At 43.4% G+C, this 71,368-nt stretch overlaps 2 protein-coding genes and 1 pseudogene across 5 annotated transcripts; 1 reads left to right on the top strand and 2 right to left on the bottom strand.

The window, feature by feature from the left end:
• The first annotated feature begins 12,952 nt into the window (after positions 1–12,952).
• RIK (RS2-interacting KH protein) lies at positions 12,953–48,546 on the top strand. Of its 3 annotated transcripts, none has more exons than XR_015184656.1 (13): positions 12,953–13,197; positions 44,654–44,891; positions 44,994–45,122; positions 45,202–45,236; positions 45,383–45,458; positions 45,533–45,646; positions 45,758–45,844; positions 46,076–46,160; positions 46,249–46,366; positions 46,547–46,717; positions 46,802–47,291; positions 47,459–47,559; positions 47,685–47,823. XR_015184656.1 is itself a non-coding variant. In XM_086485607.1 (13 exons), the coding sequence occupies exons 1-13, from the start codon at positions 13,136–13,138 to the stop codon at positions 48,213–48,215; spliced, it is 2,046 nt and encodes a 681-aa protein (XP_086341733.1). In that variant the 5' UTR covers positions 12,956–13,135; the 3' UTR covers positions 48,216–48,546. The 3 variants fall into 3 exon arrangements, 2 of the variants coding, with proteins under 2 accessions (XP_086341734.1, XP_086341733.1); XM_086485607.1 differs by lacking the exon at positions 47,459–47,559 and adding an exon at positions 48,085–48,546 and having other exon boundaries at positions 12,956–13,197; positions 47,685–47,994; XM_086485608.1 differs by lacking the exon at positions 47,685–47,823 and having other exon boundaries at positions 47,398–47,553.
• Positions 48,547–51,713: 3,167 nt separating this feature from the next.
• On the bottom strand, positions 51,714–53,366 carry LOC147439885 (uncharacterized). Of its 2 annotated transcripts, none has more exons than XM_086485606.1 (3): positions 52,730–53,366; positions 52,436–52,555; positions 51,714–52,353 (listed from the first exon to the last, which is right to left on the bottom strand). In XM_086485606.1, exons 1-3 carry the CDS (start codon positions 53,217–53,219, stop codon positions 52,001–52,003), a joined length of 963 nt encoding a protein of 320 aa, XP_086341732.1. In that variant the 5' UTR covers positions 53,220–53,366; the 3' UTR covers positions 51,714–52,000. The 2 variants fall into 2 exon arrangements, with proteins under 2 accessions (XP_086341732.1, XP_086341731.1); XM_086485605.1 differs by having other exon boundaries at positions 52,436–52,561; positions 52,730–53,364.
• Positions 53,367–67,593: 14,227 nt separating this feature from the next.
• Positions 67,594–68,546, bottom strand: LOC147439884 (uncharacterized; annotated as a pseudogene).
• Between the last annotated feature and the right edge of the window lie 2,822 nt (positions 68,547–71,368).

The raw sequence follows: 71,368 nt of genomic DNA, 5'->3' as shown, positions 1-71,368 counted from the left end.
CCATTCTTCACCTGCGCAGTTCACTGCACGCTGCCGCCACGCCTTGGCTCTTTGTTTTTTATTTTCCTCCACACTTGAGCCCTATTTTACAAGTGGGCAGCCAACTTAATTTGCGTTTGGGCGGGCCATGCCCTTTTGAGTTGGGCTGCTTTTTTATTTAAAGTAATGGGCGGCCCTTAAAAGGGTACCCCATTTGGTATACATGCTAGCCAAGGCAATGCCAAACACGACATCTCCGGTCAATTCTTAAAGGCAATGCCAAACACGACATCTCCGGTCAATTCTCCGGCCAAGGCAATGCCAAACATGACATCTCCTCTGCAAATTGAGCACTTCAGGCCCGTGCATTCATTCCATTTCTGTCACCTAAACTGCAGTTGCCCAATCCGGTACGGATCTGCAATCGACTCAAACTGCAATATGCCATAACTTCTTCACCGTAGCTCCAATCGACGAGCCGTAAAGACAGGCCGGTAGAGCACTTCAAGCACTACAGTTCTAGGTCACAATATCCCATCCATGCCCACTTCAAGAATAACACTTTTTAGCATCATTAAGGCATGTTTTGGCTCTTTTAGCCGCATTTGTCATACATTCAGCATTGAACTTGGCATGTTTACTAGGCCCTAATCATTGTTCATTAATCCTGTAAGCTTCAAACAAACTTGATGTGCATTTTTCTAGCATCTTTCTTAGCATGGGAGCGGAGCTGCACGACAGCGTGTATGGCTCAGACACCTCGTGGATGATTTGTGTGTTGGACATGACATTGCCAATATCATCTACACTCATAATTAGAGCACAATGGTAGTTGTGAGGAACCCAGTTTTTCATGCTCGCACAAAGCACATTGAGGTGCATTATCCCTATGTCAAAGAGATACTCTCAATCGGTGAGATCAACTTGGATTATGTGCCGACATAGGACAACCTTTCATATCTATTCACAAAGGCATTGCCTCATGAGAAGTTCAAAGCTTTCCACAAAGCTTTGGGATTACTTCCCTTTGTGGATTGATCATGTCCTTAGGGCATGGCACTTCCCTATACACTAGGTGCCAGCTTTTGCTCACCGCATCACTCCAAAGGGGGATTTGTTAGCATACATATGTGGTAGTGATGTGTGTGAACACACTTAGGACCGCCATGGCATTGTTCCCTCACTAGGAGTTTTTCCCCCTGTGCATTGTATATACACCCATCGTTATGTGGCTAACTCATCTTTCCGTTGTGCACTATCAATACATTTTGTGTTGTGTGCCTTGAGCTTCTTCATCATTTGCAACCTATGTGTGTTTCCTTGCAACCCTATTTCCAATAGGGTTCACGCGATGCATGAGCATGTAGCCTTCATGAGAGAAGAACATACACACGCATGTCTCATGAAAACAAGAAAGCATTTTTATGCTTACAAACTAACAGATCACAAGAGTGTGAAGAAATCTCATGTGCATACGCAAAAGTCTGAACATTAGAGTTCTTGATTTCACAACATACTTGCTTACATGCACATGCATGCAAGAGGGAGAGTACAATATTTAATACATAGAGGTTGTTTTGCCTCAAGAAAGTGCAACACACACTACATGAAAGCTCCAAAGGATGTCAGACATGTAGACCTATGAAATAAGCTCTTATCGTAAGCAAAAACAAGGAAAAACACACCTGGTAGATCTTGAGACATATGCGGATTACTTTCCTCTATGCACCTTAGAATGCATTTTTTAGGACACGAACAGATTTGAAAGGCGGAGGGGGGGGGGGGGTAAATTGCAAGCTGCTTGTTGGGAAAGCTCTTAGAATCACGAGTATGCCTCCATGACAAGTTCTATGAAAAATAGCCTAAAAATTGTAATTTGCATACGTGAATCCATACTTGGTTTGTAACCATGCTCTGATACCAGTGAAAGGCTTAGGGTCCTACATGCTCATCTCCACCCCTTTTATAAGCACTTGGCCCTCATATAAGAAACCCCTTGACATGCATGAGTAGTTTAGGGCCTTGCCCTCCGTGGTCTTACCATAGGCCTCACAAAGATGCATATATTTGTGCAGCCCACTCTTAGAGGGTTACACTAATGGAAAGATATGATTATCTTGAGGAGAATAAGGTATGTATTTAGCAAATTCTTGAACCAATACATCTACAAGATGAGAAAACCTTCAACATTCTTAATATACCTCCAACAAGAAAACATAATGAGTCTGAATGGTCATTGAGGAGATCACAGAGGAGGAGTAGGAGGAGGATGTTAAAGAAGGGGAGGAGGTGGATGCTGATAGGGAGGATCTCGAAACAAGACAGCTTAGGGAGATTGAAGCTAAACTCCCATCGTTGTTGAGAAGTGTCAGTCCCAACGGTTTCACGGTGGCAGCCTATTTAGATGATGACCTTGTAAAAGGAAAGATTATGTGGTCCTGAATGCTGAGAGGGTTGACATTCATAAAGACTAGCAGAAAGATATCAATGAATCTATTGTCTTGACATCTTTGAAGTTTGCCTTCCCACCCAATTGATTGCATTGAGGAAGCTTATTGACAGTTAGTAACTAATCTTTGTAACTTTTTATAAATTATTGATATATGATTATAAAGTTAGATGTCCAATAGAAAGTGGAGGTGGTTGATCCAACCATCTCCCACTATTTGAGAAATGACATGCCAGTTATCGAGATAAAAATTTAACTAGCCAATCAAAATTTTGAGACTTGTAATCTTCTTTTGTGCCCCTATCATGAGAGGCATTTTTTTTTTGCAAGCCTAGTTAAATATGAGGGTTCAATCTTTGAGACTTTTCACAAAGTCCTTTGCTCTTTTCACAACTCACACTGGAGTCTTATAGCAATTGACATAACTGACAAGACATGTTTCACATTGAACTCCCTTGAGGGCCAACATGGAATGGCTAGGTTGTAAGTGTATTATGCTTCCCCTTTCTGTCTTTTTTCCTATAGTTAGTCCAATGCATATGCTTTGCATCTTTGTAAATGGAGTTGCCTCAATGCTGATAGAGGCAATTGAGCAATGTCATCCCATCACAAAGCTCATGGGATGCAGATCCTAAATGTGAAGGTTTGGTGTTGCTAAGTTATAAAGTAAATAATGATTTGTAAAGTGAAGTAATGCTCCCTCTTGTGTGTAGCCCCCCTTCAAGAGGAGTTGTGCTCCTGTGGATAGAGAGTGGTCACAAATGCAAAGCAAGTGGTTGACTACATTTATTGTAACCCAAAAACAAATATTAGGGTAATGTTGTGACCATATTTATATTTTTTCTACTTTAAATTCTCTTGTTAAGAGCTAACACACATTGTTGGGCAGATCAATAGGATTTGCTACACTCACAACCATGTTTGGTGGGTTAGGGCCAAGCCAATTAGATATGTGGTTAGTGTCCAAATTCCACTACCTACAGCAGCACCAAAGCCACCTACACAAACATCAAAGCCAACAAAGGAAACCCAAAGGTTCAAAGAAGCCAAAGAAAGAGGCAAAGCACCAAAGATGGTAGCAAGGCGAACCAATAGAAAAGAGAAAAGGGGGAGGAAAAGAAGAAGGAGAAGCCTAAGGCAGAGGAGGATCCTGCGACTCCAAAGAAAGAGAAGAAGTCAAAGGACCCTTTTGCCCCTAGAAAGGGCCCTAGAAAAACACAAACACACACCACAAGGAGAAAAAGGAAGAGACCAAAACTAAGCAAGAGAAGAAGAAGGCACCAGAAGAGGAAAAGCCCAAGAAGAAGGAGGAAGAAGAGCCTAAGGAGGAGAAAAAGGAGGAAGAAGAGCAAAGGAAAGAGACAAAAACTCCAAAAAAGATCCCAAGGAGGGTAGAGGAAGCCACCACAAGGAAGATTCCTATGAACATGTTGTAAAAGCCCTAAGCACAATACATATTGTAGAGAACCAACATTTTTGTAAAGATCACATGTTACATCCCTTGTTAAAAAAACCTTTTGATTATATATTGAGAAAATAGAGCATATACAAGTAAAATGAGTGTCCACTATTATATTTTCATTGGCTTTAGCTCTTGTATAGCTCCCAATATAGTCTTTCACTTTCTACTGCAACTATAGCAACCCTTGGATCTGTCGCTACATGTTTAGTCCAGTCTAATTGTGTTGAAGGTAGCATGTCAAGACCCAAAGCATGATCCATGCCATCTTCTAGTCCTACACCTGAAGGGCCTAAATACTATGCAAACAATAGTGGGAGTTTTTTGTAGCCAAGCTAACACATTCCGAGGTTAGGAGTTAGATGGCTTAGTGTGGTGCAAGTTGGACCACATGGCTTGCATACCCAACATTGTTCACTGTGATGCAACATCTTAGTCCATCTACATGTCATTCTCTACATCAAGGCTTACAACCTATACTAAAAGCACTAGGCCAAGTCACCCCTTTAAGCCCAACAGATGATATACCTAGTGTCAGAGAATCCAATACTTACTTTTAGATTCAACGGAGTTTAGCTATGAAAGAGAGAGTTTTCCTTAAGGGAAAGATAGAGAGGAGACTATAGGTTGCACTGGGTTGATTTCTTTACACAATTATACATTAGAAAAACACTAAAATCATGCACATAATTCAAAGAGAATACCCAATTAAGATTGACAACTCGATGAGGACCGGATTTGCTTGGAGTCGGTCCCCCCTCCGAAAGGTCTTTATATTATAATTCTCTCTCAAAGAGAGCTTTGGTTACATCACAACTTGTGCTCTTGTGGAGATTTCCTTCTTCCCAAGCCCTAAACACCCCATCGAGGAGAAAGAACTATGGGGTAAGAGGTAGATGAGGGTGAAAGAGGTATTTTTCAAGCAAGCGCATTGGTATTCCATATACATTACTCATGGGCAAGCTCTTAACATAGCTTAGCATAATAGAATAGTAGAGATGATGAAGAAGAAGCTTTCACTTGCTTGGATTTGCATCCATAGCCAAGTGATTGAGCATGATGGTCTCCTCTTGGGCTCCCATGAGAGAGGGAGCGAGAGAGACGGAGAGAGAGCTTGCTTTGCCAACTTGGGCACCTGAGAGTGTGTGTGAGAGGAGCAAGAGAGACAAAAATCCAATGAGCCCTCTCTTTTTATGCTTGTGTAAGTGTGCAACTAGTCTTCAATTAGAATGTATACAACTTGGCCAATGAGATGGGAACGCTTCATAATGCAACTCATGCTTATCACATGCTTGTCCACTCTTGCCATGCATGAAAAAAAAACTCGCCCCTCCACACCCCCCCCCCTCCCCCCCCCCCCTTCTTCTTTTAGACTCTTCTTGGCAAGGGTAAACACACACACACACACACACACACACACACACACACACACTCTTGTTGACTTCACACAAAGCAAGTATGTGCTACTTTGGACATGTGGCTACCCAAGCTTAGTGAAGAAGGACTAGAGTCAACTTACTAAATGAGAAAGGGTTGATCTAACCTTAATCTTTAGCTTTTCCCTTTTATTTACTAAAAACCATAAACTTACCCTTTTATTAATTAGCTCAAGTGCAAGACCTTTGCACAAACCTTGGAGGCTTATGAAGCTGACCCGGGGCTACAACCTACCTGCTAATTTAGAACATGCTAAATTAGGATAAACTTTGGTAAAAATAAAACTCCTCTTTGGGCTTTAAATTTAGGCAATTTGTGGCAAGTTAGAATTTTACCCTAGGGCCTGTCAAACTGAGTCTAAAGAGTTATTCTAATGACTTGAACTTAACACATCTACTTTCTATTTTTAGACTCCTATAATTGCTCTAGATTATCTTCTTTGTCATGTACTTTTGATCAAGGCTACTCAGGATACATGTATCCTTCCTTGATATGTACCTTTATGACTGAGATAACTAAATAGCAAATACCCTTGCTCTTTTATGGACTTTTTCCCTTTTGGTCCCAAGCCTTGACCGGGTTGGTCCATCATCACTTAATCAATTTCACTTGTTCTCTTTTTATTTTCCCTGGACTTAAGTGGCCAAATTAAGATGGAAAATACTTTGAGACTGTTAAAAATTAATATTCATGACACCTAGCCACTCACCCACTAGGCACCAACCATGTTCAAATCCCATTACTTGTGCTTACTATGTACATCACTTACAAGCCTAAATAAGTTCCTTAAACAAGAACCATCCATCCTAGGGAAAATTGCTAGATTATTGCTATGTCACCGAGTTCCACCATCTTGGAGGCCAACATGAACATGGCTTGCTTTGAATAAGATATGATCACAACAATCATGAGGTAGGATTTTTTATAAACAGATACATAAGCATTGATCATTCCTCGCTAGAGCCAAGTCTCTAAAAGTTTAAACAGATAGACATCGATGCATATACAAAATGCTATGTCTTCTTTAGAAACAAGAATTACTGTGCATCTAGTTCACAAAATCCCCACTATGGCAGTGGGAGCGAGCTTCTTCATAGGAGGTTTGACACAAGAATTGGGAGCAATGTGTCCACAACACTTACACTTAAAACAAATAGGATGAGTGTCTTGTGGACATGATTGTGCACTATTGTGCTTAGATTGAGAATTTGAAAATGCATTGAAAGGGATAGACACACATTCACATGAGATACATTAGTGGAGGGATAAGTGAGTGTACATGGTGGGGTGGATTGTATGTTTTTATATCTATTATGTTGTTGAAGTAAACGGGTCGGTAAAAAAAGTTCGAGCTTTGCAAGAGATTGAATCTTCTTTTCAACATCATGAGAAAATGAAATTGCCTCACATAAAGATGAAAACTTAAGCATAATCAACTCAATGTGGATATCTTCTTGAAGTTCATCTTTGTATTTTTTGATGGAGCATGTTGTTAGAAACATCTTCAGTGTTCCTATATTCAACAGAGTTTTCCAAAATCTATCTACGTTCTAGGAAATGTTTTCACATCAAATTCAAAAAATTACTCCAAGAATGCTAAGTCTTGAGATGAAAATATGAACGTAGAAATGACTCCTTAGCTCAAGCCTACAATTTCTTCCAAGTGTGTGGAGCCTCAATTGTTTGTCACAAAACATTCCCCCATATAGCAGCTTTTGTAGCCATGTGATTAGCTCTTGATTAGTTACACTTTAATCATTTGTAGCCATGTGATTAGTTGCACTTTAATTTTTTCAAGTTTGAAAAATCATTTGACAAAGAAATAATCATCAAATTGACTAAGCCAAGCAAGAACGTTCTCACCCTTTTTCATACTATCACACTCCTCAAATGTTAAAATAGTGACGATTGATCTTTGATTCTTTAATAGTTTGTTGATGCTCAAAGGTTGTGCATAGAATCTTTTCTATTCTTCAATCTTCATTTATCATGGTTGAAGGTAGGTTGCTTGTTGAGAGAAGTCTCTAAAGATTTACATCAATTTGTCTTAGTTGCCAATCGCTCTTTGAATATCTTCACAATAAAATAGGGATCCAAAAGTGGTGATTGTGGTCCTACTTTCAAAGAAATTAGTTTGATATCTTCCAGAGAGTTATTGTTTGAAGCATCCATGGTGCAATTTTAAAGGTAGTGGGAAATAAGGTGTAGTTCAAAGCTATGTAGCAAATATAAAAGAAAGGCATTGTCAAGGGAATTTGACCTTTTACTTTTAATCATATGAACACTTCTTTTGTCAATAGTAAACAAAGAAGGCGAGTAGTCAAGTGGTGGAACACTTGAATCTTTACCTAGACGTAGTGAGTTCAAAGGCCCTTTGTTGATGGACTTTGTGGAGGACTCCTATGCATGAAATGCCAACAACATCCAATGGTGCCTTTGAATGTCGATGGTATACCTTGGCCATAAGGATTGGGTGGGCTTCAAGGATGCCACATCTGATTCTTGGGTTGGATGGAGGGTTGCCCCATCAAACCACATGTTGTGGTCAATCTTCTTCTTTTGATGTGCATGATCTATGATACCACTATTGCATGTGATGATATGCATATGTCGAACAATTATGCAAAGAGAGGACATAACACAAGCACAAACAAGATTACATCTAATTCTTGGGTTGGATAGACGGTTGTCCCATCAAATCGCATGATGTGGTCAATCTTCTGCTTTGATGTGCATGATCTATGATACTACTGCATGCAATGATATGCAGATGTTGAACAATTATGCAAAGAGAGGACATAAAACAAGCACAAAGAAGACTATGTGCAAAGATTGGGTCCAGTCAATCCCCATGCATGAGTGAGCTCCTCCCTCGTACATGCATTTGATTCTATGAGTTAACTAAAAAAGCAAGCTCAATAAGAGAGGTACATCCACTTCACGTAAAAAGTAAGGCATTATACTTAGAATAGAGTTTTCCAATGGTATACCTTGGTCATTGCCTTGGTTGTAAGGCTTGAGCGAGCTATTGCAAGGACGTCGGAGTGGGTTCTCGGCTAGATAGGGGGTCTATTGTCATCAATCTTCTTCTTTTGTTGTGTTTGATCTTTGACACCATTGTTGAGTGCAATGATATGCAGATGCATAACAACAACTACGAGAGTACACACAAAAATATAGAGATGGAGACAAAGAAGATGATGCACATAGATTGGGTCCAATCAATTCTCCATGCACAAGTGATCTCTACCGTGATGCATGCATGGGATTCTATTAGTTAACTAAAGAAGAAAGCTCAAAAAGAGAGGTAATATCCACTTTGGGTAAAAGGTAAAGTGGATTTTGCAAGGTTTAAGAGTGGTTCCCACAAACTAAGAGGTAAATAAGAGCTAAATAAACTTTGTTCTATATTATAGGGTAGAGGCCACCCAAAGTGAATGGGTCCTTGTTATTTGCATTTATTGATTAGCTAAAAAGCATCGATCACCCATCGAATCATATGTTTCCCCAATAGAATTTTGAAGATGAATTAAAAATAGAAATAATTATTGATTACATTTCGTGTCAACAAGATCATTATCAGTTCCTTCACTCAAGGTCTACTTATCATAAGACTCCATATCAAAAAAACCTTTCTCATCAAAAAGACTTCAACAACTACTGCTATAAATACCATAGTAATGCTCGATGACGCTTACTTTCTAGAACTAAGGTGATCAACTGTTACTAGTAGATGATTTGCTAGTATAGAAAAGGCTACACCTAGAACAATTTGTCCATCTATTACTCACAGTTGGTGCATACAAAAACAAAAAATTCACTTTACTATTGCTAGTCCAAGCCTTGATATGGGCAAAAAATTTCCAAACCTAGTATCCACCAAAAACTCCAAAAGCCATTTAATGGCATAGACAAGTAAAGTAGCATTCAACATAGGGGGCACTACAATGCATTTTGCAGAGTACATTTCCTTGATCACAAACTCCCCAACATCACTAACTTCCAAGCTTGTTGCATTGTCCATCCTCTACAAACATTTGTAACTTGTAGTCTTCAATGAGATATCACTAATTTGGTGTAACATTTTCACCTGGGTAGATTCTCATGTGCCATCTAATGGTGCCACAACAAACCATTTGGGTGGCTAGATCCCTATCATTCTTTTTAGAGACCTCTGCTATGCAAGCCTAGTTTATGATACTTAGATCTTTTACAAAAAGACCCACATGCTGAATACATATCTCCAATGTATTGGTGTCAATATCCAAAGTGCTATGAGCTTTGGAAAACAATGCATCAAGAAGATGAAGCATCTATAGAGATTCTAAATAAAATACAAGTTAATATCGATTGCTTGAACATTACATACTTACTATGAATTCCCTTGTGAACAAATTTTCCATCTTTGTTACACAAACAAACACAAGGACCTACACAATCAAACAAGTATTAAAAAGAACCCCTGTCACTCCCTACATATTCAAGGCTATTGATAGAAAGAGCATCTCATGCAATAAAACAATAACGGTACCTCTAAACAAGCAGCAGGACTACACATAGAGCTCCATCTCAAGATAGGCCCAATTGTTGAAAATTTTGCCAAAAACCTCAACATGTTAGGTGTAATGGGTATGTCCTATGAACTTTGAGAGTAGCGGAATAGGAAATTAGGTGAAGCACTTTTATGAGACTGCTTTGTGAGCATAGCGGGTGAACTTGATTGATGGTAGCAACATAAAAATGGTACTTAGTTAACTTGGCATGAACAATACTTTTGCAAGAGAGAGAGTTTAGAGAACATGACAATAGTTGAGGACCCGATTCATACGGAGCCGGTCCCCCCTCCAATAGGCATTTGTATTATAGTTTCTCCCATCAAGAGAGACTTGGTACAATACAATCTTTGTGTTCCTTGTGACCTAGGTGATGCAATGAAGATGGAAAGCTTCATGCATCACAAGCATAACATAAACTTTGTAGAAAGCATTAACTATCCCAAGCCTCAGTCCCAAGGCCTCAAACACCTTCGAAGGTGGAGAGAGCTAGCGGGGAATGAGGATAGGGAAGAGGAAGAAGAAACATTCCCTAGGAGAAAGAAATAGTTTCTCACTTATCATTACTCTTCTTGCTAGCATATATAATAGCATTGAAGCATGGCTCTTGGTTGGATTTGCATTCCATAGCCAAGAGTGTTGGTGTAGGCTCTCTTTTCTCACAAGCTTGGAGAAGGAGGTGGAGTTCCTCAACTTTCACCAAGTGAGAATGATTCCACAAAATGAGTGTGTGCGTGGTGTTTATCCCCCCAGAACCCCCCTTGCTTGCTTGGGGCGAGTTGTAGCTTTTACACATGTTTCAAGCCCATTGGACCCCTCTTCCCCCTAGCCAATCACATGCTGCATGCATTCAAGTATATGGATAGTCTTTGGACAAGTGTCCTCCTTACCCCTTAGAGAGAGAGAGCTTGAAACTATCTAGATATTTGTTGGATGGAACTAGAAGCTCATTGGGCCCCTCTTTAGCCCAACCAATAGCATTCAAGCACACCATGTGGCTAAGCATAGGGAGAGTCTGACATGTGTCCCATGTTCCCTTTGGGTGAGTGAAAGGTTAAGTCAAAGATTCCCTTAACTTTGGAACTTTCATGCATAGTAAGCTTCTCAAGCACCTTCCTCATTAAATTTGTAGGGTCTCTTTTTGACTCGAGCACCTTACCCCCCCATGCATGGGAAGCTTCTCAAGCACCTTCCTCATTAAGTTTGTAGGGTCTCTTTTTGACTCGAGCACCTTACCCCCCCATGCATGGGAAGCTTCTCAAGCACCTTCCTCATTAAGTTTGTAGGGTCTCTTTTTGACTCAAGCATCTTACCCCCCATGCATGGGAAGCTTCTCAAGCACCTTCCTCATTAAGTTTGTAGGGTCTCTTTTTGACTCGAGCATCTTACCCCCTATGCATGGGAGGCTTCTCAAGCACCTTCCTCATTAAGTTTGTAGGGTCTCTTTTTGACTCAAGCATCTTACCCCCTATGCATAGGAAGCTTCTCAAGCACCTTCCTCATTAAGTATGACAAGTACCTCAAGTACCTTAGTCATCAAGTATGACAAGCACCTCAAGCACCTTAGTCATCAAGCACGACAAGTACCTTAGGCATCAAGCACGACAAGCACCTCAAGCTTAGGTCGGGTTCCCACCTCAAGCTTCAGCCCTAGCTTGCCTAAGGTCAAAGGAATTTTAACACTAACCATTGGAGGTCTTTAGTGAAGCTAACCCTAAGGTCTTTTAAGCTCCATTAGATGCACATTGCTCTTTGATAGACTACCTCCTTTTGGACCCCTATTGAGATGTAACCATCTCTCCTCTTGGTCCCCTGCTGAGGTAAGTCTAGAAGCACTTATTGCACATTGCTCTTTGACAGACCATCTCCTTTTGGATCCCTATTGAAATGCAACCATCTCTCCTTTTGGTCCCGTGTTGAGATAGGTCTAGAAGCACATGTCTCTATTCTAACTCTTGTTCCTGTGTATTCTCCCACATTAAATGATCACTTTAATATGAGAAAATCATTTGGTAAAGTTAGATATTATATTTTATGACATTAGGTAACCTTGTGACTAGCACACATGGAATTTTTAAAGGCTCGTCCTACTATAACACACAACCATCTTATGTGGAGTTCAAAAATAGGTTGACGACCACACTATGAAAGCCACAATTTCTACACTGACCACATTCAACATGATTGGACTCCAATGAATAAGGATTGTACTAGAGTTCCAAATTGGGAAGAACTTCTTGAACATACTCAATTTCCAAACAACCAACCTTTGGGTGTACAAGTCATGGATCATAAGGTCTGACACTCATCACTGTTAAGTGATTGCAAAGGCCTCATATATGACATGATGTCATCTCATTTACTCTGTCTTTGAGAAACAAAAAAAAAACACGCACATAGTACACATCAATAGAACTCATGGATCATAAGGTCTGAGACTCATCACTGTTAACTGATTGCAAAGGCCTCATATATGACATGATGTCATCTCATTTACTCTGTCTTTACCAAATCCACTGCATGTGTTTCCCTACTCTACAAACACGATATATAAGTACTCATCCATAAAGTAATAACATTGGTTGGTACTAAGATGATACTAGCCACATTGAAGCTCTCCAAAAATTAATTTTCACAATAGGAAGCCTATACTAAAAGCCTTCCTCAAGACATACCAATGTCATAGACATAATAAACCACTTCTTCAACAAGATATAAACCGCCCCCTACTATTGATCGATGACTTCAATATACATGCATCTTCAAAAAACCAAAACGTCATTGACTTAAAAGAAAAGCTGAAGTCGCATGGTTAAACCAACTAATACTATCCCCAACAACAAGCTACAGCTCCACACTAGACCACATGAAAGCTGTATCAACAATCTAGTCATCCATAGTAGGAACTAACTATTGCTATTGGTCTTAATGTTCCATCACTTGCTTCACATCCGTAGGGAATCCCTTGTGAGTTCCTCACAAGAAAAAGACACACTTAATACTCTCTCAATATAGGGATTTGCTGATTTACGCTTGGATTGTAGCCAAGATTTTGCCAGTTATAGATACACCTGTTTTTAGCCCCCTCATAGTCCTTCTGGAAAAAGGATTAATCTCTTTCTTGGTTCAGGACATCTCTAGGGTAGCGAGCGCTGGAAAGTCGACCTCTGCGTACAAGAACGACCGACTTACATTATCTCGTTGTTTTCCTTCTTCCCGACGCACGCTTGGTTTGACGCTTAGCGCGGAAAAGTTTTCATGGCGGAGGAGGTGAAAGTTGAAGGAAACGCAGAAGCAGTGGCTTCATCTACCCGCCAAAGGTCACAAGTCTTTCTTTTCACCATTGATTGTTGTCTAAATTCATCACATTTTAAAGAATGCGAGTTTTCATGATGTTCAGTTAGATACAGATCGCAAAAGTGAATATTCTGTTGGTTGAAATTTGACTCCTGTGTTATATGCAATATTAGCCAAAGTTTTCATTGCAGGAACCAATGCTAGTACATCTCTCGTTGTATTATCCTTGCATACAAGGTTTCAACCTGCTTCAAATTTTTAATTTTCTGCTTTATGTTCCGACTTAGAATATTCTGGTAGTTAATGGTTGTTAGTTTAAGTCCCATCTCTAAAGAAAGAGACGTCAATGGTCTCTGGCTGTGTTTGTATTTTCCTTGAACCCTAGAGTGGTTTTTGCTTCATGGGTGCACTATCAAATGAGGAAATGTCATTGGAATCCTCCACTGATCTAGTGCAACTTCAGTACGGTGCTTATATGCAGCGGCTTTTGATGATACGTGGTGTGTGATTGACCACTGTACGTGGAAAATTTGTGGAAGGGGAAATGGCTACTGTCCTGTATCGCTTTGTAGTACTGGAGTTGGCTTCCCTGGTAGAGGTGTGCCTCTTAGGTGTGCCTGGGTTTCTGGACATGGGGAATTTTACAAGTTTTTTGCCTTGTTGTATGGGCTGACCACCCATCTTTTGGTCATTTTGTACAGTGGTGTTATTTTAGCATGTAGTGTGTGGCTAATTGGGCAAGGCAGCCCTCTTGCGTGTGCGCTCGCGCACACACACACACACACAAATATATATATATATATATATATATATATATATATATATATATATATATATATATATATATAGAGAGAGAGAGAGAGAGAGAGAGAGAGAGAGAGAGAGAGAGAGAGAGAGAGAGAGAGAGAGAGAGAGAGGTATATATTTATTATTTATAGATATACATGTTTGTTTTTATATGTATACATTTTCACACACACACACACACACACGCTCTCTCTCTCTCTCATTTGCACCCCCCCTCTCTCTCTCTCTCTCTCTCTTCTTTTGTCCATGATCTCATGTCCACCGGATTGCCACTGCATTTCTCTCATGGTATCAGGCATATGCTTGCCGATGCCTGTGTGGATAAAGAGCGCAAACAGGTGCTGATTGGAGGTTTGGGTCGCCATGAAGTGAATTGCGGGTGTGCATGGAGTAGCCACTTTGCTGCCTAAGCGTAGTTGCAATTTGTAACAATCTGTATAGGTGGGAGGAGTGTTGTTGGACATATTCATGGATGGAGTTTCAAATTTTCAATGCAAGAGGGGGTTTTTATGAAACTTGTGCTACCTGGATCCTACCCATTTGTACTCGTTTTTCTCACTCAATCCATAGGATAGTGTTGGATCAGCTATCATAAGGAGAGGAGGCTGATTATGGTCTTTCTAGATTGGTGTGTGTGTGTGTGTTTTAGTGGAGTGTGGAGGTCTTCAAATTGGAGGTTTTCTTGTTGTGCTTTCAGCCTTGAGTGGTGGATATTGTCAAGTTTTCAACTTTGTACTAGTTTGGTTATGTATTGCCTCCTCAAGGTAGGTATGTATTTTTAGTCTTTAGATTACATTAGGATAAAGCTTTTGTTCTTTCAAAAGATGTCATGTGGAGTTTGTCAAGTCTTGGCGATGTCTTATCCCTGTTGTGATAGAAACTTTACGTGGACAGAGTTGATTAGCAAAATACTAGGGCTAGATGCTAGCACTGGCTCATTTGTCTCCAAGACGCTGGGCACTTAGCTTCTGTTATAGGGTAGGGTTACTTCTTAAGAACCCCTTAAGACTTAGGTAGGACAAACTTGGAAGTCAAAGTTATAAAAATAATATATTTGAATATAACGATGGTGATGATGTTTTTTAACCCTCCTGACCTCTCATGAGATTGCATCTTTGTTCTAGAGCAGCAAAAGAACGTGGCAGAAAGGCAAGATGAAAGTAGGACTGGTACCGGATTGCATGGGGACTGACTCGAGTCAGATGGACGAAGTTTCGGAACTTTGTTGCGCATGGGGCAAAGTAAAGGATCAGGAAGCCCTCATTTTCTTTGATAGAGGAGCCGAGGCCAACTTCATTTCATCTGAATTGGCGGCTCGACTTGAGATTATGCCCGACAGGATGGGGCCACCGGCTGTCACGTGACACATCTAACCCTATGTGTCTATGGACAAGCTACAACACGACAAGGGTTCCGTCAGTCCAGTCAGTCTAGATTAGCAAGTGATTTGGCACTTTTGTGAGTCTGTTCGCAGACCGTGCATGCCCAGGGACTTAGTGTAGATGCATATCCTCTGGTTGCACACAGCATGATCATAAGCATTCCCATCAGAATCCATTAGAATCCTTCAGGGTAATTTTCCAGTGCATTTAGCCTAGTTTTCCTATTTTTGACATTTTTCACTTATTAATTTAAGCGACTTTTGTTGGAAAGTAGGTAGGGTAAATTGAGTAAGTTTGTATATAAGCAAACCTAAGCTAGCACTAATTGGCTGAAGAGGTAGCAGGAGCACTTGCTCAACAAGCAACTTCTCAACAGAACCCAAGAGACCTAGCGTTTTTGCTCCACAACAACAACCTAGCGTTTTGGGCCAGATCAACCAGCGTTTTTGCACTTGCAGATTCCGACGACAATAGAACCTCAAATCAGCCTTGCGTTTTGCATTTACAGGACACCGGCAGCAGCAAAGCAGAATTCAGCCCTACAGGACAACTTAGTGTTTTTGCAGATCATCGTGACGGAACGTCAAGGAACATCGGCGTTTTCAGTTTTCAACATTCAGTACCTGTAGAAGAAGTCCCGAACCTCGTAGATCTTACCCTCCTGTAGTAGATCCTCGCCGCACGGTCAGTTTCCGCAAGGTTTACAGTTTCAGCCCGGAAAACGCAGATTTTAGCATCTGCGTTTTCAGCGCGTCGTCGTTGCATCGTCGTCATCGCCGTCGTCACCGACATAGAGTCAGAATTCAGTAGAGAAAGATTTGCAGATTTCAGCCATTAGCAGTTTCAGATTTCAGTCGTCTTGTCGTCGTCATCATCGTCGTCGACATGGTCGACAAGTCCAAGCATTGTAGAGATTTGTGCAATCATAAGTAGACTGCTCTCGCCATAGAGAGTCGGGCCTTCGGAGGAGGGTTTTACGTCGTCTCTGGTGTCTTATTCTCTTCTCTATCTCTCAGTCTCATGCACTTTCATTCACAGTGTCCATTTACTTTGTTTGTGTCCATTGCACTCTCTCACTAGAGGAACGGAAGGCTCTCCCTTCCCTAAGTAAAAGGAATCTTGAGCACAGATCGGAGCACTCATCTTGAGCAAAGTTCGAACATTCATTCCGCTGCACCTTACATTGGTATCAGAGCTTTGGCAGTGTTCTGTATCACTCAAGGAAAGAACCACAAGAACCACGGAACTCTGAGAAGTGAGGCCCTCACCACTAATTTAAAGGTTACAAGGGATGCCCAAAAGCAGAGCCCCAAAAGCTTCAAAGCAAAAGCAGATTCTCTCTCTCTCTCAATGAGAGTCAGTAAAAAGCAAGTTCTCTTTTTCTCTTTCTTTCTCCCAAATCAAAGCGAAAAGCTGAGATTTGCGTCGCTCAAAATTTCCCTTTTAAAAAAAAATAAATAAATTTAAATAATATTCCGCCTCTGCGATTTCCGGAAATTAGGGTTTTTGGCAGAAATTAGGGTTTGCAGGAATTTTAGGGTTTTTGGCAGAAATTAGGGTTTCTGCTATTCGCCACGTCATCACTTTGTGACATACCCCCCTCTTGAAAGCATTGTAATCGACCGCGATTACGCCTGCAAAACCGACAAAAGCCATAAACCGTCTTAGCAGACACTGACTGTTAGTACCTACGTACTAGGAACACACATCTAGCACATGTACAAAATCGACAGTCACATCACACGACATCACAGGACATCACCAGACATCACAGGACATCACATGACATTCAACATTCATTCGGATCTTAGACCATGATTTATCGGCAATGTAGCTAGCAATCACATCTAGGTCCAATCGGGACCTCATCGATGTCCGATTGACTAACCCCTATTGCAACCATGTCTATTCGAGATCAATTAGACCAAAATGCTGCAGTCATTTCGTCTATCAGTTCCTGCACTCACAAGAAGTCAAGAACAAATCAGTATCATTATCAGGAATTCCATTTCATAAAGTCATACAGCAGAATACTGTCAGCTCTCAGTATCCCTGAAGCTCAAAGAGACATCAATGACTCTAGTATCTAAATCAAGGCATCTGTTGACAAAGGAGTGGAGTGACTCCCCTCTTGTGCATCCCACTGCACCAGATCTCCTGCCAAGCTGAATTCTGGGTTCCATTTGGAATAGACTATGCTAAACCAAAAGCATCGAGGTAAAGTTTTACAATTTGAGGAGTATCTGCTAGGTCTTCCTCCATCCACTTCGCATCAAGTGCAGGATAATTCTTGAACTTAACCAAGAACCGCCTTCGGACTTTACCCTTATTCTTCGTATCCTTATGTGCCAAAATCTGTTCAGGAACAAGGATCTCCTCGTTTTCTTCCACTTCGGGTTGCTCATCAGGCTCCCCATCATCAGGCACATCACCTTTAAAAGGTTTCAAGAGATTCACATGAAATGCATTGTGAATCCTCCAAGTATCTGGCAGTTTCAGTCGGAAGGAGACTTTATTTATCTTTTCAGTAATTTGGAAAGGGCCATAGTATCGCATACTAAGCTTTGGAAAAAGCCTCTCCTTTCCCTTTTTCTTTCGTAGGCGTGCCTTCTCAAATCGTAAGAGCACCCAATCATCCTCCTTCAATTTCATGTCGCGACGATGGCGATCCGTTGCCTTTTTCTGTCGTTCTTGAGACTTCTGCAAAGTCTCGCGAACCTTGGCAAAAGCCGTATCCAGATCTCGCGTATATTCATCCGCTTCAAAGATCTTATCTTTCGTGCTCAGGAAGGGTGGAACCTTCGCAGCACCTTCAACAATCTCAAATGGCGCCTTCCCCGTCGACGAGTGTATCGTGTTATTGTAGGCAAATTCCACCAAAGGTAAATATCTTTCCCATTGAGTCTTCTGATCTGAGATATAAGACTTCAATAAATCTAGAACCACTGAATTGGCAATCTCGGATTGCCCGTCAGTCTGCGGGTGGAACGATGACGAGAACTGCAACCGCGTGCCAATGTTCTCCCAAATTGCCTTCCAAAACAAACTCGTAAATTTGGGGTCTCTGTCGAAGAGAATCGTCTCAGACGTGCCATGTAATCAGAAAATCATCGTGATCATTCTGTATTCTCGGGAGATAAAAAAAAATGAAATCCATTTCAATATTTTTCCAGGGGCAGGTGGGTATGGGTAAAGGCTGTAACAATCCCTGTGCTTTATGCCTGTCGAACTTGACCTTCTGGCATACCAAGCAACTGCGCACAAACTCTTCCACATCCTTCTTGAGTCTCCGCCAAAAGAAATATCTCTCTACCCCTTTCATGGTGGTAGCAATGCCGCAGTGACCCGTAAAAGGTGGACAGTGGCATTCAGTCATAACCTTATCCCTCAACGGCTGTGTAACGCACAACATAGTCTTTTTTCATCAAGTAGCCTTCCCGAAAGGAGTATCCAGCTACTGTCTCCCCATCCCGTATCCGTGTGAAAATATCTGCAAAATTTGTATCTGTGGCACACTGATCGACCATATCCTCGAAGCTCCTATGATGTATCGCGGAAATAGCCAGAACCAACGGTTTCCGAGACAAAGCATCTGCCACCACATTCTTCTGTCCCTGCACATGGACAATCTCGAAGTGGAACTGTGACAAGATGTTCACCCACCGCATCTGCTTTTCCGAAAGCTGCTTCTGTGACAAGAAGTAGCGCAAACTCTGATTGTCTATAAAGACAGTAAAATCCGCTCCGAGTAGGTAGTGCCGCCACTGAGTAAGAGCATGGATAACCGCCAAAAGCTCTTTCTCATAGATGTGCGCTGTCATCTCCGGCCTAGAGAACAAACGGCTCTCGTAAGCTATGACATGGCCTTCTTGCATCAAGACCGCACCACCCAGACTACGACCACAAGCATCACAATACACTTCAAATGACTTTTGCAAGTCCGGCAAAGTCAAAACAGGTCCCGTAGTCAATTTCTCTTTCAATGTCCGAAAGGCAGTCACCTCTGTGGGTCCCCACGAAAAAGGTACTCCTTTCTGTGTCAAGGTATGCAAAGGGGAAGCAACCTCTGCAAACTTTCGTATGAACCCCCTGTAGTACGAACACAGTCCCAAGAAGCTTCTAACTTCATGGACATTCCTCAAATCGGGCCAATCCCGGATAGTCTCTATCTTGGCCGGGTCCATTTGCACTCGTGCTGCTGACACAATGTGTCCCAAAAAGTGTATCTCTGGTAGGAAAAAATTCACTTTTCTTTGCATTAATCACTAGCGTGTGATCTCGTAATGCCTGAAAGACTTGAAGCAGATGATCTCTGTGTTCTGCCTCATTCTTGGAGAAAACAATGATGTCGTCAAAGAAAGTGCCAACAAATAGCCTGTACTCTCGAAAAATCCTGTCCATCATCCGGTTAAATGTCGCAAGAGCATTGGTTAAGTCAAAAGGCATCACCAAAAGCTCAAATAACCCAAAAGTCGTTCGAAAAGTTGTCTTGTAGACATCTCCTGGCGCTATCCTGATCTAATGATATCCACTCTTCAAGTCAATCCTGCTAAAGCACGAGGATTTGTAACCTGTCGAGTATATCATCGATCCTAGGAATCGGAAATCTGTTCTTGATGGTGATTTCGTTGAGAGTGCTATAATCGATGCACATTCTCCAAGATCCGTCTTTCTTCAAAACCAACAACACTGGAGAGCAATACGGTGAAGTACTAGGCTGGACAAGACCCTTTTCCAAGAGGTCTTTCACTTGGTTCATAATCTTTCCATTCTGTACTCGGCTCACACGGTAAGGTGGCCGATTCGGTTGCGTGCTTCCATGTATCAGATCAATGGTTTGATCTTCAGGCCCTCTGAAAAGCAATCGGCATGAGTGTGGAGAAAAATCTTGGCGTTCTTTTGATCAGGTCAAAACATATTCAACCTTTATCCAACGTTCAGTTCTCTCCCAAAAGAATGAGTAAGAAACTGAAGTTCATCAAGTACAATCTCTAAGCCCTTCCTTTATCAAAGTCGCTTTCTCGGCCCGGTAGTCAACCACGGCGTAGTTCTTGTGGTACCAAGGGATCCTGAGTAGAACGTCACTCGCATGCCCTGAACACCCCTCTCATTGCAAACGAAGTTTGCCAATGCTCGGTGTAATGGCAACATCCCTTTCGGGTGCCAGTTGAACTACCTCCGAGGCCTTGGCTCCTTCAAAAGAGCTTCCTGATCCTGCACTTTGCCCCAAAAGCGACGAAGTTTGTACTTTTATTCATTAGATTCGGTGCAGGTCCCACGCCATGTGGTACCAGTTCTGCTTTTCTATCTGTCTTTTCTGCCACATTCTTCAGCTGCTCTCGAACTCTCAGACCTGTCGTCGTCTTTATCATTCTGTTCTTTTTGTGCCTTTTTAGGGCACTATGCGGAGATATGTCCATGTTTCCCGCATCCAAAGCACTTCCCCTCTCTGATGAAGCGAGCTCTCTCCTCAGGAGTAAGCTTGGGTTGTGCATCCTTTTTTCTCTGGGTTGCTCTTTTTCTTTCTACTTTCATTCCCAGAAGTTTGTTCGGCTCGTTGTGTCATGGCCTTATCTGTGGGGTAGGTCAAACTGCCAGAGTAAATGGCAAAGCCCCACTTCGCATGACTCATCAACTCCTGAATAGAAGTTGACTTCTGTTCCAAGCAGTGATCTCGGATCTCTGTAGGTAGACCCAAGGTAAACCGCTCAATCTGTTCTCTGAACGAGATCTTCTTGAATGAAGAGGCGGGTAGAAAAGAGCTCCTGAATCTTTCACAATAAGAATTCACTGTATCTCTCTTGGTTCCGGAGAGGATTCCAAGCAGCTCGTATATCTCGCTCAAACTCTTGAGTCAACCAAGAAGAAATAAAAAGCCTCTTGAATTTCAGCCATGTAACTGGCACAGTCTTGCTTAATAGAAGCGTGGACCACCAAGTACGAGCATTCCCCTTAAAGTAAGAGGCAGCTCTCCGAATCTTGGAGTGCTCTGAATAGCGTCCTCCCGCGAAAGCGATGTCAAATTGCTGTATGAAAGACAAAGCCTTCGAAGCATCTGAGTATCCTGAAAAAGTATCAAACTTGATCGAGTGGCCACCTTCCTTAAACTCTCGGACTTTCTTGCTTTCATCTTCGAGAAAGTCATACTGGTTGGCTTTGTAAAAATTCTTCTTGTTCGCATAAAACTTTTCGTCATCGGAATCTGAGCTGTCTGTAGACGAGTCCTCAATAGAACTGTCAGTCTCTGGGCGAGATGTAGCCTTCTTTGCCTTTTTCTTGCCCTTTCCGAAGCTTTGTTTCTTGCTTCGCTTTTTACCTTTTCTGTCTTCTTCGCTCGAATCCGAGGAGCTAGAAGAACTATCAGAAGAAGAAGAAGAAGAAGAAGAAGAAGAGCTGGGTACTCCTTCAAATCGAACACGCTTCTTCTGTTTCTTTGCCTTGTCAAATGTCGACCGACGACCCAAATATCGCGGGAAGTCAGTACCTTTCTTTTGCTTTTTGCCGTGCTTTTTGTCTTTCTTTTGCACGTCGAAAAGCTGAGCAATCGTGCATCAACCACGTTCTCTAGTTCCTTCTCCATATATTTCTTGGAGGTAGAAGGTTTCTTGAGAGCGGGTTTCGAGAGTGGTGTTGTGGTTCTCTGCCATTCCATCTGTACCTCTTCCAAAGAGGTCTGGTTCATATATTTTGCCATCTTTGGGTCCTTGGCAAAATTGAGCATCATCTTTGTTGCATCGCCAATCAATTGACGACACTCCATCTCTCTTTGCTCCGCCTGAGTAGGCCCCGAGGCGGGCCATACTCTCTGTCTGAATCTTCGTTGTGATCCCAGCCCACATCTCCAGATGCAGAGGGAGTCGACTGATCATTGCCTGAAGCCATAGGTGCCGCGGAAAAAAAATTCGGGGATCGGATTTCTCGTAGAAGAGAAATCGGCTGTGCTCTGATACCACTGTAACCGACTTGGACACTCCAAGTCAATAATCAACCGCGACAGCACCAAATAACCACTTCAAAACAATTCACAGATCACAATTGATTTGCACTGGCCCGGCGGAGTTCCGTGCCTAGAGATATTGGCCCCAAAGATTGGCGCCCCTTTCGGTATTTCTTTTTATATTAATCAGATCAAAGTACAAGAGAGTGGTTAGGGTTTCACTCTTAGACTCTGCGTCCAGATGCTCTGAGAAGTGAGGCCCTCACCACTAATTTAAAGGTTACAAGGGATGCCCAAAAGCAGAGCCCCAAAAGCTTCAAAGCAAAAGCAGATTCTCTCTCTCTCTCTCTCAATGAGAGTCAGTAAAAAGCAAGTTCTCTTTTTCTCTTTCTTTCTCCCAAATCAAAGCGAAAAGCTGAGATTTGCGTCGCTCAAAATTTCCCTTTTAAAAAAAAATTAAAATTAAATAATATTCCGCCTCCGCGATTTTCAAAAATTAGGGTTTTTGGCAGAAATTAGGGTTTGCAGGAATTTTAGGGTTTTTGGCAGAAATTAGGGTTTCTGCTATCTGCCACGTCATCACTTTGTGACAGCAAGCAAGCTCACTTCATTCCAGTCAAGAAAACAGTCAAGCCGGACCATTTAGCGAGAGTGTTCATTGCTCAAATATTTTGGTTACATAGCATGCCTGAGACCATAGTCTCCAACAGAGACCCTCGATTCACGAGTTTATTTTGGAAGGCTATTTGGGAGAACATTGGCACACGGTTGCAGTTCTCGTCATCATTCCACCTGCAGCAAACAGATGGGCAATCTGAGATAGCCAATTCAATGGTTTTGGATTTATTGAAGTCTTACATTTCTGAGGAGAAGACTAAATGGGAAATTTACTTGTCCTTGGTGGAATTTGCCTACAATAATACGGTTCACTCTTCAACGAGAAAGGCACCATTTGAAGTAATCAAAGGTGCTAAGAAGGTGGGTCTCTTTTTAAGCACTAAAGACAAGATTTTTGAAGCCGAACAATACACGAGGGACTTCGACACTGTTTGCCAAGGTCCACGAGGCTCTAGAGAAGTCTCAAGAACGACTCAAGAAGGCAGCATATCGACATCGACGCGACTTGAAATTAAAGGAAGAGATTGGGTGCTCTTACATTTGAAAAAGGCACGCCTAAGGAAACGAAAGGGAAAGGAGCGGCTTTTTCCAAAGCTTAGCATGAGATACTATGGCCCTTTCCAGATTAAAGAAAAGATAAATGACGTCTCCTTTCGACTCAAGCTGCCACATACTTGGAAGATTCACAATGCATTCCATGTGAGTCTTGAAACCTTTTAAAGGTGAGGTGCCAGTTGATGGGGAGCCTGATGAGCAACCCGAAGTGGAAGAGAGCGAGAGACAACTCGTTCCTGAACAAATTTTGGCACACAAGGAAAGAAAAGTGAAAGGCAAAGTGATTCTGTGGTTCTTAGTTAAATTCAATACTATCTGACATTGGATGCGAAGTGGATGGAGGAGGAGAACCTAGCAAATATTCGTTAGATTTGGAACTTTACCTTGAGGCATTCAGTTTAGTTGTGTCTACTCCGAGAGATCGCGCAGATCAGTAGGGTTGAATCTGGTGTAGAGGGATTGGACAAGAGGGTATTCAATCCACTCCTTTGTCACAGATTACCTGGATTGAATAGAGTCACTGATATCCCTTTGGGTTTCAGGGATATTGCTGTGCTGATAGTATTCTGCGGCATGAATTTATGAAATGGAATTCTTGAAATTGAACATGAATGATTTATGCTCTCTCATGTGACTTGTTTGAGTGCAAGAACTGAAAAACGAAATGATTGCAGCATTTCTGTCTCAATTAATCTCTATAGACATGATCGCAATATGATTTAGTTAATTTTACATCAGTGAGGAATGGGATGGATCTAGATGCGATTACTAAATACGTTGTTGGCAGTCACATGGTCTGAGATTGAGAATGAACTTTTATGTGATTGATTTGAGTTCATGTGATGTGATGTCGTCTATGTGCAAATGTCACCAGCGTGTGACTACTATCTATCCTTTTTGTTGATTTCTTTCTTATTATCTATTTACTTTCACTTTTTGGAAACACCCCTCGGGAAATCTAACTGCCTGCATTGCATAGCTAGTGTGGAACTGTCCAGAGGGAGTCCAGGCCTGAGGGCAAGAGAGCACTAAGGTTGGACAAGGACTATGGTTAGCCAAGTGGGGTCATTGACTAGCCAAAGTGGAATCCTTTGCTACAGAGGCTACATTTCAGTTCTGGATGTGGCCGCAGTGTACAAAGAGGGTCAGATGACCTAGAAAGATACAATGGCAGCATCTCCTAAAATTTAGGGAACTGCTATTTTGGGACCTGAAAATGTCTTCGCGTCATTACGTGCAGTTTGACATGGGGATCATTTTGTTACTCTGTGGCCAAGTCAACAGAGGCTACAGGTGAGATATTTTTAGACCCGAGGGTCTAAAGCGGGAAAATGCACAAATGAGTGACACTTGGCACTCTGAGGCCAGTTTACTACTTATAGAGAAGGCAAAAACGTGATTTATAGCTGGGAGGCTCATTTTGCAAGTCTCTGTCACAGGTTAAGAGCTATGGAGTGCTTGCTTTCCCTCTTATGCACAGTGCGGTGCCAGGAGTGATGCCCTGCACGCTACGCACTGCCCTCTCTCTCCCCTTTGGCAGTATGTTATGCCCCTCTAGTGGGCTCTTCATTTGACCAATGTACAGTTGTGTGGGTTCATGTGCGATTGCCGAGGCAAGAGCCTCTTGCACAGGTACTGGATTAGCTAGCGGCTAATCCCCCGCAGGTACAGGTGAATTCGGAGAGGTTTCACGCCAGAAATCTCGTCCGATTCAAAGGGCAAGTAGCCCTACAGGTGCGGGAGCTCGAGGACTTGCTACGGATGCGACCGGCATGCGAAACGGAGCCCGAAACAGTAAATTACAGCCTGCTGTGTATTTTTGCAGGTTTAGGGTTTTGGCCCTAAACGGACCCTAATACCCCCAGGAGGTTCGGGGCGCAAGGGGACCGCTGTACAAGTGATCTGGCGCATTTTCAGGGCTGAAAACAGAGAATTCAGCGTGCTGCAGATTCTCGCCAGGTTTTGTAAAGTGCCCGTATGCGTCGGGAAAGTCAGTCAATGCGTGGGAATACTGACTGTGAAGGGTTCTAGTACAGTTATGTTGCCGAAATCGGGCTGGAACAGTGGAAATTCAGCCGAGTTTGTGCGGGGCAGCTTGTAGGGAACCACAGCGTTTATTCCCTCTTTTGAACAATAAAGAAATACCGAAAGGGGCGCCTAAGTTAGGGGCCAATCTGGTGTCGGTCTTCTCATACAGGTGCATTCTAGCATCTGTATCCCATTCCCCTCTCTTGTGTCACTATAGCGCAGGTATAATAGACGACTAATAATGGGTGAAAGCTAAATCAAGGTTTGAAGTAAAGTCTACCGCCCTTTTTGGATTGAACAGGCCGGTTTCATGGTTCCATCGACGGGACTAAATCACTTTTTCCCATAGAAGTGAGCCTTGGTCAGTTTTGGGCTTGAAGACACAGGGGATCATAGACCAGACACAGGGAATTGCAATTATGGCTGACAGACCAGATGATGTGACTGAAGAGGTTTCCTCTTCACAGGGTCAACAGACACATGAAGTGGGTGAGTCCTCAAGACCACCACAGACAGATGACGATATATTCAGGACCCAGTTGGCTACTACTGTGGCTATGTCCACACAAGTAATGCAGAACCCGAGGTTTTTAGCCTTTCTGCAACCTCTTGTTCCGTCTTAGCAAGTTGGGTCACTGGATCATATTCAAAATCCTGTTAAGGCTCGAGCACAGGTGATTCATACCGCACAGTCAATGGAAACACCTGTACACTTGACGGAGAACATGCAGTCTCCACAACCTATGCCTAAGGTGCAAGAACAGGTGGCTGAGATGCCAGTCTTTCAAGCTGTACCAGTTCAGCCCGCCACCTTTCAGCAGCCTATAGCTGGTTCTAATGGGCAGGGAAGCAACCTACAGGCTATGCAACAGGTCTTCCCACCACCTTCAGTACACCCTGGCTATTTTGGAGGTGGATCCATATTCCAGAGCATGGCTGGTCATGCACCTGGAAATTAGTTTTATACGCCAGGAACAGTGTTTGGGGGTGCTCAAACGATGATGCCTAACCCCATGTACAGTGTCATGGGTATGCAACCAGGGTTTCAGAGCACTCAGGGCCAATTTGGGATGCCACAGGCAAATTTTGGTATGGCTGGAATTACAAATCAGCAGCCAAATATGGCATTTCCAGGTCAAGTTAATAGCGGCCAAGGAACATAGATGAACCCTAATAGTGTTCCCATGTTTCAGTCACTTCCATATGACAATTTAACGCCACTGGAGAGGCCACCTCCGTACAAAGAAGGTGGCAAAGGTGTGTCTTTCACGACCTTTACAGGGTTTGATGACAGGAAGAAGGCTCTCTCATTCCTCCAGTAGTTTGACAAGGCCTATGCAGGGGGAAACTTTATAGAGGCTTCAAAGGTCCGCAAGGCAGCCACTTTCTTGACAGGGAATGCGGGACAATGGTGGACAACTTTATTGCTTCAAGGGCAAGCTCCGTCCACATGGATTTACTTTAAGCAGATTTTTGCAGCAGCATGGTTATCTGATGACTTTGAAGCAGATGTCATGACAGAATGGCACCAGCTAAATGCTGCCACTTGCAGAAATCTGGATGATTACAATCGGAAGTTTTGGAAAGCTCTACTTCCAGTAACTTCCTATAGGTTTGTGCCATTGACAGAACATATTGAAAAATACTGTTGTGGCCTACCCAAAGGATTGAGAAAGTACTGTACGAAGACAAAAGTCACTACTTTGACGCAGCTCATCGAGGTAGCAAACACTGGCAATGGTTTGCTCAAGGGAGAAGATTGTGAATTTAACAGTGGCGTCAAGGCAGGATCAGGCAAGAAAAATTCAGCCAAGAAGCACGTTCCCAATGAGGCTCCTAAAGGGACTCAGGAGTCAGCCAACGCAAGGAAAGACAAAGCTACGGCTGAATCAGAAAAAGGACCAGCAAAGAAATGGAAAAGACGTTTTCCTCGCAAGTCAGAAGAGCAAAAGAAGGTCCTGAGGACAGAGAACAAATGCTTTATATGTGAGCAGCCTGGCCACATTGCTTACAACTGTCCTACAAAGAAAAGGCCAGCTGATTCTGATGACAAGGAAGACAAGAAAGGAAAGAAGCCCATGGATGGTCTAGTGCCAGATATGGTGGGCGATAAGCCAAATTCGGATACAAGTGAGCTTTGCAGAGCATGGGGAAAGGTCAGGGATCAAACAGTGCTTATCTTCTTTGATCCAGGTGCAAAAGCCAACTTTATTTCCCCAGAATTGGCTTCAAAGTTGGGAATCAGACCTGAAGAGATGGGGTATACAGCAGAGGCAGGTTTGGCATGTCCTGGCCATACAGAGGCTGTGACGCCCATCATTGGAAAGTTGCGTCTACATATCCAGTCCTATGTAGATGCTGAAGAATTTTACATCATGCCACTGGACGGATGTGATGTGTTGTTAGGTATTCCTTGGTTGTTTCGTATACAGGGAATCCTGGATGCCTACAACAAAAAGATCACTGTACAGAGTAGGGGAAAGACTCACATTCTGGATGTAAAGCTTAAAGGAGAGTCTATTCCTACTGTCTTAGCTTCTGCTATTACTTCTGTAATGAAAAAGCATCTTTCTGCGTACTTGGTTTTTGCACGTGAAGTGTCAGATTGTGATGAATCAAATTTATCTGTGCTAGATAAAGAAAGTTCAATGTTTTTACAACAGTATAGTGACTGCTTTTCCGATTCGTTACCGTCTCAATTACCGCCAGAGAGACCCGAGGACCATGCGATAGATTTGGTGCCAGGCAGTAGCCCACCAAATAAGCCTCTGTACAGGGTTAGTGCGGCTCAGCAGAAAGAGATAATGGGCCAAGTACAGGAGTTGTTAGAAAAGGGGCTGATTCAGCCCAGTTCATCTCCATTCTGTTCTCCAGTGTTGTTGGTGCAGAAAAAGGATGGCTCATGGCGTATGTGCATCGACTACTGTGTACTGAACAAGAATACCATCAAGAATAGGTTTCCTATACCTAGAATTGATGATATTATGGACAAATTAGAAGGAGCAGCTATGCTTAGCAGGATAGATCTAAAGAGTGGGTACCATCAGATCCGCATTAGATCAGAGGATGTGCACAAGACTGCTTTTAGAACAACGTTTGGCCTTTACGAATTTTTAGTGATGCCCTTTGGTCTCACAAATGCTCCTGCTACGTTCAATAGGATGATGGACAGAATTTTCCGTCCACACCAGTAGTTTGTTGGTATATTCTTTGATGACATGATAGTCTACTCAAAGAATGAAGAGGAGCATAGGCATCACTTGGCCATTGTGTTCAAAGAGCTACGCAGTCATAGGTTGCTCATCAATGCAAAGAAAAGTGAGTTTTTTCTGGAAGAGATTCACTTTCTGGGACACATTGTCTCAAAGGATGGTGTCAGAATGGATCCTGCAAAAGTTGAAGCGATCAAGTCATGGCCAAATTTGAAGACGGTGCATGATGTCCGAAGCTTTTTGGGACTATGCTCCTATTACAGACGGTTTATCCGAAATTTCGCTGAGATTGCTTCACCTCTACATGCTCTTCAAAAGAAGGCAGTCACCTTTAGATGGACACAGAAAGAGATTTTAGCTTTTAATCTCTTAAAGGAAAAGATGACTTTAGATCCGGTCATTGTGTTGCCAGATCTTAGGAAGTCATTTGTTGTCCAGTGTGACGCCTGTGGTAGTAGCATTGGTGCAGTGCTAATGCAAGATGGCAGGGTAGTAGCCTATGAGAGCAGAATTTTGCAAGGGCCAGAGATGACCATGGAGGTCTATGAGAAAGAGTTACTGGCTGTGATTCATGCGCTCTTAAGTTGGAAACACTATCTGCTAGGTGCAGATTTCGTTGTCCAAACAGATCATCAGACCTTGCGATACTTCTTGACACAAACAAAGTTATCTGAGAAGCATATGCGATGGGCAAATATTTTGTCCATGTTTCATTTTCAGATTGTGCATGTGGAAGGCAAGAAGAACGTTGTGGCTGATGCCTTGTCAAGGAAGCCACAAATTTCAGCTGTGTCGATTCCTTATCATCATGAACTTGATGATATGAGAGAACAGTATGCAAATGATGAAGATTTTGCAAGGGTCTTCGAGCAACTAATGGATGGACAACGTCATGAACACTATCTTCTTAAAGACGGGTTCATGATGATGCATGGCAGATTGTGTGTCACAAAGCCATTGCGACGCAAAGTTATGGAAGAGAGTCATGTCCCACCGTATGCAAGGCATCGTGGTATCGATGCTACAGTTAAAGCGGTTGAGACATTCTTCTACTGGCCTACATTAAGAAGAGATGTGGATGCCTTTGTGCGAGAATGCCTAATATGCCAAAAGGTCAAGTTTGACAGGCAAAAGGCACCAGGGTTATTGCAACCACTACCTATTCCAGATAAACCATGGGAAAGTATTGCTATGGATTTTATCTTTGATCTTCCGAGAACGCAGACAGGAAACGATGGTATTTGGACCATTATTTGCAGATTCAGCAAACAGGCTCATTTTATTCCTGTCAGGAAGAAGATAAAGCCAGATCAGATGGCACGCTTGTTTATGAGCAATATTTTCAAGTATCATGGCATGCCACAGTCGATTGTTAGCGATCGTGATCCACGCATGACAAGTTTGTGTTGGAGAGGCTTGTTTGAGAATATGGGCACCACGCTCAAATTCTCTTCGTCATTTCATCCTCAAACAGATGGGCAGTCAGAAGAGGCAAATTCTACTGTCCTAGATCTGCTGAAGTGCTATGTGTCAGAGCATAAAGGAAAATGGGAGCAATATTTGCCATTGGTGGAGTATGCATACAATAATACAGTGCATTCATCAACTGGCCAGGCACCCTTTGAGATAGTTGAAGGTGGCAAGAAAGTTCCTCCCATACTGCATACAAAGGACAAGATATTTGAAGCAGATAAGTATGTTCAGGACATGGATGAAATGTACAAGAAGGTCAAAGTGGCCTTAGAAAGGACTCAGGCAAAGCAAAAGAAAGCAGCTGATTGTCACCGTCGTGAAGTGGTATATTCACTTGGTGATTGGGTGCTTTTACGCTTTGAAAAGGCAAGGTTAAAGAAGATGAAGGGCAAGGAAAGACTGTTTCCAAAGCTCAGCATGCGTTACTATGGGCCTTTTCAAGTGTGTGACATAATCAGTGATGTTGCATATAGGCTGAAATTGCCTGACAGTTAGAAGATTCCCAATGCGTTTCATGTGAGTCTTCTCAGACCCTATGTGGGTGATGTGCCAGAAGATATGCCAGCTGAAGATCAGCCGGAAGTCGAGGAACTTGACGAGATCTTGGTCCCTAAACAGATTTTGGCACACAAAGAAAGGAAAGTGAAAGGCAAGGTTGCTAGGCGTTACTTGGTAAAGTTCAGAAACTATCCACCAATGGATGCTAAGTGGATGGAAGAAGGTGAACTTGCAGAGTCACCAATTGTGTTATCACTTTACGTGGAAGCCTTCGATTTGCAACCTACCTTGACCCCTTGAGTTTCAAAGCTACATGGATTGTCAGTGTGACAATGGCTTGTGAAACAAATGATGTACATGGTATTTAAAGTGAGCTCAAATGAAATACCTGTTACATGAATGTTAGAGCTGTACAGATTGTCAGTTTGGCAATTGCTCTTATGGAATGTCCAAAAGTTTGGTTAGTTCTATAGAAGTGAGTATTTCTTGTCAGTTTGTCAAGGATACAGTGATTGCTTCTATTGAAGAGTACATGTGTAACTGCATTCTTAAACTATCGGTTTGGGTATGCTCGAAAGTGTTACGGGATCCAACGTGTACTATAAGACAGTGGCAAAATGTGCAGCTACCATTTTGTCATTGGAAAGTTAGTGACTCAAAGCAATGGCAGAGTGCGAAGCTACCACTATGTCATTGGGATAGGGTTCACACGCAAGCAATACATGAGTCGACGAGGTGTTGAATACACCAGGGTTGACAATGAGCATGTATGTGTCGTACATGTGTCAACAGGTGTTGAATACATCAGTGTTGACTAGGAGCATGAACGACATAGATGCAAACGAGGACGTTTGAGATTTCAAGAGGGGGGTATGTCACCAGCGTGTGACTACTATCTATCCTTTTTGTTGATTTCTTTCTTATTATCTATTTACTTTCACTTTTTGGAAACACCCCTCGGGAAATCTAACTGCCCTGCATTGCATAGCTAGTGTGGAACTGTCCAGAGGGAGTCCAGGCCTGAGGGCAAGAGAGCACTAAGGTTGGACAAGGACTATGGTTAGCCAAGTGGGGTCATTGACTAGCCAAAGTGGAATCCTTTGCTACAGAGGCTACATTTCAGTTCTGGATGTGGCCGCAGTGTACAAAGAGGGTCGGATGACCTAGAAAGATACAATGGCAGCATCTCCTAAAATTTAGGGAACTGCTATTTTGGGACCTAAAAATGTCTTCGCGTCATTACGTGCAGTTTGACATGGGGATCATTTTGTTACTCTGTGGCCAAGTCAACAGAGGCTGCAGGTGAGATATTTTTAGACTCGAGGGTCTAAAGCGGGAAAATGCACAAATGAGTGACACTTGGCACTCTGAGGCCAGTTTACTACTTATAGAGAAGGCAAAAACGTGATTTATAGCTGGGAGGCTCATTTTGCAAGTCTCTGTCACAGGTTAAGAGCTATGGAGTGCTTGCTTTCCCTCTTATGCACAGTGCGGCGCCAGGAGTGATGCCCTGCACGCTACGCACTGCCCTCTCTCTCCCCTTTGGCAGTATGTTATGCCCCTCTCGTGGGCTCTTCATTTGACCAATGTACAGTTGTGTGGGTTCATGTGCGATTGCCGAGGCAAGAGCCTCTTGCACAGGTACTGGATTAGCTAGCGGCTAATCCCCCGCAGGTACAGGTGAATTCGGAGAGGTTTCACGCCAGAAATCTCGTCCGATTCAAAGGGCAAGTAGCCCTACAGGTGCGGGAGCTCGAGGACTTGCTACGGATGCGACCGGCATGCGAAACGGAGCCCGAAACAGTAAATTACAGCCTGCTGTGTATTTTTGCAGGTTTAGGGTTTTGGCCCTAAACGGACCCTAATACCCCCAGGAGGTTCGGGGCGCAAGGGGACCGCTGTACAAGTGATCTGGCGCATTTTCAGGGCTGAAAACAGAGAATTCAGCGTGCTGCAGATTCTCGCCAGGTTTTGTAAAGTGCCCGTATGCGTCGGGAAAGTCAGTCAATGCGTGGGAATACTGACTGTGAAGGGTTCTAGTACAGTTATGTTGCCGAAATCGGGCTGGAACAGTGGAAATTCAGCCGAGTTTGTGCGGGGCAACTTGTAGGGAACCACAGCGTTTATTCCCTCTTTTGAACAATAAAGAAATACCGAAAGGGGCGCCTAAGTTAGGGGCCAATCTGGTGTCGGTCTTCTCATACAGGTGCATTCTAGCATCTGTATCCCATTCCCCTCTCTTGTGTCACTATAGCGCAGGTATAATAGACGACTAATAATGGGTGAAAGCTAAATCAAGGTTTGAAGTAAAGTCTACCGCCCTTTTTGGATTGAACATGCCGGTTTCAGCAAATGCTAGATTTGTGGGTCTAGTGCATGGGTACGTAGGGTCAGTGCCTATTGAATTGGTTTATGGTCTCTGTCTATTTTGCAGGCGTAATCGAGGGCGATTACCATTCTTTCAAGAGGGGGGTATGTCACAAATTGATGATGTGGCATGCCATAATGTGAACATGGCCTAAATAAGTTGTTCCAACTCATGGACCATTGCCGACGCCGTCGGCAAGGCCTAAGTGACACTAGGCCATTAAAAATTGCGTAAGGAGTTGTTGATGTGGCTGCTGTACGGACGTCCGCGATTCACGTTGCTGACGTGGCAGGTTGTACGAAGAATTGCGTTGACTGTTGTGGGCGGCATTTTTTTGCACTAGGAGCTTTGAAACTGAAGCTTTTCATGTAAATTGCTTTTCCAAGGCCCAGGGCCTTCAAATAAGTCCCTAGGGTCTCTCTTTAGCTGATTCAGAGTCAACGATCCGGTGAGCAGAGGAGAGCCCATGGCATCTTTACTTGCTTGATTATTTTAATATGAAAAGAAATACCGAAAGGGGCGCCAGTCTTTGGGGCCAATCTCTCTGCCGGGCCGTGTCATCTCAAATTGAACAGTGATTTTAAAGTTTTGAAGTGATTAAAGTGAATCTCTCTCTCGTGTTGCGACAAATTCTAGACTTGGGGTGTCCAAGTTTGTTACAGAATGCAGAAGAGGTTAGGGATCCTGTCTCCAACTCCTGCCATATTCGCATAAGAGGCAAGTAGATTTTGGTACTCAAGATCTGGGTTTTCGTGTATCTGATGTCGATCTTCCTTCAAAGACATGGCAATGAAGATGAGATCTGGTAAGTGTCACAAAACGGGAGCGTACACGAGCACTGGAAAATCTGAAAATTAAAATACTTTGCAAATGTGAGAGAAGGGAGAAGATCGACACAGTATTGGGGACCAGAAGATGGGCTGGTCCCCCCTCGTTAAGAGTATTCTTTTATTCAGGGAGAATTCGTATACAAGCACGAGAACCCGAGGAAACCCCTCCGTTCTGTAATCTTAGACCCGAAGGTCGTTCCTTCCCGTAAGGGACTTAGGCACGAGGCTATACTTTCCCGTGAAGGGACTTAGGCACGAAGCCGTACTTTCCCGTAAAGGGACTTAGGCGTGAAGCCGTACTTCCCGTGAAGGGCCTTCCCGTAAGACGGGAGATTCCTGCAAAATAAACCACACAAACACGTGACAACAATTCGTATGGCGAATCCACAATAGATACCTGTCGCTCTTGCGCGGGAAAAGCGACTTCCGTGCTTCGTAGTCTCGCGATCTCTTGCGGCAGAGTCTTCTCTTGCTGACGTTGGTACCCCCTTTGAGTGAGGGCATGTGGTGCTTTTATAGCTCCCTGGCCATGGCACGAATAGCTGCTCGTGTAGAGATCGCGGCCGTTTTTTTTTTTTATAATTTTAAATTTTTTTTTTTTCGCTGTTCTACCCGAAATAGGGAGAGAGAATTCGTTGGCTGGTTTTGTTGCTTTATCTTCTAAGTGGCTGCCCAGTTATTAAGTGGGTGGCCGGCATATTTTAAAATTGGTCTGAACCTGCCCAAAAACTCAATAAAACCTTATAAGTTAAAACCAATGCATTTCACAACACTTCCCAGGCGTCCCTGGATGCAACCACATGCACGAATGCAATGCAAACATAGATTCCTCGCAGGAAAGCGTCTGCCTTCCCGCGATTGTTCTTGCTTTTCGTAAAAAGCTTCATTGAACCCATCTTTATTCTTGTGCTTGCGTTCTTACGCGTATTTTCTTACTCAGTTCGGATTTCCTCCTTAGTCTACGGGATGCCCCCTTACTGATGCACTCGTCGCCCATCATGTGACGCATCAGGGGTACTCGTAACCCGGCCCTTTCCACCGAACTTACGGAAACTCCTTCGCGATGTTTACCGTCACCCATCAAATGACACATCAGAGTTTGTCCGTTCTTGATGGCAGTTCCTGTAGCTACAATCTTTTAACAGTTCTTAGTGCACATAATAAAATATCCTAAAAAAAAGAGATTAATCATTAAAAATAAGAAAATAGTCCAATTAGCAACATCCCTCTGGCTTCTAAACAGTTGACCTCAACTGTAGTGCTTGGACATATACCCCCAGTATCTCGGGATAAGCTGCTAATTCCTCCTGCGTCATCCACTGAGCATCTAGATTCGAGTAGTTCTTAAACTTAACCAAATACTTCCGTGTTATCTTTCCAAATTTGAGAGACCGCTCCTGATGACTTACTATCTGCTCCGGTTGGAGTATTTCTTCTGTTTCCTCAACCTCAAGAGGTTCCTCAACGCTAGGCTGGCTTGGAGGCGGTCCCACATATGGCTGGAGTAAACTGACATGGAAAGCATTATGGATCTTCCAATTAGGTGGTACCTCTAATCGGAAAGTGACATCATTCACTCGCTCAGTGATCTTAAACGGCCCATAATAACGGGTAGAAAGTTTTACCACTTTCCCCTTATGAGACGCTTGTTTCTCAAGTCTTGCCTTCTCAAACTTGAGTAAGACTAACTGTCCGACTGTTAAGTCTAGATTCCTTCTGTGCTTGTCTGCAGCTTTCTTATGCTTTTCCTGAGAGCGTAGAATAGCTCTTCTAACTTGCTCGTAGGCTGTGTCCAAATCCCGGACAAATTCATCTGCTGCAAAGATCTTATCCTTAGTTAAAAGGATGGGTGGAAGCAAAGGCTTACCATAGAGAATCTCAAAAGGTGCTTTCCCCGTCGATGAGTGTATGGTATTGTTATACGCATACTCGACGAGAGGCAAGTATTTCTCCCAGTCAGATTGCCGATCTGACACATAAGCTTTTAACATATCCAATACTGTGGAATTGGCTATCTCACTTTGCCCGTCCGTTTGAGGATGGTAGGCAGATGAAAAATTCAGCTTCGTACCAAGATTATCCATCAAGGCACGCCAAAAATTTCCTATCATGCGAGGATCTCGATCACTCACAATAGACTTAGGCATTCCATGATGCTTAAAGATTTGTGCTAGAAAGACCCTAGCCATATGATCTGCTTTGATCGTTTTCTTGACTGGTATAAAGTGTGCTTGCTTGCTAAACCGGTCCACAATGGTCTAGATCGCGTCATTTCCAGTCTGAGTTCTAGGGAGGTCCATGATGAAGTCCATGGCAATACTTTCCAAGGGTTCATTAGGCACAGGCAATGGTTGTAGCAACCCAGGCATCTTATGCCGATCATACTTCACTTTTTGGCAAACCAAGCATTCCCTGACATGCTTATCAATGTCTGCTTTAAGGCTAGGCCAAAAGAAATATCTTTCCATCGCTAAGGTCGTAGAGAGAATACCCCGATGACCCGCATAAGGCGAAGCGTGTGCTTCATCCATGATCTTCTTTCTTAATGGTTCCGCCACACATATGGCCTGATGGTGGTAGAGATAACCGTCCCGAATGGAATAGGGAAACTCATTCTCTCCACGATGTAGCTTTTCCCAAATGGTGGAGAAGTCTGGATCATTCGGATACAAATCCGGTAGTGCTTCTAATTCTTGGTGATACACCGAAGTGATAGCGTTCACCCTTGGCCGCCTAGGCAATGCGTCTGCAACCACATTCTTACTCCCAGCCGTGTGAAGGATCTAGAAGTGAAACATAGACAAAAAGTTTGCCCATCTCATTTGCTTCTCAGATAGTTTCCTTTGCGTAAGAAAATACCGCAAACTCTGGTGATCGGTCTTGATCACAAAATCCGCTCCTAGAAGATGGTGCTTCCAGTTGGATAAGGCGTGAATCACTGCCGTGAGTTCCTTTTCGTAGATTGATGCATGCAACTCTGCATCCTTAAGCCGTCTGCTTTCGTAGGCCACTGCATGGCCTTCTTGGTTTAACACTGCTCCGATGCAATCGCCTGAAGCATCGCAGTGAACCTCAAATGGTTTTCGTAAGTCAGGCACTATCAAAATAGGCCCATGGCTTAGCAAGTACTTGAGCCGATCAAAAGCTCCTTGTTGTCTCGATCCCCATCTGAAAGGAATCTTCTTCTTTGTCAAGTCATGAAGTGGTCCTGCTACATGAGCAAATCCTCGGACAAACCTTCGATAATATGAACATAATCCCAGGAAACTACGTACGTCATGTACCGTAGTGGGAATAGGCCAATCTTCTACCACTCGGATCTTGGCAGGATCCATACTCACTTGATTCTGAGAGACTATATGGCCGAGATAGTGTATCTCTGAGAGAAAGAACTCGCTCTTCTTTGCATTCACATGCAACTCATGCTTTCGCAATTCTTGAAACACTAAGTCCAAGTGCTTCTGATGTTCCTCTTCTGACTTAGAGAAGATGAGTATGTCATCAAAGAATACTCCCGTAAAAACTCGATACGGGCTGAAAATGCGGTCCATCATGCGATTGAACCTCGCAGGAGCATTGGTCAAGCCGAAAGGCATTACCAAAAATTCATATAGCCCAAAGGTTGTGCGGAAAGCAGTCTTATGGACATCCTCAGGGGTGATCCGTATCTGATGATACCCACTCTTTAAGTCTATGCGACTAAAGACACTTGCACCCTGCAACTTATCAAGTATATCATCAATCCGAGGGATCGGAAAGCGATTCTTGATTGTGATCTTGTTTAAAGACCGATAGTCTATGCACATTCAAAACGTGCCATCTTTCTTTTGCACCAGTAGAACTGGAGAGCAGTAGGGTGAAGCACTTGGCCGTACTAACCCTTTCTCTAGAAGCTCGTTGACTTGCTTCAAAATTTCCTCTTGCTGAGCAAGACTTACCCGATAAGGGGGTTGATTGGGAGGCGAGCTACCCGGTATGAGATCTATGCGGTGATCTTTCGGGCGTACCGGAGGGAGTTCATCAGGAAGTGTTTCCGTGAAGCAATCCTTGTACTTTTCAATAAATTGAAGACGCTTGATTTCCAGACTAGAGAGAGAGTCTCTACTAGTTTTATCCTTTGCAAAAATCCAGTAAGCAGAAACACACTTCTTCATTTCTTTCTTAATGGAGATATGGCTTACAATTGGGAACTGCCAATCTCCTGCATCAGCTTGAATCTTTATTTTCTTACCCCCATGATCAAAAGTGAGGGTCTTTTCCACATAATCGGGAATAGGTGTCATGTGAAAGTGCCATGGCATACCCAAGATGATATCACATCCCTCGATGGGTGCCATCAAAAATGATTCGCGGTCCTTGTACTCGCCGATCCGAAGATTGAGCTGTCCTTGCACGGGAGTTGCATTGGTTGTCAACCCCTCGAATGCCGATCCGGATGTAACCGGTGTGCCAAGCTGAGCCGGTGTGAGGCACAATCGTTCCGCAATATCCAGGGAGATGAAATTATCCGTGGATCCTGGATCATAAAGAATCAGTACTCGCTGGTTGTTCAAAGACCCCAGCCCTTCAGAAGTTGACGCTTCCCTTTCTCCGTTTCTGTGTTTCCTTGAACATCTGGTATTGAGTTCGAGCTTGGCGGTGCGGGTTCCTTCCTTGCTTTCTCTTGCCTCGTAGAGGCTTGTTCTTGCCGTTGCTGCTTTAGCGGGCAATCCGTTTTCATATGTCCTTTCTCGCCACAGTAGAAGCATCTTCCTTCCTCTCTGAAAGTTTGAAGTTGAGTAGGAGAAAGATACTTAGTTCGCTTGCCAGTGCCCTCTGGCTTTTTAGAATGATCATCGTCCCCAGATGGAGGACGTTTTCTTCCTTGGCCCCCTTGGTCATCGTAGACCCCTCTTTGTCTTGCACGGTAAGTGCTATGTTCCATCTTTTTGGGCGTCCCAGTTGAGTGAAAATCCTCAGCAATGATTGCTGACTCCATCATCCTTTGAAGAGTATCATGGGGATACACCTTCATACTCTTTCGAAGCTGCGGTTGGAGACCCGCTTCGAACTTTCTTTTCTTTTCCTCGTCGGCAATCTTCATGAAGGGAGTGACCTTCAGAAGAACCGACCAATACTTGTCCACATAGGTCGTTACTTTTTCATGTTCCTTCTGGGCAAGCCAGTCCCATTCCTTCCGTATGTCCTGCTCGAAGTCAGGTGGAAGAAATTGTTCATAAAATTCAGATTTGAAGCTCTCCCAAGTTGTGGCCTGAGAACCTTCCAGAATCTTGGCTAGCCACCAATTACTTGCCGTTTCCTTGAGGTGCATCCCCACATGGCGTAATTTGGATCTTTCTGTGAAGTGCCCATTGGTAAAGGCGACTTCAAACTGTCTGATGAAGGACAGTGCTTTGGAGATGTCTCTCCATCCATTGTAGGTTTCGAACTTGATGTCCTTGTCGTCCGATTTGAAGACTCTCATGCGATGTTGAGACTTGCGACCATGCTTCTTGAATCCAGGCTTATCTTTAGGTTGAGGAAGAGTAGTAGTAGTAGCGGCTTCCTCCTTCTGACGAGATGATCGAGAAGTAGAATTATAATCAGGAGAGTAAGATGGAGATGAGATAGAGATGTCCTTGCTCTCGTCTAGCAAAGAGAGCGCTTTTTCCTGGCCTTTCCTTGGAGTAGGCCGTTCATTACGATCCGAAGATCCTTTGTGCACCTCGGCACGTTCTTCTTCTCTTGCCTCCTGTGGTCTCAAGCCAACAGTGTTGTCTGGATGCTTGACTGCATCAGTTCCATTCGTTTTCTTCATTCCGCCCAAAAGCTTTTGGACGTCCGGCAACAGTAAAATTTGTTGCAACTCCGCAAGCTGAGCTTGCACTTGTTGAAGTTCCTCTTCAACGCTTCTCCCTTGGCTCGACATGGTTCTTCCTGTTCTTCCCGGAATCGTCATTCTTTGCAGAGAAAGAGAGGAGTCCGAGCTCTGATACCACTGTCACAAAACAGGAGCGTACACGAGCACTAGAAAATCTGAAAATTAAAATACTTTGCAAATGTGAGAGAAGGGATAAGATCGACACAGTATTGGGGACCAGAAGATGGGCTGGTCCCCCCCCCCGTTAAGAGTATTCTTTTATTCAGGGAGAACTCGTATACAAGCACGAGAACCCGAGGAAACCCCTCCGTTCTGTAATCTTAGACCCGAAGGTCGTTCCTTCCCGTAAGGGACTTAGGCACGAGGCTGTACTTTCCCGTAAAGGGACTTAGGCACGAAGCCGTACTTTCCCGTAAAGGGACTTAGGCGTGAAGCCGTACTTCCCGTGAAGGGCCTTCCCGTAAGACGGGAGATTCCTGCAAAACAAACCACACAAATACGTGACAACAATTCGTATGGCGAATCCACAATAGATACCTGTCGCTCTTGCGCGGGAAAAGCGACTTCCGTGCTTCGTAGTCTCGCGAACTCTTGCGGCAGAGTCTTCTCTTGCTGACGTTGGCACCCCCTTTGAGTGAGGGCATGTGGTGCTTTTATAGCTCCCTGGCCACGGCACGAATAACTGCTCGCGTAGAGATCGTGGCTGTTTTTTTTTTCTTAATTTTTTTTTTCCACTGTTCTACCCGAAATAGGGAGAGAGAATTCGTTGGCTGGTTTTGTTGCTTTATCTTCTAAGTGGCTGCCCACTTATTAAGTGGGCGGCCGGCATATTTTAAAATTGGTATGAACCTGTCCAAAAACTCAATAAAACCTTATAAGTTAAAACCAATGCATTTCACAACACTTCCCAGGCGTCCTTGGATGCAACCACATGCACGAATGCAATGCAAACATAGATTCCTCGTTGGAAAGCGTCTGCCTTCCCGCGATTGTTCCTGCTTTTCGTAAAAAGCTTCATTGAACCCATCTTTATTCTTGTGCTTGCGTTCTTACGCGTATTTTCTTACTCAGTTCGGATTTCCTCCTTAGCCTACGGGATGCCCCCTTACTGATGCACCCGTCACCCATCATGTGACGCATCAGGGGCACTCGTAACCCGGCCCTTTCCACCGAACTTACGGAAACTCCTTCGCGATGTTTACCGTCACCCATCAAATGACACATCAGAGTTTGTCCGTTCTTGATGGCAGTTCCTGTAGCTACAATCTTTTAACAGTTCTTAGTGCGTATAATAAAATATCCTAAAAGAAGAGATTAATCATTAAAAATAAGAAAATAGTCCAATTAGCAACAGTAAGTCCATGGTCGGGACTCAAAGATTCTTTTAGGAAAAAAGAACTGAGAGGTTCCTTGGGTTCTTGATGGTTCTTTGTTCTCCTTGTGTTCTTGGTGGTTCTTGATGGTTCTTCTCTTGAGTTCACAAAAGCAAAGGACACACACAGCTCTGATGCCAATGTCAGGTGCAACGCACACAAAGCTCTGATACCAATGTCACGGCGGAAGTGTTTAGCTTGGATGTAGTACTCCGCACAAACACAAGGGGCACTTTACTTGAAAGAACTAGACGGAACTGAAAGAAAGAGAGAGACACAAGAGAGAGAAAAGAGACGACATAGGGATGTCGGGTCCCAACCGTCATGGGCCCCCTTGCTCTTTTACCAGAGCAAGTACTTTCTCTTGCACAAATGCTCATACAATGAGTGGATGCTGAGATGCTGATGCTAATGGGTATTGATGATGTGGTACTTGACGACGACGACAACGACGACGACAACGACGACGACGTCAAGGCTGAAAACTGAAAACGCTAGATGTTCCGTTGTGGATTGCTACTGCGGCGGTTCTACGGGGCTGATTTGCCAACCGCAGAGGCGTGCAATGGCTGAAATGCAAAAACGCTGGTTGACCTGGGCTGAATCTGCAAAACGCTGGTTGTTTTGGGTTGAAACCAAAAAACGATAGGCTAATCTGGGTGCTGATGGGAAATCCGGCGAGGATCTGCAACCGGATGGTGCGGGTACTCGCGAGGCTTAGGACTGATTTGAAAACGCAGGTTTTATGGTTTGAAAACGCTGGCCTTCTACTATTGAAAACGCTGATCTTGTCGTGATAAAACGCTGGGGCTCCTGAGGTGCTACCTGACTGCTGGGTGCCTGCCTCCTTGTGTCCCTGCTTCTTCTGCTTCTACTGAGTGCCCAATGCGTTTCTTTTATAGTTCCTTTAGCCATTTGCCCTACCTACATTCCAACAAGGGTAAATGAAAATTCACTTATTAATAAATGACCTGTTCACGCGGTAAAATGCCTGCATGATGAAATGTTGTCCTGTGCAAGAGAGGGTAATGCAACTGTGACCGGCCTGGACATGCTAGTCTTGCTAGAGGCTCACAAAGGGCCCAGGTTCAGTCCTAAGCTATTGGATCATGCTAGACTGTGGCAGAACATGCCCACGTAGCACAAGTGAAGTGCGCATGTGACATGCACAATTAAGTCTGTTAAGCATATAGGCATATGAAAAGTCACTTAAGTCATTTATTAGTAAGTGACTTTGACATGACATTTATTAAAAGTAGGTAGGGCAAATGGCTAAAAGACCTATAAAAGAAGTCCTTTGGGCGCTAGAGAAGACAGAAGACGAAGTAGTATCGACAACACGCTCTTTTCAGCATTATTCAGCAGCCATCAGTGTTTTCACCCAACGTTGGTGTTTTCCCTCAGCCTCTCCCACCAGCATTTTTCAGACCTAAGCACCTTGAATATAGCGATCAGCCCTTGCGGATCAGCAACGTTTTCAGATCAGCCAGTAGGACCAATGTTTTCAGTTTTTCAGCCATCACTATCTTCAGCGATAGCAGATCAGCCCACAGCCTTGTCGTTGTCATCATCGTCGTCCTCGTCGCAATATTCTTAGCGTCTTCAGTTTTCAGCCCATAGCCTCTTCAACGATTTCAATTATCAGCCCATCTCCATCCCGGCAATAGCAAATCAGCCCACAGCCTCGTCGTTATCGTCGTCGTAGCACCTTCAGTACCGAGCAGTACCCGCAGTATCAAGCATTGCAGTACCCTAGTACCTCATCAATACCCAGCATGAGTAGCATCAAGTATCCATTAGCATCTGAGCATCTCAGCACTAGCATCTCAACATTTAGTTATTGTATCAGCATTTGTGCAAGTAATAAAGCAAGTACTTGCTCTGGCAACAAAGCAAGGGGGCCCTTGAGGGTGGTTGGGACCCGACATGCCTTCTGGTCTCTCTCTCTCTCTCTCTCTCTCTCTCTCTCTCTCTCTCTCTCTGTGTGTGCGTCTCTCTTCCATTCGGTTCAGTTCTTTTCTTTCAAGTGAAGTAAGTAACCTTGTGTTTGTGCGGAGTACTAGATCCGAGCTAAATCCTTAAACCCTTCTGTTGCACCTGACATTATGGTGTGCCATTGGACAGATACGGACATCTTCCCATCAACTTGAGATTGAGACTGGTAGATTTAGAGGGATACCGGAGGAGCTTCACAGCATCGACAGAGACTACAACAGAGGATTCGAGCCATACTATCTCAAGATTCGACATCTAGAGTACATATGAGGATAGACTCATGGCCTTCATCACCAGCTCTTAAAGAACAGAAATTTCCATGCCTCAGAGCGGCTCCACGAGCCCACCTCAATTGCTCCTGTTCTTGCTAAGCCACCCTTAGAGTTGTTTCAATGCTGTGAACTGTAAAAGCTTCAATCATTGGCCTGTAATGCTGACTTCGCAGGACAGAGGAATTTTGCTGACTCGCTGGCCTTTGTTTTCCTAGTAGTACTGTAGTACTACTAAAGGGGGACTTCTGTGCGTTTGTTGGTTCGCTTTGCTGCCTTTCAGCCTGTCACCCATCCAATGTACGTGGGCCCTGTAATTAGCTTCTGTAGGCAAATGCCTGTGATATCCAAAGCAAGCCCACTTTGACTTCAGCTGCAAAGCAAGAGATGCTTTGAGTACAGCGGTGGTCCCATCCATGTACACTCTTCAAGTTCATATTTGGGCCCAGTGGTGCGTCTGTTGATTCAACTTCAACTTGATGCATCGTTCTGCCCCAACACTTTCTTGGTTGAAGTGCTGCCTCCTTTGACCACCCCATAGTCCGCGGCATAGATACCCTTGCAAACGATCCCCAAAAGCGCCTGCAATCAGATTCTTGCAAAGGACCTTCTCAAGACAGAAAGTTACCTGGGGCCTTCACATGGCTGTTGTGGGATAAGCATGGTGTGTTACAGAGTGCCTTGGCGGTACATTGGCAACGGATGAGCCTTTCTGCCTCAGCCCACTCTTACCACTCGTGATTAGTAGGCAAGAGGGCGTGCTTTTTTCAAAGCTTGTTGAAGGTAACAATAATGTAAGTGAGAAAATTGCCATGTTCAAAATCACATTGAACGGCCTGGAATTTGGCATGTACATTCCTTTTGAAAGGACGAGATTTGTCCACATGGCGCTCTTTCTTTTGAGCATTAGCAAAAACCTTGTTGGGCTAACGCAAAGTAAAATAGTCTATCAAGGAGGTGAATAAATTTATCCAAGGACAAGACTATTGCGCCATAATCCTCAATAAAATGACTATCAAAAACCATAGTTGTTACACAATTCGTTACAGGCAAAACTTGCTTTCCTCAACCCTACCTTTCTATCATCAGGACACAGTCAATGTAAGCCTGCCAGACTTTTGCACTGCACAGAATATATAAGAGGGATGGAGCAAACGAGTTACATCAATCAGATTCTCTGTTATCAGGGGGAATCACATTATAGCAAAATGAAGCATTCTGTGTGTATTTGAGCTTTATATGGGTCATACCTGACGGACATCTTATCCTAGCAGGAAGAAGCGGAAGTGGGATCAGCCAGCAGAGTCGGTCATTGCTATTTCAGCATCGCCAGCAGGATTGATGCCCTTGAACAGTACTGCTGCATTGTCTGGGCTATCCCTTCCAGGAATATTTCCTTCATTAGTTGGGGTTTATCCTTCAATGCCTACATCAACAGCATCTGCACAAATATCGTTGGCGTTTTCAAGTGTTCAACAAAGTGCCGCAGCCATCATCCAAAAGATCAATCAGGCATGACTCTAAAAATTCACCGAAGTCCTCTGCAAGAAGTTGTTTTCATGAAGTGAACTGGGAGTTTCATACCTACTTTGTTCTTCATATATGTTCTTTCAGGATCTGGCAGCAAAAGGAGTGGTACCACCAAACAAGATACAGGATGAAGTTATTGCAAGGGAAATAGTAATAAATGATGCTGAACCTGGAGTGCGCTACAAACTCACGAAACGCCAAACACAAGAAGAGGTTGGTGATTTTTTGAAAATTTTTCATGATTTCTTTAACCTTTTGTAGTGTTGATTCTCACGGTTTACTTTTCTGACAGATTCAGGCCAAAACTGGTGCAGTTGTGATTACAAGGTTAGCTTAGTTACTGTATAGAAACTTAATGGCAAGAGGGTCTTTAAATGGCTCTCTTAGTCACATAAAGTCCATTTTCAGTAAGTTTCATTGCCATTACACTGCTGTCGTCCTCAGCTGTTCATCACTTCTGTTATTTTTCCCAGAGGAAAATACAAGCCCCCTAATGGACCGGCTGATCACGAGAAAGCTTTGTATTTACATATATCGGCAGGGGCACATGTAAATTTACTTCCAATGATACTTTGTGTTTACTGACTTGTGAGACATCATTCATTAGCTTTTATTTTTACCAGCTCAAAGACACAACTGAACGTGTGAGGGCTGTTGATCAAGCAGCTGCTCTCGTGGATGAGATGTTGAAACAGGGTCGTCAAATATTAGGCCCATCCTCAAATGGGCAGCTTGGGGTAATTTTGTAATTTGAAGTATTGGCTTCTGACTTGTTACTGTCGTTTTGTGTGCCGTTTTAAAACATGATGGAAGCATGGTTACCTTTTCTCTTTGTCCTTTTGCAACAGACAAATTCACCTCTTAGTGCTGTAGTTTTTGTTGATTTTGAAGCTGACTCGTCTGTAGATCTTATCAGTCGGATCCGTGGGCCAAATGTAAGCTCACTTGTTTAATGAAAAGTTTTTATTGCATTGTGAAACTAGTAGCATCTTTTAATAGTTGGAGTGTTTCTTTGACACGTAAATCAATCACCTGATACTTTTAAGGTATCTTTTTGTTTTTATATTTTTATGATGACTTCCCTGACGTCTTTGTATGTTTTGGGAGATACTGTTTTGTGTGTGTTGTTGGCCTGGGGTTGGTGGCCGGGTTCTGAAAACCTGCAGGATCAATATATAAACCACATCATGCATGAAACAGGAGCTACCGTGCTTTTGAAGGGAGGTGCTTGTGAAAGTTCTTGCAGTGATGGTATGAAGTCTGTTGTTATGCTAGCCATGATATACTTGCTGGTACTAGTGGTTGACAGTATGTCTCACCGATCCCTTATTCAATGCAGAAATCCCTCAGCCCTTGCACCTCCTCATCTCAGCAGAGCATGCCAAGAGCTTGGAAGATGCCAGGAGTCTTACCGAACACCTTTTAGAGACAATACGTGCTGAGGTTGCTGGAACCAGGTATCAAGAATTAGGGGTTCTCATTTTTCTCTCACAAGGAGCTAGCTGTATTGAACATTTTTTGGTCATCTTGCATTATAAGATTCTTCCTGTTTTCTGAGCTTTTGGATGATAAACATTTTTGTTTTGCTGATCTGGTAGTTGAAGCTGGTCTAAAGTAGTTTGCCCGTTTTTTTCCAGGCCTCCTTACTTTCCCCCTCCTGTTTCTTACAATTTGCAGCAATCGCCTCAAATCGCAAGTAATCTGGAGCTGGGAAATACATCTTTACCACTGTCACCGGCCATCTCAGCAGCTGTCGTGTCTGTTAGCTCTAACCCAATAAGCCTTCCTTCATTGGATGTTAATGCTGGGTGGGTTTAAGAAATTGTTTTTGGAAGGTGAATTTTGAAGGTTGTTTGAGCATTTTGACGTGAAGTTAACTGTTCTCTGTTCAGGTTGGGGTCTCTTAAGAATTACAGTGCCGTGCCACCCCCAAAGCAGCTTTTTGCAGCTGATGGAGGACCAGGCAAAGTAGAGACTGGGCACTTGTTTGACACAAGTTCAGTGTCCACGAGTTCCAGGAGTCCTCTTGCCACCTTTGCAGGCTCTTTTCCTACAACATACGCATCTGGGGCCCTTCACCAATCCTTCTCACAGCAAACATATGGTATCTACCCCCAAGCTTCCCGAGGCAGTGAGCCCCATCCCAGTTACAGTGCATACAGTGGGCTGTATCCTCAAGCCTCTCCCTTGCAGCAGGTTGCTCGTGCTCTGCAAAGACCAGCTATAAGCCAGAGTACTGCTCAATTGTCGTCTTGTTTGCCTTCAGAGTCAATCAAGAGCCCCATTAACACACCAGCCCAGAGGCAGGTAGAGAGACAAGAAAGGCAAAAACGGAAGTTTCAGGAGGGACCAGCGTTGAAACGAGACCCTCTTGCTGATCAGGTATATGTTTGGCAGAAAATTTGGACTTCTGATAGGATGTTGCGAAGAACTTTATTTGGCTGTTTTGCAATGATCAGCATTGTTAACATTATTGCATCTTTTTCAGGTAATTACTTCAAGCTAACCCTCTACACATCCAGTCTGGAAGTACTCACATTTTTTCACAGGGATGCACTCACCAGAATAGGTGGAAGGATTAGGAGAATTGCAGCATGGCACATATGCCATGCCCTCTAAATCTTTTTTAATGTTTCTTTCCATACGTATGGTGAGCACCTGATTGAGGAGTGGTTCAGATCTCTAAAAATCGACTCTAAAAGAGAGATCTGCTTGTCTGCTTTCTGTTGCTACTGTTTTTGAATCGAGGAATCAAAATCATGTCTGTTTTTCCAGGTCTTACTACCGAAACATAGTAAACCGGTTGGTTCTGTTGAAACTGCAACTGCAAAAAGTAAACTTATGCCACCACCAAGAACAGCTTCAACACCATCGCCTGGCAGCATGCCACCTCCACCTTCTGTTAGCATGCCACCCCCGAGCTTGCCACCTGCTCTCCCAAGATCGAAGCCTAATACAGGACTTCCACTAAGTGGTGCAAAGTCTGTTCCAAATCAGCCAGCTGCAAGCGAGTCTTCTTTTACTTCATCGAGAAACATCTTAGCCCCACCTGCCAGCACCAAGTTGCCCCAACCTGAGACTCCAGGTAAGTTTCTTGTGTCTTTTATTAACCATGAGTCGTATATATCTACATGGAGCTTATTCCCTATCATCATGCCGTGTATTTTTGTTGAAGGCATCAAGCTTGTTGAGTATGGTGAAGACGAAGATGAGGACGATGATGACAATGGAAGGATTGAGCCTACTGTATCTGATGAGCTAGTTGCAACGCCCTATGCTAATGGCAAACCCTTCTGGGCTGTGTGACATGGTGCCTGGGTAGTTTATTGATAAGTCCTACAGGCTGACCAATTTGTCTTGCTCGTGGGATGCCATTTTTTGTGACTGGCATGGGCAGTGCATTCCCATGCAGTGCTTTCAAAAAAAGCAGATGGTGTTTTTCGTGGTCAGTGAAGATCGTTGATTACTTCCAACTCTTGGATGCTCTCTTATAGAGATCAAGATGATAAGTGTCATAGCTTAGATCTTCAACCTGATCTACAGTTCCATGTACATTGTTTGCTTTGTCAATCTTTTGTACATGGAGTATTGTGTAATCTTTCTTATGCAGTTCTTGTAATGTTAATTGAATTTTGGACCTGATGCTCAAAAACCTTGATCAATTTGAAAGTAGAGTTTCTAGTATGCCCATTAAGTTTAAAAAAAGGGGTTAAGGACGACAGCCGCAGCCTGTGCCGAATGTTAATACTTGCAAAGGCAATTTAGAGGCCAGGTTTTGACCGGTGCTAGTGAGTTTAAGAGGAGAGAAGATTCTGTAGTGTCTACTTCACGGCAACTATTAGGACTTTGACAGTACAGAATCTTCACTGGCTCCATAAAACCAAGACGAACTCTAGCACCAATTGAAATCTCACAGCTACATGATGATAAGCAATGTGAAGCCTGGTTTTGGTTGATGCTAGTGAGCTCTTCTTGGTTTTAAGCAGTCAGTGAAGATACTATCATGTCTTAAAGTCCTATATTTGTGTAACATCACATCTGCGAATGTACCATTATGTGACATTACACAGTTCATGTCTTGGGGTTGTAAGTATGCATGTAGGTATTGATGGATGAGAGGATACTTGTACGTGTCCTTTTATGCTTCTGTGTTCCAAGGAGCCACCTTGGTCTTTCTACATGCTTGCTTAAAGTTGTACATGTCTTCTTATGGATGTAAATATGCTTGTAGTTTCTGGTTAAATCAGTATATGTGGACATGCCCTTTTTTGCTTCCATGGATGCTTTTCATTGTTCTGGGAAACTGCCCTGGTCTCAAGGACCTTGCCAATGCATACCCTTGTGTTGGCAACTGCAGCTGCGCATGCATGCAACATCCTCTTGACTTGATTTGATCACAGACAGCACCAAGTACCTTTGGAAGTGCTGCTTATTGAGGCTCTCCCTGTTGACTTCGCTCTGGTGTGCATGGATTGCCCTGCTCCATCTTTGGGCCTTTTGAACTCGCACACAAGCGTTCAGTGCCAATGCCACACGTGGCATTACCTTGTGCCCCACTCTGTGGAATGGTACCGCCAATGTCTTGGCCAAGGAGCTCTCAATGTTCTTCATTAGTAGCAGCCTTCCATTAAATCTCGGAATACCACCTTTCATTTATGCCTCTGAATGGTACTCTCATATTTTTCCATTGGTTAAAATTGGGCAATAATGTCGAGTTTTTTGACCAATACTAAGAGGTGATTCCGATATCTGCACAACCAGCACACATCATACTAAATTTGGGTAGAAGAAATAGTGAACTGGATTGCAATCTATCCGTTCTCATTTGTGAATCCTTTGCAATGCTCGGCAATGTAGTGTCATGCTTATGATAATGACGGGTTTCAAAATTTTTGGTTGGTCTGCTTGACACTTTATTTTGTTTGATGGGCGGCTGTTTCAAATCACCCTGAAAGAATGCGTCTACTAGTAAGGGATTGACCATCATCATCAATAAAACCACACGAGTTGCTAAATGTAGACAAGGTATGTATGGGACTTCAAATAAATAAGACAGGAATTCAACATCTTGAAGTTTTATTATTTCATGTTGATTCGCAATAATTGAGATGATCGTTCCATGAGGTCATGATATTGTTTTATTATCTTTTTGATTTGTAATGATTGAGATGAGATTTCTTCATCTGCAATGAAGACATCCATTTTTGAGATAATGTTCTAGAATCAATACGTCTTCAAAAATGAAACCAGAGCATTACTTATTGGTTGAAACATTGTAACAAGATCATGCTCCCTTTTAAGTTTACAAGATCATTCATGTGGTGTTAGTGTTCAGATTGGAATGGCTTCTTATTCTTTCAAAAGTCTGTGCATTCTGAAGGAGTATGCTTCCCTATGGAAAAGGGCATATTTTCATTATGATTTGCTACCACAAAAATTATAAGTCCATTTTTGCAACTTAGTGGCATGCTTGGTGAAGGATATAAGGAGGTACACAAGAAGATTTAGAAATTTCTCATGTAGGAAAATGGAGTCTTTTCCAGTGTTTTTCATACAATGCATAACATCATGAGCTGCTGCTCGGGAGGCACCACATACCTAGCTAGGTACGATTGGGGGCAAGGGACCACCGGTCACCCACCGGGCCGGCGGTCCCCTGTCCCCAATCGTACCTAGCTAGCTCATGATGTTGAGGTAAGTCGCAATGTGGGAATTATTGTGAGAATTTGCCCAAAACTTCTTGTGGTAGCAAAGCTTGGTCAAAATATACTCCACTACGAGCTTTGGACAAGATGAAAAGAGAATTCTATTTTACATGCTACTTTTTTTATTTTCAATGTTAAAAAGTAAGTCTAAATTTTCTCATGTCCAAGCTTGTAAGGAAAATAATACTCTTAGACATGCTTTTATGCCCAAAAACATAATCCCAGCAACCTTTGACCATAAGCTAATTCTTAACCATAAAACATGAAAGCAAATATTCAGAACCATCCGGCTTGTTTGAGTTCCAAAGGTGTCTTCGAATCCACACATCACAAATATTTCAATCACATGAAAAACATCGAAGATTCTTTCCACAACTCCAAGACTAGTAAGAAAACATGTTTACGTTAAACCATGTGCTAACCATGAATAACAAAACATGTTAACCAAAAATATGACCCACCGAAGTTGAAGCTTGAAATCAGATGTACAAACATGTCCAAAAACTTCCAATCAGTACAACCATATAATCAAAGCCATAACCATAAATTACGTCAATATAGGAAACTTGGTTAAAGTTTAAACATTCCGAAGACACAATGACATTAAAATCAACGCTATAGCAAAATACATTTAGATTCTACTCTTGCACTGTTGCTTCCTTGGTACCTTACAGATTGCTTTTTCAACCAAGAAATCTACGCTACAAGGAATCGAGGAGACGTGAACATTGATCTAATGCTCGTACTGGTGCTTGCTCAGTACCTTAAAGAGTGCTTTGCACATGTCACCTCGAGAAGTTATGACTTGACAAGAACTCAAACTCTGATTGGGTGTACAAACGAAAGTACTTGAAGAACGCTGTAAATTATGGAATCTTGCATGTGGTTATATTCAGATCAGTATAATTAAAAACCTTTCGTAATGTCATGAAAGTCTTTTTATTTTGTGATTAAGGATAGAAGTTTGCAAACCTCTAAAGACCAATCTTTAACTGCATTTTAAATATAAAAGAGAAATAAATCACATATGCAAAAAGACTTAGTTTGCCAAGAGAACCTTTTGCAGATGGTCAAAAAGCTCGGCTGGAATAAGTATGAGTTTACTAAGTAATTTCTGTTAGATATGATACCTGAAATCTACATACATAGTCAGGAGGATTCAAAAAGCCTCAATATCAAGATCTCCAAGCAACCAAAACAGTTCCCGTGCATAGGCCACAAACAAGTTCTAGGACGCAGTAATCTGCATATCATGCCACGAGTGCTTGATGAAACACAGGTGAAAAACACTTGCAATGTGAACATTGACAGTGCCAATGTGCCATCCAAAAATTTCACGTGAACGATCTTGTTACCAATTTACCACTAGTATGTGGCTCCATCTACTTAGGCCCGGCTTGGCCCGCGTGCAACCACCTCGGCAAGGGTTCTGACTGAAGCTGCCAGGTCTGCCACTGTGACATGGTGAAGGAGAATAACATTCTCATTCTTGTGCGCTGCAGTATTCGTAGCATCAGCAGCCGTGTCATGTCCCACACCCTCTTCATTAACATTCTCTTGACTGATATTATCCTCATGCATCTGAGTTGAGCATCCTGACGCTTCTTGTGCAGGCTCCGCCTCACCCGCAGCTGCCGCTGTAGCAGTGCCGCATCCCATGTTGCTGGTTGACTTTCCGTTCACATGTTCAAAGGATATGCCAGCATTCTTACGGAATGGCACTCTATTTGTGCGCGGAGCTGCAGCATCATAAATAATTCAGCTTCATTGCACAGTTCTCTAGCATGTCAAATATATATAATACTACTCCTGAGTCCTAACCTTTTTTGATGGAAGCCCATCCTGCATTTGCATCTGCCCGAGAGCCTTGATATGCCTTATTCTGTGCCATGCCTGCCACTCTCTCATGCTTACCATAGTACTGCCCTCCCCAGCGGCCTCCTGCATCTAGTACCCAGCGTGGAGTTACAAGACACATCGGCAGGAATGGACTAGCATTGGATGAAAATGTGCGTGCGTCAGCTGAGAAAAACACGTTCCCTGTGTGTGTGGGCGCATGTGTCTGTGTGAGCGTGTAAACAGCCGCACCCATGTAGTTACGAATGAGAAAGTTACCTTGATGCGTAGCCCCAGAATGAGTGTAGCTGGAGGGAGAAGGTGAGGCAGAGCGGCTTCTAGTCGAGGCAGAAGAGGTACTGTTGGGCGAGGCTGCTGGTGCAATATGATGCATAATTCGGGTCCAGATTTGAACGCTGTCTCGCTCTGCGAGATGGAGCGTCTTGGCGGCACCGTCAGCAAGTCTGCGGAAGCGGAGATGGAGGTATCGGACCTTGGCCTGCATCTGCTTACAGGTAAATACGCCATTGAAGCGTTTCTGGCAGAGCTGCCAAAAGGAGCGGTCACCTGCGTCTGGTAAGCGTCTGTAGAGGCGTGCGAACTCGAGCACAATTCGTGACAGATCTATCGCTTGCTCGCGCGCCCATACACGCGAAGCATTGCTTCTCCCACGTGGGCTTGCAGCGGGTGCAGCAGCTCGTTGCGTCTGAGACTGGATAGGCTTCGTCTTCTCTGCGGTTGTGCCTGCTCCGCGCCTCAATATCGTCATCGTTGCTGCAGGTGTAGCGAACTAGGCCTACAGCTGCGCTATAATACAACCTCTCTCTCTCTCTCTCTCTCTCTCTCTCTCTCTCTGCGTCTGCGAGCCTGAACGGTACATGGGAAATGGGCGCGGCGGGTACGGTTCTGCATGAAGATGAAATGATGCACGCACTAATTCGCGCACTCTAAACATCAATTTCAAATGTGAGGATAGTCCGAGATAATACAAAAGGTGTGCACACGCAACATCAGTGTGACCTTAACATAGAGCCGAGAAAGAGAGAGAGAGAGAGAGAGAGAGGGATAAGAAGAAGAAAAAGATCATGAGTAGTTCTGAAAGGGCCGCTGCAGCTGGAGGGTAGTTGACGTGAAGTTTGTTCTATAGTTTTCTCGGTTCTCCATTTCACTTCCGGTGCCCCCCTCGTAAGACGAAGATTGCTATCAAATTGTAAGCCATAGAGATTTTGCAAGGTCCATGAATAACTCTATTTGTAGAGGGGTCTAATAATGAAATGGTGAGGTGTTCTCTTTCTATCTCATGTATGCAACCGTCTCCCACACCCCCTCTCTGTGTGTGCGTTGCAAACTAGCACTCAATTCAACTTGGACACCTAGCTTGGTTCAATCGTAGAGGTTGCCCCTTTTACTTCTCCTGCCTTGGCCCCCCAAATTTCCCACCTTGGGTAGAGGCTTTGTCATAAAATCTAATATCATTAATATCTAACCAACCCAAATGATTTTCTCATATTAAATTGATCACTTAATGTGGGAGAATAAACGGGAACAAGTGTTAAGATATAGACATGTGCTTATAGATCTATCTCAACACGGGGCCAATGGTAAAGGGGCCCAAATGAGAGATGGTCTATCAAAGAGCAAGGCTAACAAATGGAGCATAAGACCTTAGGGTTAGCTTCATTGAAGACCTCCAATAATGTGTATAAAAGGCCTTTGACCTTAGGTAAGCTAGGGGTGAGCTTGAGGCGCGGGAACCCGACCCAGCTCGAGGTGCTTTTCTTGCTTGTCATGCTTGATGACTAAGGTGCTTGAGGTGCTTAATTATTGAGATGCTTGAGGTGCTTGACATGCTTGAGATGCTAGGGTTGCACTTAAGGTGAGAACCCAGCCCAAGCTTAAAGTGCTTATGAGCCAAGCTTGTGGTGGGAACTGGGCCTATGCATGAGGGGCTTGAGGTGTCAAAAAGTCAAATATTCAATCCCTACAAGGAGGGGGCGAGCCCTACATGAGGGGGGATGAGAGAGAACACCCACACACTCACACAAGGCATGCATAGTACAAAGAAAGCAAAAGGGATACTTGTCAAGTTCCTCCTCATGTTGCCCTCATGGTGTGCCTGAAGCCTATTGGTTGGCCACCCAAGGGGTCCAATAATAATTTAGGAGATTTAATTAATTGATTTAGCATTTATCTAGCCCTCTCTCTCAACGGGGAAAGGGGGACACTGTCTCAAGGCTACCCTTGCTGCTTGTAATGCCTCCTGCTTGTGATTGGCTAGGCCTGGAGGGGTCCAATGAGCTTCAAGCATGAGCTACAAGGGGGGGTAGACCCAAGCAAGCTAGGGGGTTGCTTAGGGGGTATACTCACCCACACACACTCACAAACACTCTCATTGTGTGCTATGCAAAGTGCAAGAGCTCCCTCTCTTTCTCCAAGCAAGTAGAGGTTGAGAGCCTACACCAACACTCTTGGCTATGGAGTGCAAATCTAACCAAGAGCCATGCTTCAATGCTTAAGCTTGCCATCTCCTTCTTCTTCATTACTATGCTATTATGTATGCTGGCAACACCAAGAAGAGTTATGATAAGTGAGGAACTAATTCTTTCTCCTATGAAATGTTTCTTCTTCCTCTTCCCTACCCTCATTCCCTGCTAGCTCTCTCCACCTTTGAAGGTGTTTGAGGTCTTGGGACTGAGGCTTGGGATAGTTAAAGCTTTCTTTAAGTTTATGTTATGTTTGTGATGCATGAAGCTTTCCATCTTCATTGCATCACCTAGGTCACAAGGAACACAAAGATTGTATTGTAACAAGTCTCTCTTAATGGGAGAAATCATAATACAAATGCCTATTGGAGGGGGGACCGGCTCCACATAAATCCGGTCCTCAACTGTTGTCATGTTCTCTAAATTCTCTCTCTTGCAAAAGTATTGTTCCTGCCAAGTTAACTAATTGCTATGATTATATTGCTATCTTCAATTATGTTCACCCGCTATGCTCACAAAGTCATTTCTCAAAAGTAATCTCATTAATTTCAGATACTCTCAAATTAAATAGGCCAATTCCATTACATTGGTATCACAGCATTTGGTTTCTCTTTTCTTGCTTAAGAAGAGAGGTCCTTAAGTAGCCTATAAATGGTTGATGTTGTTAATTATATTAGGGTAAGTGGAACTGGGATCTATTATCGGTTTTGTTGAGCCCACTATGTGGGGGATGGTGCACACCTCGGGAGCTTTGGACTTAATAATGGAGTCTTTTTAGACTTTCCTACGACTTTACCATTATTGAGCCATAAGAAGTCCGAAAGGAGCTAGCCCTTGGCAACTCTGCTATGTTAGACCTACTCCTTTACTCTCTATAATTAACCACTTCGAGCCGTGGGTGTAGATACTTAAGAGCCGATTTTCAAAGGCTAAGAGGAGTGGCAACTAAGGTTTTGAATTGCCAAAGCATACACTAAGTATATACATAAATTTTGTTAACATGGCTGACAATAATCAAGAGAGTAGAATGAACATTGATAGCTTTGATTTTGCACATGAAGGTGCTAATGATGATGCTCCCATGTTTGTGAATTATCTTGTCACTAGGTTGCCGCAAGCTATGGGCAACCCTGCTTTGCAAGCCGAAGTTACTCAACAACTTCGTGCTTATGGAATTTCCCTTCCTCTCCAAGAAGAGAGAGAGCTTAGGAGGCCTCTTGAAGAGACCCCCAAAAGAAGACTCTCTCCCATTCAAGAGGAGGAATCCAAAGAGCAAGAAAGCAATGAAAGTTTAAGTTCCTCTGAAGATGTGGCTCCACGAAGACGGCGGTCTAGAAGATCGCCCACTCCTCCCAAGAGGAAAAGATCAACACGTAGTCCTTCTCCTCATCACTCTGAAAGGCAAGAGAGGAAACAAAGGAAGAAAAGGGCTAGGAAGAGGTCACCCTCTTCTCCTTCTTCTTCACCTTCGTCCTCTTCCGACGAAAGTTATGGCTATTCTCCTAGAGAATACAAGAGGGGAGGACATCGCAAATCATTTCCTGCATGGCGTCACAAAAGCTAAAGAAGTTGAAGGAGGGAGGAAAGAGTATCTCTTTTCTCACCTATGATGGCACCTTCGGTGCTACCGACAAAGTATTGGCATTCATCCAGCAATTTGATGCGGCCTTTGGAGATGAGGGCTTCACAGAGTCCTCTAAGCTATGCCATGTAGCTATGCAATTCCAAAAATCAGCTCGTCAATGGTGGGCTAGCCTTCGTGGAAATGGTGAATCCCCAAAGACATGGAAAACTCTACGAGTTTCTATCATGAAGAAATTCCTTGCAAGCGATGCAAAGGACAAAGTGCTTACCGAATGGCACAACTTGATGCTCCTCTCCCATGAGTCTATCCACAAATATGTAGACAAGTTTTGGGATTTACATCTCAAGGCTCCTGTCTTTCAAAAGATAGACTTTGCCGAGCAAAGGCAGCAATTTTATGCGGGATTACCTGAAGAGATGGCCGAATACATCAACTCTCAACTGCCTGGTACTATTAGCGAAGTAATCCATCACACCATGGTTGCTTCACGCATCAATTTCCATCAAGGGGCTAGACGTAATGTCAAGCCCATGGAAAACAAAGACAAAAATGATGCAAAGGGGAAAACCAATGTTCAAAATACTTCCCAAGTCAATTCCAAAAACAACAACAATCGGTCCAAGGAGAAGGGAGTTTACAAAGGTAAAAACAAACTCTCTCTTGAAGAGCTTGAAGCTTTTCGCAAGGACCATAAGTGTTTCAAGTGTGGGGAGCAAGGACATGGCTATCGTTCTTGCCCCAAGAAGAATACTCGCAATGAGACTCCTAGGGCTTCCACCATCGAAGCTCCAAAAGAGGATGCTCATTGCAAAGCATCATCACTTTCCTATGCTTGGGGAAAGGTAAGAGAGCATGATGCCTTCATCTTGTTTGACCCTGGTTCTACTCTTAACTTCATATCAATGGAGTTGGCCACCAAGTTGGGCATTCAAGCTTTTGAGATGGGAGATATAGTAGTGGCTGATGCAGCTTTCAAGGGACAACAAGCCTCCGTTACTCCCTTGATTGGGAAGTTGAGGCTTCATGTCCAAAGCTATGTCGACAAAGAAGACTTCTTCATCTCTCCTCTCCAACATGAGGATGTTATCCTAGGGGCACCATGGTTTGATCGCATGGCTGCCAACATGAAGTTCCCTGAAAGGAGAATCTACTTCACCTACAGGGGAAAGAACATGTATATAGATGCTAGTGAGCGTGGTTGCACTATTCCACTTGTAAATCCTCTTGCTTTTGATAAGTCAATGAAGAGCTCAGTTTCTGCGTACATGATTTTTGTCAAAGAGTCTCTAAAAGATACTAATGTTTCATCAAATGTAAATGGTAGGAATCAAGAAGAGTTAGACTTGTCTAATTTTCTAAAGGATTCCAAGATGTGTTCATCGATGATATCCCTATGGACTTACCTCCAAAACGAGGGGATGATGACCATCGCATTGAGCTCCTTCCTGGAAGCTCACCACCTAAGAAGCCTCCTTATCGAATCTCACAAGCTCAACAAGAGGAGATCATGAGGCAAGTACAAGAGCTGGTAGACAAAGGGATGGTGAGGCCTAGTTCCTCTCCCTTTTGTTCTCTTGTCCTTTTAGTGCAAAAGAAAGATGGTACATACCGTATGTGTGTGGACTATCGAGCACTAAACCATATCACTATCAAAAACAGATTTTCCGTACCTCGGGTAGAAGATCTGTTTGATAAGCTACAAGGCTCTACCTACTTCAGTAGGATTGACCTTAAGAGTGGCTATCATCAAATAAGGATAGTGGATGAAGATATCTTAAAGACCGCGTTTCACACAACATTTGGTCTTTATGAATATCTAGTCATGCCGTTTGGCTTGACTAATGCACCAGCTACGTTCAATCGTTTGATGGAGAAAATTTTTAGACCATACCACAAATTCACTGGAGTGTTCTTTGATGATATCATCATCTACTCCAAGTCTTTGGAGGAACATAAGCAACATCTCCAAGTGATTTTTCAAGCATTGAGGGAGAACAAGCTTTTTCTCAACCAAAAGAAAAGCGAATTCTTCCTTCAAGAGATTCAATACCTAGGTCATATTATCTCTAAAGATGGTATCCGAATGGATCCATCAAAGTTAGAGGTAATAAAAGCATGTCCTAACCCAAGAAATCTACATGAGCTAAGAAGCTTTGTTGGTATGTGCGCATACTATAGACGCTTCATAGCAAAATTCTCTCAAGTAGTAGGACCACTACACGACTTAACTAAGAAGAACGTTAAGTTTGTATGGACTGCTAAGGAGCAGAATGCTTTTGAAAAGCTCAAAGAGAAGCTTACTTCCCAACCAGTCCTCGTGCTTCCGGATCTCTCAAAGCCATTTGAGGTCCAATGTGATGCTTGTGGTGATTGCCTTGGATCAGTTTTGCTTCAAGAAGGGCATGCCATAGCATATGAGAGCCGAAGGCTCAATATTGATGAACGAGTCTTGGGCATTTATGAGAAAGAGCTTTTAGTTGTTCTACATGCCCTAGACACATGGAAGCACTACCTATTGGGGATGCACTTTCACGACGACCCAAAGTTAATGCAGTGTCTATAGCTACTCACAATGATCTATCCTCTATGATAGATGAGTATGCTACTGACCCTGACCTTAGAGACATAATGTCAACCCTTGCTTTGGGGAAGAAAGAGGAACCATTCACCTTGCAAGATGGTTATCTTCTCCACGGCAATAGGCTATGTGTTACCCATTCCCTTCGTGAGAAAGTTATGTATGAATCACATGCTCCTCCATATGCGGGACATAGAGGTATTCAACCTACTCTCCGAGGAGTAGAGACGTACTTCTATTGGCCTACCATGAAAGTGGACATACAAGAGTATGTTTCAAAATGTGTAGTATGCCAAAAGACCAAGTATGATAGAGGGAAGCAACCTGGATTACTCCAGCCATTGCCTATCCCAAATTCACCATGGGCGAGTATATCCATGGATTTCATCTTTGGATTACCCAAGTCTATCCATGGGAATACAGGAATATGGACAATAGTTGACAGGTTTAGCAAGCAAGCACATTTTATTCCTGTCAAAAAGACTATTAAGGCACATCAAATGGCAACTCTCTTCATATCTCAGATTTTCAGACACCATGGATTACCCACATTCATCGTGTCACATGACCAGTAATTTCTAGAAAGGTCTCTTTGAAAATCTAGGAACAAGATTGAATTTCTCTTCGGCCTATCACCCACAAACGGATGGCCAAAGTGAGATAGCCAATCTTACGATACTCGATCTACTCAAGACTTATGTTACCGAAGTAGATCAACGCTCACAATGGGAAAAGTACTTACCTCTTGTAGAGTATGCCTACAATAATACTGTACATACTTCTACGAGAAAAGCACCTTTTGAGATCATTGAGGGAAGACCTAAAAGTCCCTTGCTACTCAAAGTACATGGGAAGATCTTCGCCGCCGATGATTATAGCCGTGACCTACAAGAATCTTTTCAAAATATTAAGGAGGCTATATCCATCTCTCAACAAAGGCAAAAAGCTGCTTCTGATAAGCACACAAGAGCCTTAATGTTCAAAGAAAATGATTGGGTCTTACTCAAGTTTCCTAAGGCTCGATTAAGGCAAACGACAAGAAAAAATCCTACGGGCCATCAAAAGTATTATGCTAAACTAGCAGAAAGATACTATGGTCCTTTCCAAATCTTGAAGCCCATCAATGAGACGGCTTATCAACTCAAGTTGCCTAACCATTGGCTCATACACAATGCCTTTCATGTAAGCCTACTTAAGCCCTACAAAGGAGAGCCACCAACTGAACCAATTATTGAAGACCCTCCAGAAGTTGAAGACCAAGAAGAGGTGCTACAACCCGAAGCTGTTCTTCGGCATGAAGACAAGGTACTACGACATGGTAAGATTATCCGACGGTATCTTATTAAGTTCAAAAATTATCCTTTTGAAGATGCTAGATGGATGCAAGGAATACAGCTTAAGGATAGTATGAACCTTGTCAATGCTTACAATGCTACATTAGAGTAAGCAAATGTACAAATTTCTTTTAAATGACTCATGTTTTTGTCTTATAAGACTAGTCCTCTTTTTAATTGTGCACAAATTTAACTAGTATGCATGCTTAGAATCATGTTTGTGATGACGACGTCTCTCAAACACCAAGTAAAATTTGTCACTCTACTTTGGGAGAATGAAATGGACTAAAGAGCAGACATGCTTGCGGCAGCTATGTCTCCCAAGCATCAAATGGATTAGTCATCCATCTTGGAAAGATGTCGTAGGGTAAAAAGGGATCCTCTACCGCTAAGTAAAATTGATTAATGACTAAGGCTTTATCTCTTCTACCTCATAGTCGAGGACGACTATGATTTCAAGAGAGAGTTAATGTCATACAATCTAATATCTAATATCTAACCAACCCAAATGATTTTCTCATATTAAATTGATCACTTAATGTGGGAGAATAAACGGGAACAAGTGTTAAGATATAGACATGTGCTTATAGATCTATCTCAACACGGGGCCATTGGTAAAGGGGCCCAAATGAGAGATGGTCTATCAAAGAGCAAGGCTAACAAATGGAGCATAAGACCTTAGGGTTAGCTTCATTGAAGACCTCCAATAATGTGTATAAAAGGCCTTTGACCTTAGGTAAGCTAGGGCTGAGCTTGAGGCGCGGGAACCCGACCCAGCTCGAGGTGCTTTTCTTGCTTGTCATGCTTGATGACTAAGGTGCTTGAGGTGCTTGATGATTGAGGTGCTTGAGATACTTGAGGTGCTTAATTATTGAGGTGCTTGACATGCTTGAGATGCTAGGGTTGCACTTAAGGTGAGAACCCAGCCCAAGCTTAAAGTGCTTATGAGCCAAGCTTGTGGTGGGAACTGGGCCTATGCATGAGGGGCTTTAGGTGTCAAAAAGTCAAATATTCAATCCCTACAAGGAGGGGGCGAGCCCTACATGAGGGGGGATGAGAGAGAACACCCACACACTCACACAAGGCATGCATAGTACAAAGAAAGCAAAAGGGACACTTGTCAAGTTCCTCCTCATGTTGCCCTCATGGTGTGCCTGAAGCCTATTGGTTGGCCACCCAAGGGGTCCAATAATAATTTAGGAGATTTAATTAATTGATTTAGCATTTATCTAGCCCTCTCTCTCAAAGGGTAAAGGGGGACACTTGTCTCAAGGCTACCCTTGCTGCTTGTAATGCCTCCTGCTTGTGATTGGCTAGGCCTGGAGGGGTCCAATGAGCTTCAAGCATGAGCTACAAGGGGGGGTAGACCCAAGCAAGCTAGGGGGTTGCTTAGGGGGTATACTCACCCACATGCACTCACAAACACTCTCATTGTGTGCTATGCAAAGTGCAAGAGCTCCCTCTCTTTCTCCAAGCAAGTAGAGGTTGAGAGCCTACACCAACACTCTTGGATATGGAGTGCAAATCCAACCAAGAGCCATGCTTCAATGCTTAAGCTTGCCATCTCCTTCTTCTTCATTACTATGCTATTATGTATGCTAGCAACAAGAGTTATGATAAGTGAGGAACTAATTCTTTCTCCTACGAAATGTTTCTTCTTTCTCTTCCCTACCCTCATTCCCTGCTAGCTCTCTCCACCTTTGAAGGTGTTTGAGGTCTTGGGACTGAGGCTTGGGATAGTTAAAGCTTTCTTCAAGTTTATGTTATGTTTGTGATGCATGAAGCTTTCCATCTTCATTGCATCACCTAGGTCACAAGGAACACAAAGATTGTATTGTAACAAGTCTCTCTTAATGGGAGAAATCATAATACAAATGCCTATTGGAGGGGGGACCGGCTCCACATAAATCCGGTCCTCAACTGTTGTCATGTTTTCTAAATTCTCTCTCTTGCAAAAGTATTGTTCATGCCAAGTTAACTAATTGCTATGATTATGTTGCTATCTTCAATTATGTTCACCCGCTATGCTCACAAAGTCATTTCTCAAAAGTACTCTCATTAATTTCCGCTACTCTCAAATTAAATAGGCCAATTCCATTACAGGCTTTCCTCAGTAAGCTTCCATGACTCCATCTATACATGGCATAGCCTCTGACCTAACACCTTGGTAAGATGGGACCCTTTTCTTTTCAAGATCTCAAGCCTCTGACCGTGATAAAAAAGGGCAAGCGAAACCTCCTATTTCACCAGTAAGGACTAGGGTAGCTCTACTCCTAGGGTGGGACATGGTCCATAGACTAAGAGATAAGGCCAATCTATGTTAAGTGCTAAGTAAAGGGGTCTCCTAAAGATAGTGGCTGGGAGCATTGGTGCTCATCTTCCTTAGCTCACACGCACCACGGGAAGGGGTCCTTGGGGGGCGGGCGCGGGCGCCCCGAGGGGGGGGGGGGGGGGGGGGACACAGTCGAATTGCTAGGTTCACATTGCGACTAGTGCCGAAGAGGGTTGCCTCAACATGCTGGGAAATTAGTTTCATCACATCGGCCCAATTTGGGCTAGATAGGTAGGTACAAGCAAAGTTTCATCTCCACGATGTTGCCGTTCAATGCCATAGACATGTTGGCTTGAGGTTCACACAAAGGGCAGCCACACTTTTAGGGCAAGCTATTTTTGGCCCGAGAGGTTATTTATAAAGGGCTCCCTTCAAGATCCGATGCAAATAGCTACTAGTGCACTCGAGGAGGCAAAGAGCACCATGGCAACCAAGGAAAATGAAATTAAAAAGCTTGAGGATACTCTCTCACACATGAAGAGTACTGCCATGGGACGTAGGGTGAGGAAACGAAAGTTGTCCGAAATTCAGACTCTTGCACCACATGGTGGGGCAAGAAAACAAAGGGTGACAGCTATGATGTAAGATGTTTTGCCCCTCATGTTGTTTAAGTCTAGCACCGCTCATCATTGTTGTTTTGGGTAGTAGGAACTTCGTCCAAGAAACGTGCGGCGGCGAGAATGCGTCAGCTCGGGCATCTTTACTTCATTCTTGTTTCAACAAAGAGGACTTTATTGGGATGGTTGATGCTCCAGAGGAAAAACACTTGAAAGACGCAATCACTAAGAGAGTTCTTAGTGAATTTTCTAATATTGTCATTGACCTAGATGTTCAGGATATTTGTGATGCTGTTGGGATTAGTACGAAGGGCTATCAAGCAATACATCAAGTGTTAAAAGATGCATTAAGAAGTCGAGGAGTCACGAAAAACCTATTCCCACTTCCTCACAGAGTGACGATTGCCAAGAGGGTGTCAAATGAAGATGTTGTTCACCGATTAGGGGACTACTTGTATATTGAGGACACGATGCCTCTTCAGCCGCTCCATAGAAAATCGCAAGGAAGGAAGGGCCGCGGGAAGGGAAGCGGTACTATTTCTAATAGTGTGTTGCGGACCGAAGGCTTTGTTTCAACAATATCTTTGTGGACTTGATACGATTGCAGCAGTCCATGGCTGTTTTCTACAATTTGAGTGATGCAGGTTAGTTTAGGGTTGCCTACATGCTCTATGATGTGTCATAACATGCATTCTGAGGCTTTATATTGTTGGAAGTTCTTGAAGGCAAGCTTGTGTTTGTGCTGAAGTTGGATGAGTGTGTAATTGTAAAAGGGAGAAAGTTGGAGAGAATGAGCATCACGCTTATGAATGAAGCCCTAGCTTATGCCAAGCAATCTTGCAGTTCAAGTGAAGCGACAAAGCCCTCTTTTAGTGTGCAATCAGAGAAGGATATATGGTGTCTTGGTGCAATTGAAGTTCCGAAAGAGACACATGAAGTCCTTGCATGTATTTTTAGTAGAATCCCATGGGTCACAGAGGTCATTAAAGCTCAAATAAACAGTGAGAAGCTCATGGTTCTAGGGCGTGGGGAGTTTGATGTTGAATGGCATTTAGGTGGTGATCTAAAGACCATAAAGTGTATGCTTGGATGAAAATAAGGTGCAAATTCTTTACTTCCCTGCCCATTCTGTGTGGAAGGGCATAAGACAAGTCAAGCAACTCAAGTGGAAGGTCAGAACGAAGATAATGATGATCATGTAAATAGAGAGTGGCAAACTTCGGTTCTTTCATATGATATGCTAAAGGTGCCCAATAGGGATAGCAAAGATCCTGGGTGGAACCCCATAATTCCCTTCTCCCTCAACAATGTTCACTTTTGTACATTGCATGCGTTTATGCGAATATTTGATAGGATGCTAAAGCATCACATTGATTATGATTTCACAATGAAGCCCCTTCAATGGTCAAAAGACTCCTTGTAGGGGGTGGAGACGCTCCTTAATGAGATTGGATGTCACCGATCAAGGATGAACATTGTAGCAGAGACTTGTAGGGAGAAGACATATGAGGTGGCATAGAAGGTTTCCATGAATGGAGCCAAGGCACGTCGATTTTTCAAGAAGATGTCAAAGTCTCCAATGCAGGTACCCAAGGCAAGTGTCGATCTAGCAAGTGAGAAGCGGTGGGAGTTGTGGAAAGATTTGTGTTCATGCACGACAAACAAAGATCCCAATGTGGAGGTTGCTAACCAACGCAAGCTAGTATGGTCATCCTTTCAAAAGGTTGTGCAATTGATGAATCTTTCAAGCACCATCGTTGAGCAGCGAGAGGAGTTCAAGAAGGTGCTTTATGAGTTCACAAAGGCCGCTAAGGACGGATGGTCTGAAAGCAAGATTACACATCACATGGTTTGTTTTAACGGACTTAATAGATATGCAATGTTTGAAAATGCAACTTTTCTATTGGCTTATCTCCTTTTTGGTTGTTTTAGCACATTCTCTATGCGCATGGTGCATACTTCATGGACCGCTATGGTTCGCTTGATATATAGAGTACACAAGGCATGGAGAAGTTCCACTATCGAGCAAAAGAAGTCTACTTCAAGAATACTCGGCATGGTGGTGGTGGTTCACACTCCAACTACCTCCAAGAGATGTTTAACTAGTTTTTTAGGCACACCTTTGGGAGAACTCGCACTATTGAGAAAGCAAGAGAGTCGATGTTAGCAAAGCAGTTACGCAAGGCGTCCCGTACTACAGCATCCGAGAAGTGGAAACGCTCGCGAGCGTCCCTGGGCCATGAGGCTTGTCATGCAACTAAGTATCGAAAAGGCAGCGTTTGGGTGTGGCGTCAGCCATCCGTATGATCCAGGTTTACTTGTTAAATTCAATTGGTTTATTTGAGTTTTTCACTTAATTGGCCGCATAGTGTGAATGGGCCCAAATCCCACAAAACCCTATTTAAAGGTTGAAGGCGCTCATTTTGTCATTTTCCATACTAGTTGCTACCATGGCAAGAACAAAACAAAAGGCAAGGATTGCATATCCAGAGGGCCCGGATGGCCAACGAATCCAAGCTACAGCAACAGAATCTGGAACTTCACAAGCTCAAGGTGAGGTCCACACAGAAGAAGCTGGAGCTTCAAATCAACATGGTCAGTCCTCTACAACAACAGCAAAAGAGAGAAGGAAGCATCGCCTTATTGTCTATTCATCGGACTCCAACGATTCTAAGGGCAACACGGCGGATGAGAGCGACCAAGGCCAAACAACCAAAAGCAGCCGTCAGAAGGCTCTAGAGAGATGCAAATGGATGAAGATCCCCTATGGGTTGGCGTCAAAATACAAACTTATGCCGCTCACATGTCTACTGGGGGTAAGACACTCCCTAAAGGGAGTGGACCCACACAATCACATCCGCTCAATAGTGAAGAGCGCGAATCAGATGGAGAGTGGGTGGAATTGGATTATGAGGTGTTGGAGGTGCCTGTGCGGCTGAAAAAGAGAAAGAGCATTGTCTACAAGAAGAGGAAGCAAGCTGCCCCAACTCGTGCAACAAATGCACCTCCCCGTCGACCTCAAAAGGTGCGAAAGCGCAGCCGTGCTTTTGCGGAGATTCGCCACTATCAGAAGAGCACCGAGCTCTTGATTCGGAGGGCCCCTTTTGCAAGGCTTTGCAGGGAGGTTTTGCAAATGTACAACACTCAGTTTTGAATGGGCGCCGTGGCCATAGAGGCAGTCCAAGAGGCAGCAGAGCAATATCTAACTAGCATATTCGAGGATGCGAACCTATGTGCGATCCATGCAAAGCGTGGAACGATTATGCCCAAGGATATGCAGCTTGCTCGCCGTTTGCGCCATGAGCACTAGCTTGTAATTAGTCATCAAACCTTTTTTGTATTTACGGAACTTCCAAGATTGGGAAGAATTTGAATATAAGCGTCTTTTGATTGTATACCCCACTCTTTGTGCATTGTATTGCTTTAATTGTGTACCATGCGATGTAGCACTGGTCCATGTTTTTTCTACCTTCTTTTGTATGTATGTAGCTTTAAGCTTGGCATTGTGAAAACTTGCCTACGCTAAGCACCTTGGCTAAGTGGGGCATGCACTTCCTGATGCATCCATGCTATGTGAAGAATTGAAGCAAGGGAAACATCACTAATGCATGGAAAAAGTTTCTGGAAAGCCTTGGAAAGGGCTTGGAATGAACCCAAAGTGGCTGCCACAAGGACGCGCATTTGGTGCTTCCAAAGGCAGATGGATGGACAAAATGCGCGCCCTTGTGGCAGCCATTCTTATGGAATTTCAAGCCCTTTCCAAGGCTTTCCAGAAACTTTTACCAAGCAATAGGGATATTCCCTTGCTTCAATGCTTCACATAGCATGGATGCATCAGGAAGTGCATGCCCCACTTAGTCCATGTAGCATAGAATTTTTGAAGCATGGTTCTCTCTTGTGTTTGGGTTTTGCAACTGTAAAGTATCTGGGTATGCTCCAAAATGGGCTTGAGATGCTCCAAAATGGGCTACCACAAGGGCACACATTTGCCCCTTCCATATGCTGATGGAAGACCCAAATGCGCACCCTTGTGGCAGCCCATTTTGGTGCCTCCCAAGACCTTTACTAGGCATATCAATAACTTTGGAAGCCAAACACATAAGAAAGTAGGCATATCAATAATTTTGGGGCCTCCCAAGCCCTTTAGTAGGCATATCAATAATTTTGGTGCTTCTCATACACATTGGAAGCCAAACATATAACAAATTCAAAAGCTTGCAAGTAAGAGAGAGTCATAGACACCAAAAAGTAGATTCATTAAGGAAATCAACGCTTTACACGATATCCGGCTTTTGCTTTAGGATCTTTCGAATTAGAATTTTCTCGCGCTTGGCCTTTTGGGGTGGCTCCCTGTTAAGCAAAGTGGTTGTGATTTCTTGGGTGTCATTAACCCCTACAGCTTGGTTCATGCCGACATGGGCGATGAGGCGCCCACGAAAGTTGACGCCGAAAGTGGATATTGAAAAATCTTTCTTTACAAGCACTACAAGGTTGGCCGATTGGGCAAGGGTTGTTAAGCAAAATTCCTTGGAGAGTGAACGGAGGGCAAAAATGTTGTAGCGTCCATTGGGGGAGTAGTTGGCATGCACAAACACCACGACACCAGTCGGAAGTGTGCCGAGGTAGTGAGAAAGTTCTGCTTGAGGTCCGAACGGCATCCTCTTCCCCCCTGACCGTTGCGCCCAGGCGTCAACCTCCAAAACATCCTGCAAAACATAGGTTTTGTGAGAAATATGACAAAAAATTAGTTATAACATTAACAAAATCATTTGTAACAATCAAATTTAAGTGAGCATCTATACCTCTTGTCTACGATCCTCCTCATCAGCATCCGGGTGCAAGTAAAGATCCACACTTGACTTCCCCTTTGGATCAAGCAAAACAGGTGTTGTAGCAGGTGATGGTGAATCCACTCTTGCGCGTTTAGCCAAACACATGGCTTGCACGGCCACAAACGCCTCCTCAGAGACCTTGGCCTATTCGGCCGCTGCCACCTCGGCTTGTGCAATCGCCACTGTGTCCGCCAAAGTATTCCCCATGGGCAGTAGGAGATCATCGTCATGGGAGGTGGTGGTATCAACCTCAAACTTGCCATGGGCATCGAGGATGGCGAAACACTCATCCATGCAAAGCTCAAGGGATTTCTCCAGATCATGCAAAAACACAAACTCCTCCCCACCCACCACAATGGAGGAGAAACGGGTAATCTCTACCTCACGGATGGCATCCCGAGTGGTGGTTCCTTTTGGCGGCCCCGAGGACGAACCGACAGATGGAGAGGCCTCCAAGAGGCCTTGAATCCCTACAAGGTAGGTCAAGGCAAGCATCCTCTCCTTTGCGGATGTGTCAATGGCCACGGGCTTGGGGTCCTTCACATCAGCCAGTACCCCGCCGATCTGCAAGTGTGGTAGCACTACGTCAGGGCCTGCTGGGCACTCGTTAAGGAGGAAGATCATTATGGCCTGGACAGAGAAAAAAGTGTTTCCGATCTTCCCCTTACGCATTGCTTGCACATCATCATCTTCAAGCCGCACATATTGTCCGGCGGGTTGTGCTATGGTGGCAAAGCGTGCAAGCCGCTGATGAAATGGCCTGTCCCCTTTGTAGATGTGGTGCAGAAAGCCCTCAGGGACCCATTGCCCTTTCCGGTTTGGTATCTCAACAATGAATCTCCCCATGCATGTGGAAATGTATGAAGTGATGTGCTCAAGAGATTGAGAGTGGAGGGTCAAGGTGGTTTCCAAATTGGGTTGGGTTGTGAAAAATGCATGAAGCTCAGGGCGATTTGCATGCCCAACATCACTAAGGAATGCATCTAAAGCACTAGTTGCATCCATGCTTTCTCTTTGCGTAACTGGGTATGCTAGGTCTCTCTACAATGTTGGGATGAAAATGGTAAAATGAGGAGGTGGTCCCCCTTATATAGACATATTCCATCTCGAAAAATATAAAAAATGCTACATTTTGGAGGTGACTACACCATTGCGTTAACAATGGTGAGAACTATGCTTCAACACCAAGCTTGCACGATTCCAGTCTCCTCTATGAAGAGCTCTCCTACGAGATTCAAAGCGAGTTTTCTCTCTAACCATATGTCCGTTTTGTGATTGCTTTATGTCATTGCATTCACAACAAGTTTAACTACACTTTAGGCCTAAATATATTGAGAATCGATGACCTATAATTTCTTGTCCTTCTTCATATGTGTTTTCTGCACCAAGTGTTTGCTAGTATTAGATTGGGTTAGAGACTTTAGGGTAGTGTCCTCTAGGTGTGTAGAGGTACCCCTTGAGTTTCGTGACCTTCGACAACGTTAGGCCGTGTTCTGAGCATAAGTATCACAAGTAAGGTAGCAATTGCGTACACATAACTTTGCGTTGATTTCCCTTGGTAGTGATTGTCTCTAGAAGGTTGAGTAGGTGATTGACATCGATCTATTCGTTTCCATGCGCCTAGGGGTCAAGCTCCATCCTTGGTTGACATCTTGTTTGTTGGCTTGGTTCTCACTTTGCTGACACCGCTACTGAGGACGAGAGTTGTAGATAGGTGACCTTAGACTAGTCCTACGAGGTAGAAGTTCCTCTTGTTCGCTAGAGTCTTGTTATTATACTTTAGGTAGGATCCGGGAGTTGGACTCTTGAGATCTTAGGAGAGTGCTAGGGAGTATTAGTCATAGTTTAGTGTTGATGGTGTGTGGTTGATTTGTGAGGTGATAAAAACATAGCCCGTGTGTGGTAGTGAAGCATTTTCCTAGAGATAACACCCCACATGATGTGTAGGAGCAGCTGTAGATACGACATGTGATTGTGATCTAGAGCTATTCATCATCAAATTATTTGCTTGTGTGTTTGTTTGCGTCTAAAATCCTTTTTTTTTTGGCTTTTAGGGTAGAAAATGCAACAAACAAGCTTTGGGGATATTTGTGCATAACTCAATCATGCTGCATGTATAAGAAAGAAATTGCAAGAGATCTATTGAGAAAATCTGTAATTCTGTGACTTTGGACATCATACACGTATGATGTCTTAGGCCTAACAGGAGACCAAATTTGACAAAACAGACTACATCAAAGTGTTCAAAAGGGGTGTTTTCCCCTTAGTTCACCTTGAGACTAAAGTTTCACCCCAACACTTAGTACCCAAAAGATGAGAGATGGAGTGTCAAAAACGAAAAAGATAGGAAACTTGTGGTCATGAGAATATTTTTGCATGAAAATTGGTAAAAGTGCTTGAAAAGCAGTGATGGAGACTTGTAGATGCTTGTGAATGAATCTGGACAAAAATCCATCAACAGACATCATACGCGTATGATGTCTGAAGTATGAATATGGTAGTCAAATTGAACTTTTGACTTTATAACCATAGTGTGCATGTTGTGTAGAGCACATACACCAAGTATCATTTCATTTGGACATATAGATTGAGTATTGAGAGATTTTTACTCTTTCTAAGAAGTTCCTTGGTAAAAAGTGGTGATTTTGTGCAAGTTTGAGCTCTAAAATTTGATGTGAGCACGTGTGCATGTTGTACACATCAAGGGGCACCTAGGGTAGAAACAAAACTTCATTTTGACGTCATAGACATCATGTGTGTATGATGTCTTAGAGGCCAGATTTTGGGTCAAAAGACACATTTGGGTTAGCCATTGTGATTTAGAGCAGTTAAGAAGCAAAAAGGCAAAATTCCATTGAATTTGAAGCAATTTGAGGCTTGTAAATACCAAGAGACGGATCTAGGCAAAGTGAATACTTGATTTGATCATATCTAGCATAAAAAGGTGTTGGAATTGAATTTTGAAAGTTGCAGTGAGTTTCACCTCATTTTGACCAGTTGGACATCATATGCGTATGATGTCTCAAGGGCATTTTTGGAGACCAAAGCTGACATTAGAACTTACTAGGGTGATTAACACCCCAAAACAAGCTTAGTTTAACCCAATTTGGATCATTTTTGGCTTAGTTAACCTCTTAGAGAAGTTGGCAGCAACCAAGGCCTACCTAGGAGAGATTGACCTACCTACATGTGTTAGAACTTCAAAGTAAGAATAGAT

This window comes from Adiantum capillus-veneris, chromosome 16, assembly GCF_014529385.1.
Source record: "Adiantum capillus-veneris isolate H3 chromosome 16, ASM1452938v2, whole genome shotgun sequence".
Lineage (NCBI taxonomy): Eukaryota > Viridiplantae > Streptophyta > Polypodiopsida > Polypodiales > Pteridaceae > Adiantum > Adiantum capillus-veneris.
This window is presented reverse-complemented; position numbering and strand designations above follow the sequence as displayed.

What these genes read in the sequence shown, in the direction of transcription:
- LOC147439885 (XM_086485605.1), bottom strand. Translation starts at nt 53,219, where the DNA reads ATGACGATATTGAGGCGCGGAGCAGGCACAACCGCAGAGAAGACGAAG. An exon ending in TTCTGGGGCTACGCATCAAG is followed by an intron (nt 52,562 to 52,729) that starts GTAACTTTCTCA and finishes GCTGGGTACTAG; the next exon opens with ATGCAGGAGGCCGCTGGGGA. An exon ending in ATGGGCTTCCATCAAAAAAG is followed by an intron (nt 52,354 to 52,435) that starts GTTAGGACTCAG and finishes ATGATGCTGCAG; the next exon opens with CTCCGCGCACAAATAGAGTG.
- RIK (XM_086485607.1), top strand. Translation starts at nt 13,136, where the DNA reads ATGGCGGAGGAGGTGAAAGTTGAAGGAAACGCAGAAGCAGTGGCTTCA. An exon ending in GCTTCATCTACCCGCCAAAG is followed by an intron (nt 13,198 to 44,653) that starts GTCACAAGTCTT and finishes TTATCCTAGCAG; the next exon opens with GAAGAAGCGGAAGTGGGATC. An exon ending in GCCCCAACCTGAGACTCCAG is followed by an intron (nt 47,995 to 48,084) that starts GTAAGTTTCTTG and finishes TTTTTGTTGAAG; the next exon opens with GCATCAAGCTTGTTGAGTAT.